This window comes from Bidens hawaiensis, unplaced genomic scaffold (genome assembly GCF_021521415.1).
Source record: "Bidens hawaiensis isolate Kalapana, Puna unplaced genomic scaffold, B.hawaiensis_p1.1 tig00010461_1, whole genome shotgun sequence".
Lineage (NCBI taxonomy): Eukaryota > Viridiplantae > Streptophyta > Magnoliopsida > Asterales > Asteraceae > Bidens > Bidens hawaiensis.
The window spans coordinates 37,491-109,579 of record NW_027491796.1 but is presented as its reverse complement, the minus strand read 5'-3'; the positions used below and the strand labels follow the sequence as shown (position 1 = coordinate 109,579).

Sequence of the window (72,089 nt, the reverse complement as noted above, 5' to 3'; positions counted from 1 at the left end):
AATTGGAATTGTAAAGAATTAAAGTTGAATTAACACTTGTTAATTGATCTAGAATTCCAATTTAAACGTATTAGACTTGAACAAAGGAATTAAAAACTGTGACACATTCAATTCACAAGCACAGTCATTAATAAACTATAATGTATTATCATTGCTATTAGTCACAGCCGCAAGCACTTGTGCAATGCCAAACCCCCTTGTTGTTGACACCACCACCATCACGGTAGTTGTCTTGTCAACAACGGTGGTGGCGTGACAACAATGGGATGGTAGTTGTGGTGCCAATAAGGGTTAGATTTTGTGGCATGAGAATGGTAGCAGTGGATAGCTAAGGATTGTAGGCGCAAAGAGGTGATGGTTGTGGCGGAGACGACAATAGTAACGAATGTGTATAATGTGGTGACAGGGTAACAAAGAAAAGTGCGAGGTTCCAATATCTTTGATTGAACCCCTTCACAACTAATTGTAAGGAATGTTGAAATCCCTTACATGACGAAATTTAGGTGAATTCATTTAATTTTCAATCGAATGTTTAACTAAACATGTAATCCTTGGAATTCATATTGTGAGTCTATAAGATTATGTGACTCACGTACGCTAGAAATGGAATTTAGATTTTAGTTTTGTCGCATTCAACAAACTATTCGCACCTTTAGTTTCTTACTAGAACATTGAAATAACATTTAACCTTATGAATGAAAGGATGTCAATGTTATGTAGTTACAACGATTATGTGATCATAAGAACACGATTAGTGACGATACTTTTAGCCACCTCATCTCATTCATTCAAATTGGAACCAACATATAATGTTATCTAGTGAAACTCATCATCCCATAGGAATAGCCATCATGTCTTATTTTCATCTTTATATATGCTCAACCAATCCATCTACATGCAGGACGTTTAATCACAAAATCTCAATTAAACACTCACACATGAATTCTAGAAATACGTACCCTTTTTGGTTGCGATTGCCGACATAAATGTAATTGGAAAAACGGTCAAAATTTCATGACACGTTTAGGATTGAGTCAGATATATCCTTAAAATATTCATTGTTTACGTGTGACACTGTCGGGACCACTTACCTCCTCCGTCGTTTATGCATATGGTTTATGGTAATCATCCCCAATAAACGATTATTCCATCATAAAATAAAATTCGATCTATTTTGGATGATCAAAGCCGCCGCAAACGCCTTTTATCCCATGTCCACCTTTAAAGTTCTTAGGTAAAAAAATCTAGTCCTAAAAAAAATTTTATGGGGCAAATTTATCATTTAACCCTTAGACTGACTTTATTTTATGGTCAAATACTTATTTAGTTAGTAGAACATGACACCAGAAATCATACAAAACAATCAAAATTTGGATGATTAAAAGTGATATTAAAAATCGATCAAACTTAGGGATAGATTAAACAGTGTTGGTCAACAAGGACCAGTACAATTCAAAGGGTCCATGTGCATGTTGGGGATACTTTCAGAATTAGGGTGCATGCATCAAACTTCATACCCCACTTGCCAAGATTTAAGGATCATTGCAATTTCTACAAATTGGTAAGTGATTAACTCTTTATCTCATCCTATATTCAAACACACCAAAATTGATTTTTAAACCCCATATTTTATTTAATTAAGAAATGATGTATGTTGGATTATTCATGATATTCACATTGACATTAATTGTGTTAAGATTCTTTGATCCACCACTTGTAGAGATTTTGTTTGTTTCTGGATTAAGCAGGCTCTTCAGTTCATTTGGTTCTTAAGTAATAAAATAATATTTATTTGGAAGATTTGGTGATCGTTTTGTTCTAGATTTGATGTTTGATTTTACTCAACCAAGAAACATCAATTTTTTTGGAAGATATTTGGGAATATATTGTGGATGTAATACATGATTTTAGTTTGGTTTCATGCTACTTTGAGATGACGAAGGTTATTCTCCAAACCTTGTAAAACCATATGTTATAATAATAAAACTTTTGTGTGGCTTTTGTTATATAGGTTTGTGGAGTTATGTAGTAAGTATAGGGATAATGAGCCATTGTTAATTAAAAATGCATATTAATACTTTTTTTTTGTAGTAAAAAAATAGTACAATACGTATTGTTTAAGGGGGTGTTTGGGATTGCTTCTTTAAAATGTTTTGCTTTTTAGAGAGGCAAAAAACATTTTTAAGAAGCAATCCCAAACATACACTAACTACGAAGTACAATAGATATGAAATACATATTAAATAAAAATTAAAGACTACAAAACCATTATCTTCAGTGATGTCCTTAGGGATATTCGGCCGCATAAACTGTGAAAACCAAAAAGTTAAAGTTGGCTGAGGATTCGCTTTTAATATAACCCCTTAAATAGAACACATGTTTATCAAACACAAATGTCTCTCATGTACACCATGCGAAGCATTTGTTGCTGTATTATTTTTTTTGAAAGACACTTTTATATATTTTCACTCGGGTTAGAATTTTCATTATGATTAGAAATTCTAACCATAGACAAAACACAATTAGATACTAAGTAATGAGTTTTTTTAGCCACGCCACCCAATTCACATGTTGCTTAACATTACATGACGAGAACCATAAAAAAGAAACCGATACAATGGAAACAGTACATAATATATATGTGTTTCTTAAAACAGATCATACGCCATCTTAACCTTATATTAAAACATAGATGGCCATGTCATATTTTCAAATTTAAAAAAAATAAAAACAAGTAATTTATAAATTTTAGAAATGAGTGGTATTAAAAAATGAGGAGATAAAAAAAATGTAAGGGTGATATGTTGTAACATGCAAAAGTTCTCATGTCTTGAACACTTCAAGGATACGATCTTCACCTGATTATATTTACAACTTATAAAACATGGTCAATATAGTCCCATTTGCATCTTTCTTTTTTAAGATTATGTACAAGATACGTTGTTGTTGGTTTCCTCTAAGGGATAACACATTCTCTTGATAAGTGTGTTCATGTTGGATGTCCGAAGACGTTCAGAAACTAAAGTGTTCAACTTTAAGGGACAACAAGATCCAACATTAATGAAGATAACATGCATGCAATCAAACATTGATCATGTCTAACTATATATTAATACTCACCATTAATCATGATTTGATCAGTGATTATTGTTTGATTATATACTCCCCTTCCCTCACTAGAACACGTTGTAAATATTACATAAAATATATATCGATAATATAATAATACTAGTAGTTATATAACAATAATAGCTTTTCTATTTATAAATTTGTTTTGTTTTCTAGCATTAACTGGTGTTGTAAACTCATTTTAGGTGACCAAGTAATTGCTACATTATAGTGTGCAAAGATGATTTTCTTTAACTACACCAAATTACTTAGAATCGATCAACGATAGTCAACCTTAGTGAGAATCAAATCCAGTCTGTCAACTCGGCTAATTAAATTGACTTAAATAAAAAATTAATACATAATTTTATGTCGATAATATTAAAGTAACGAATATAATTTTTTTTTTCAAGAATAAATATCAACGTTTGGAATACTCTAGTAGTTGTGTATGCATCGTTTTTATTTATATTGATAATTACATATTCTCTATAAATATTAACAAACTTAGGATATTTGACACATATATATATTATTTTCCAAAAATATTTTTTTTAATAATATTTAGTCACGATTCCCTAGTCAACAGACCTGAGAGTGCCTAACGACTTTTGCATTCATTGCATCAACAACAAAAATCCTAAATAATCGTTCTTGGTCCTTGGTTATTTTACTACCAAGAAAGTAGCTTCCGATGAGATTGATCCGACAAAGATCGCAGGGTGTTGGCCACCATAAATTAGAATAATGTTAAGGCCAAAAACTAGTAGCAAATTAGCTTACACTTGACTAAAGTTTACGTTAGCTAAATGTTTGGGGGGTCTTCATTCTAGCACGGACATAGTACTATGTGCATCCAACTTGTACTTTTAGAGGGTTCTGGCAGCAACTTTCATGTCCAACTTGTATTTTGAGGATTCTGGACCTTTGGCAGCTGCATCCACATTGATACAATGGTTTTGGATTTATAATTAAACTTAAGTATTATTTTAAATTTTAATATCATCCAAAAAACGTGAAACAAATCTAAACTCATAATACAACTTCAAACAGAAATGAAAAAAAAAATAGTTTAACCCGAAACGCGAATTGTTTTTTAAACAAGTTAGTTTAGACAATAAATAAAGTTTAGGTTGTCTAAACTAACCTGTTTAAAAAAACAATTCGCGTTTCGGGTTAAGCTGTTTTTTGTCATTTCTAAACAGAGGAAATTTTAATATTTGTTCCGCTAAAGTTTGGGCGGGTTCACCTTCACCTACTCAATCTATTTAATAAGAAAGGCCCTTTTAATTCATATTCTACTAAATTAAATAGATCAACCCGTCAACTTGGCTTCAAACTTTATTACAACATGTTTATAACGATGACTAGTCAACTTGTTTACAACTAAAGGGGTGTTTGGGATTCCTTATATTGCATTTTTAAAACTTTTCATTAAGTTAATAAGTTACAAAAGTGTAACTTATGGAACTTTTTCTTTCACAATATAAGCAATCCCAAACACATTATTACTTTTCCAAAAGTTTATAAGTTATAAGTTGATGAAAATAAGCAATCTCAAACACCCCCTAAATCGTTTACAACTTTTACTCGTTTACAACTTCATCATGACTCATATACAAACTAAACTACTCAAGTTATATTGGCTTGGCAATCCCGTTGGCCCTTTGACTAATCTTTGATAATTGGATAAATAAATATGCGTGAGTTTTGGATTTACCAATTTAACCTGTCAAAAAAATCCCTCCACTCAAAAAAGTTCAAAAATGAAAAATAAAAATAAATCCGTCTAACAAACTTTATAAAAATCACGAAAAAAAACGTAATACATCACTTTTTTTTTCATTAAAACAACAAACACAATATATCAATTTCATTCTTACTCTCGTTTATTAAAACATTAAAAATAAAACACATAATACCAGAGACACCATCAACAAAATTTTTTTAACTACTAGTCTACTACTTTATACACCTATACTTGTAAATCTACGTCTTATGTTTTTTATAATATTGTGTGTTGTCGAGGCGTAACGCTTCAAGTGGTGCCATGGGGCTAGGCGTCACCCCAATAACGGCGGCAATCTTTTTTTTTAATTCACACCACAACCAGCCACAAATTATTGTTCTTATTTTTAGTTTTTGAATTTTCTTTTCTTTTAAGTTGTTTTATCATTATTTTAATGGAGATAGTGGCTAGTTAACCCACAACACTTAAATTAACGAGATGGCTAGTTATGTATATTAGTATATAGCAGTGACATTACACAATAATTAGATCTTACTAGTTATTCCATAACATATATAACAATCTAACACTGCGTTCTCGAGTTTTTAATTAAAAAAAAAGGAAAGTATAAGATTGGATAGGATTGGAGAAGAAAAGAAAGTATAAGCATATAATGTATTCTCAAGTTTAATGAAGAATGAAAGAAAGAGGAAGAAAAGAAATGGTTAATTACATTCTTTAGTTTAAATGAAAGGAAATGAAAAGAAAAAAATGTGTAGTTTTACAAATATAGCATTTTTAAAACAATTATTAGATGTAAATTGAAGGGTAAATTGGTAATTTTAAATATTTATCATTTCCTTTCTTTCCAAATCATGCCAAATTGGCAAGAAAACTTTGGGACTTAAAACACCCAAGTTTTCCTATCATTTTCTATCATTTCTTTTATAAAAAAAACTCAAGAATAAAGATTTAAACTAAAATCTTATCATAAAAAAAAACTCAAAAATACAGTGTAAGTGTAACCTTGGTAACATATTATCTATCAACACACTTTACTGTGACTAAGATCTCTTTGATAACACAACTAATAAACTCTTTTCCTATTTCTTATTCCAAGAATATAAAAGATTAAATGAACGATGGAGGCAGCCCATGCCACCAAGTGTGATAAGCAAAGTGTATGTTTTCAGACTGTTTTTCCTGTCTGGATAAGTATTAAAAACACATTAATAATTACAGAAAATATGACCAATAAACGAATAGATATTAGAAGCAACAAAAAATATATTGTTGAAATTAAGATATCCGTGAGTGGGATTGGGAGAATCAGATTGAGAATGGGTACGCAAAAAGAGACCTCCAACTTGCCCTCGTGTTATTAATGCTCGTGTGTCTTCGATAAATAATACTGTATATAACTTGTTGTAAAACAACGAAAAGTTTAGTTTAATATATCATATGGATTATTTGATACTTAGTAAAATTTTATAAAGAAGAATATTTTCATAATCATACACATATTAGTCGCCTAATTATTATTGACTGTTTAACTGGCTTACTATTCTTACTATTTAAAATAGTCGAACGGGTTTTTTAGACGTCTAGTTATTTACTGCTCCAAGTCCAACGGTATCTCATTGGCTTCATACTTCTTATATATAAACTCTTAAAAAAGAAAAAGAAAGAAAACAAGAAAAAGTTGTAATTATAAGGGTAAATACCGGCTAGTCAGCTACATTTTTATTTGATCGTCGAGAACAAGCCATTAATGCCAATCTTTAATTTTGACCATTGCTTCTAATTAGGTCCAGTAGCCATTATAATCAAGTTAGGGCATTGGGTGCTCACTTGAATAAACCATATTTTTATAATATATAAATACGTATTTAATTTATATTAGGTTCATTACGAGTTACAACTCTGTGAGAGTTACAAACTAAATACAAAGCTTGTATAGTGGTAAAACTCTACTTTTACTCATGGAAATCCCCAAAACGTCCCAACTTTATTTTTCCATGTGTTTGCAACTCATGTAAATGGATTTCAAAAGTACGAACCTATTTTTATTTTTTTTTTCATAAAATGCATCGGGTAGTTTTTTCTTTTCTTTTTTTCGCATTAGCCCTCTAAAATGATTAAGCCGCCTATGCTTCTAATTTTGACCATTTCGTTATTATTATTAAACTTACATTATGATATCGTTACATTTTAATTCTCACATATCATATCAAGATCATACTAAAGGTCATAAATTCAGAAAAAAAAATATTTGATAATACACTTTTCTAACTTTTTGTATATTTAATATATATATTTGTGCGTGAAAAAAGTAGTCTAGGTTCGTTGCTTCTTAGTTGTAACTTGTGGTGGTCCGGGTCATTTAACTTTCTTGTGATAGGCAACACATGAACTGTTTAGGTCAAATTGGTTCGTGTTTTTTCTACTAGAAGAAAATGTTTTTATAAAATCTCACATAATACTTTATCCATATCCATTCCTTATCCGGTTTATATAAATGTAATTAGCTTCAAATACAATCACAATATAACATAACACTTAATGTGACTTGTTAAATGGGTGTGGCTATGAAAATGTTGTTGACGATATTATTTATGAAATACCAATATTAGATAATTTTTTATGATAAGTATGTCGGTTATTCTAAGACGAGCCACCGTCATGTGAAACCTCGTTTAATGTATTTAAAACTTCGTTGTCTGATTACAATCACTCAACACTAACACTTACGAAATACTAATTAAATACTCTAATTCTTCATATATAAGTGAAGAAACACCAGTCGAACCCCGACAGATTACGAGTAACCTGAGGGTTAGATAGACGTTTCCCACGAGGGGTTAATTCCGGCAAGATGGTTCTTCCGATAACCTGCAAAACAGACACCGTGAGCTCGTCACTAAGAAAGGGGGGGGTTCCTCCTTGTGACCACCCTCCGGCGTGAGAATCAGTCTATATTACTCTTTGAATATAAAAGTATATTATTAATACTAGAGCAGTTATCAGGTAAATTATACAAGATATTAGATGATGAAATGATATTACCATTTGATGTCTTTTATAGCCGAAGGTGGGTTTCCAAGGAGGTTTAGCCGGCCTATTACTCTGCCAACTGTGGCCTACGCACGTGCTCTGCTGGTAATTGGTGGATAGGTAGCGGCTGACAGTGACCAGGCGTGCTGTTCACTTTTCCTTTTCCACCAACTACAGGCTAGGCACGTGGTATGGCAGGAGTTGGTGAGCAGGCGGCGGCTAATGGTCACAGTGCTGTGGCGTGTTGCCATGCTGCTGTCAGTGAGCTGTCGTATCGTTGGTCAGATCTTTTGTCCATACCTCGTCAGGTATCACACAAAAGATCCTCCATTATTATACGGACTGGCTCATTTAGGCGGGAGTTTTCCCCCTCCCGCCTTTATGCGGGAATGTTCCCGGCTTTGCTCATTCCTTCTTCAGGTGACTACTGAATTATTACGAGTCTGAGCCTTATGCGTGTAGCCATGCTGCGCGGGTGGCCAGTCCCTAATGGCGGGTATCCGCACCTGCGGGAACAGGGGATACTTGGAAACCATAGGGAGGCATTTCCTGCGAGACCAGCTTGCGTACCGCATGTGAGGTCGTCACAACTCTGAGCGTGGTGGGTCCTGCAGGTTTGGTAGGTCGCGGCGCAGACGTCCCTATGGTGAAGTCTGCGGGTTCAACTGCGCAGACGTCCGTCTAAGGAGTCTTGCGTGTTCAACTGCGCAGACGTCTCCTTTTAAGGAAGTCTTGCGGGTCCTAACCGCCTCTGCTGGGACCTACCTCTTCAAGTCCCCCCAGTCCAATGTTCTTCTCATGAATGTTTAATAAAGTGAGGTGAACTTTTGGACTTAAGCAAGGGGTTTTTGAAAAGGGTTTAGTTTTATGGGTTTTCCGCGGGAAGTCTTACCCACGGGTTTCCCAATGTCACGCAGAATTTCCCAATGTTCTGCTTGATCTCTGGGATGATGCGGATAGGTCTGTAACCTCCCCGCAAGTCAGGAGCGTTTAGAACCTTTTGTGTAGATTCTCCATGAGGTCTTGGTGGTTTTGAACATAGTGATCAATCATGTTATAACCACCAATTCCATCCTGAAGTTTCAAACAATCTAGTTCTTGACGTTCCCGCTATGCGAGGATGTTAATCCCGTTTCTGCAAGCATGGCCCAGAAGATCCTTCTTGGTTTCAATTCCCATGGAGTGCTCGGTATGCGAAGGGTTTTGCCTTGACGCTGTACCCGCACTTCGTCTTATTAGTTACTTTACTCCCAAGGTATCCCTGGCGTTAAATCCCTGCAGGGCTAGGTGCGTGAAGGGTTTTGCCTTAACACTGTACCCGCACCTGACTTATGGTTGCCGAGGTGTTCCTGGCGTTTAATCCCCTGCGGGCGCTAGGTATGTGAAGGGTTTTGCCTTAACACTGTACCCGCGCCCGACTTACAATTGGGTGCCGAGGTATGACTTTTTACGGGTGTTAGGTATGTGGAGGGTTTTGCCTTAACACTGTACCTGTGCCCGTTTTGTAGTTGGGTGGAATGCCAAGATTTTCTCGGCTTCACTTCCCTGTGGGTGCTAGGTATGTGAAGGGTTTTGCCTTAACACTGTACCCGCACCCGGCTTTATAGTCGGGTTTTTCCGGTTTCCGTTCCCTGCGGGTGCTAGGTATGTGAAGGGTTTTGCCTTAACACTGTACCCGCACCCGGCTTCATAATTGGGTTTTTCCGGTTTCCGTTCCCTGCGGGTGCTAGGTATGTGAAGGGTTTTGCCTTAACACTGTACCCGCACCCGGCTTCATAATTGGGTTTTTCCGGTTTCCGTTCCCTGCGGGTGCTAAGTATGTGAAGGGTTTTGCCTTAACACTGTACCCGCACCCGACTTCATAGTTGGGTATTCTTGGCCTCTGTTCCCCGCGGGTGCTAGGTATGTGAAGGGTTTTGCCTTAACACTGTACCCGCAGCCGTCTTACGGTCAACTGGATAGCCAGGGTAAGGGGCTTTTCCCGCTTACTTTTCGAATCTTTTTGAATTTTTGGAATTTGAAAAGTTGGTGAAAGGATAAGAACAGTCGTCGTGCGACGGTTTCTTCTGACTGTGTCAGGACGTGCTGGAAGTTATGGCGACGTGACATTATATGGTCATTCCAGACGCTTTTTACGGCGCATGGGCGCGATTTTTCGGGCGCGTGGCCGCTAAATTAAATTCACTCGTCCTTTCAATAGCTGTTGCCAGCTTGCCTGGTGCCACATGTCACGGTTTCATTGCACCTTCAATTTCTCTCTCCTCCGCATTAAATTCATCGCATTAATTGCGATCACTATATAAAGGGGAAGAGGGTCCTTTGTAATTCACACCTTCACTTCTTCTCTTCATCTCTAAGGCGATTTCTGGTGAATACTCCCTTATTCAGTTGAGCATTTCTCCTTAATCGTTTCTTCTTTCTCTGCAATATGTCTTCCCATGATGCTGAAGCTGTAGTCGACGATAAGAGTACTGCTGGCGAGTGCCAGTGTGCTCTACCTGTCGATCTGTACCAGTACGTCGTCAGGAAATTCATGCTTGAGTCTCTTGAGCCTGAGTTTCCTGAACCCCAGCAGACTGTGTACGATGCCCCCAGCGGCAAGATCGGGGTATATGCTGCATTCTTTGTTTATGGGAACCTTAGGTTCCCATTGACAAAGTTTGTGTACCGTGTCCTGGAGAGGCACGGTGTGCACCTGACCGAGATGCATCCGATGGCGATTTCCAAGATTCGGCACTTCGAGTGGGTGTGCCGGATTCTGGGCATTGAGCCCTATGTGGACCGCCTGATGACCTTCTATACCTGGAGGTGCATCCAGGGGTGGTATACCCTGACAACCCGGATCAAGGGTTTGAAGATTTGCGCAACCGAGCGCAGTCTCCGTTCGTGGAAGCGGGAGTTCTTCTACATTTCTGCCCGCGCCATCCCCATTGCCATGAAGTTTAAAAATGGCCAAGCGATTCCGAGCCTTCACGCCACCAACTACCAGGAGGCGGAATGGTTTTCGAAGATATCCCGGGTCCAATCTCCGGTTTACCGGTTTCCGGAGTCCGGGATGGTGATGCTGGGGATGAGCCGGGTATGGAAGGAGGCGTCTCGGTTTCCCATCATTCTCGAATACGGTTTGAATTCTATTCCTTATGGTATGTCTTGTCTTTCTTGCTGATATGAGTTTGTCTTCTAACTGTTTCTTTTCTTTCAGAGGGGAACGATTTGGAGTCGCTCCTGTACCCGCGGGAAGCTGACGGTCCCGTGCGGGTGGGTATTCGTGCTCTTGACGAGAACGAGTTGCCCATCCTGGAGCAAACAGCGGATCGGTTTGTGGAGGTCTATCCGCTGGGCCACGAGATCCTGAGCCACCGGCGGCCAGGTAAGGCGTTATTCTCTCCTCCACCCCTCAGTGCTGTACCCGCTGCTGGAATTCCTGACATCCTGTCTTCTTCTGAGGAATCCGCAGATGGTCCTCCGTTAGTGCGGAAAAAGAGGGCTGCCGGCGGGAAAGGGAAGGAGAAGGCGGCCTCCACAGCCGATCCAGTGCTCCTATCTGACACTGAGTCAGATAATGAAGAGGTGGCGGGGAACCCCGGTGGTGAGAAGACCACTGTTCCGGAGGCTACGACTGTTACCTCCGGAGAACCAATGACGGCGACGGTGACCGGCATCAAGAGACCGGCTCCATCGGGTTCGTCCCCGCCCGTCCGTACGTTCAAGCTCAAGAAAACCCGTAAGTACAAACATCCTTCTTATCTTTGTAGATTTATCACTTTATAAATTTATTGAAACACTTATCTTCTTGTGCAGGCGTAGATGTTGACGCATTCCAGGGTGGAGCGCAGAGGAGTACCTCTCCGCCGATGACGATAGGCTCGGTCAGCCTACCTGAGGCGACGACCCAGGCGCCTGCGCCTGCTTCCGCTGGATCAGTTGCTCACTCCTTTGAGCCGACTGTTCCAGCCGAGATGACGTCACCGCCGGTGGTAAGTGCGATTTTTACAGCATCTTTCACCGAGCCGGCGGTTACGATTGCCGCAGATTCTGCGGCGGCGACCGCGACGGCGACCACGGCGGCCGCTACTATGCCTCCGCCACCGGCAACGACGGCCGGCCCATCAGGTACGCGCAGGGCTTCTCGCCAATCTTTGTCACCTTCCCATCTGCCCGACCTTTTGGATGGATTTCCCTTAGGTTCAGGCGATGGGTTCGGTGGCTATCGGCCTGTGATCGACCCTACAGGTGCGTAGGGGTCTTTTAGCCTTTATATTTTTTCTTCATCTTTTCCTAACTGCTTTGTTTCTTTTGCAGTATCGGATTCCAATGAAGTGTATGTTCCGCGTTGGAACATCCGCCGAGGAACAACCCTTCGTACCCCTGTGGAGTGCGTGGAATGGGCTCGCCACGCTGCTCCCCATGGTGCGTTGGGGGAAGCCATGGCTAGCTACCAGGAGGGTTGGCTAACCAATGAGCTTCGGGTTCTCCAGGCCCGGATGCAGCCACGCGTCGAGCTGCTTTGTCGTGAAAACGACAAGTTGAAAGCAGCTCGCGCCAAGGAAGTATCTCAAGCGCGGGCTCTTCGGGAGGAGAACCAACAGTTGGCCGCAGCTGCTGCGGAGAAGGAAAAGGCCTTCAAGGCCCTCGAGGTTGAGGTTCAAGCGCGACTCGAGGCCCGCTCCAAGGCTGCCCAAGCTGTTAACGAACAGCTTCGGCTGGCTAAGGAGACTGCGAGGAACGCAACCGAGAGGGCCACCAAGGCTGAAGCCGTTGCTGAGCCTTTACGCGTGGAGAACGAGGAGCTCAAGGCCAAATTAGAGGCTCTCCAACGTGCTCATGATGCCTTGGCGATGGAAGATGCCAAGAAGCTCCAGGAGATCTTGGACCAGAGGGGCATGCTTGACCATACCGAGCGAAAGCTTAAGGGCGTCGAAGAGGCTGCCGCAAAGGAAGTGCTACTTGCCAACCTTAACAAAAGCGAAGCCGAACGCGCCTGCACCCAAGCTCAAGCCGCCCTCCAAGAAGCTCTGGTTGCCAAGGAGTGGCTTCTTCGAGAAGCGTTGTCTCAGGTATGTTTAGCTTTACGTCTTCACGCTTTCCTTTGTTCATAGAAAAGGTGTTTGACACTTGTATTTTCTTTGTAGGTTGTGCATCGGGTCTTCTCAGAGACTACTTACGATGATGCCATGAGCGCAGCCCTCAACGCTTCTCATGAGGATGGGGAAAAGGCCGGCTTCCTGCTTGGTCTAGGGTTCGTTGAGAAAGGCGTCCCGCCTTCCAACTTCCCTTTGTTCGATGCGGACACCGAAGCTGCATATGACCAAGCGGTGAACCAATATGCCGCCTTCCCGCATCCGGTGGTGGAGAAGGTGAAGGAGGTCGCTGCTGCTGATGATGGACTTTCTATCCTCAAGGCTTTCCTTGAACCGCCACGCTCCACTGATGGGGCGGGTCCAAGTGGAAGTGGTCCTGAAGCTTGATTCTGAAGATCCCTTCCCGCTGCTAGGATAGACTAAATTTTGTTTTATAGGCGGGTAGTTACCCAGCCATTCTTTGTAATATATCTTTGTGAAATACAAATCTTTTTGTGGATAAGACTGTTATTTCCTTTGGGTTCATTGCTTTATAAACCTTATATGACTTGCATACTTAGTTTAAATTAGCGATTTCCCAAGTGTTTAGAATAAGTTAACCTTGAATGTGGTTGACAGTAGGTTGAAGTTTTGCTTCCCCCTTTGTGCGTGTGCGGATAGGACCGGCACTTGCACTTGGTAGGATGGCTAAACTTTACCTATGTCTGACCTGCGCGTAGGTTTTTCCTTATCCTTTCAGAATGACTTTTAACCGTTCGACGCGCGGTTGTTAATGAGTTAGTGTTCAGCTTCCGCTACCAGGATTCATGCGGGTATACCGGCACTTTCACATAGTGGGATGGCTGAACTCTTCCCCTTTAACTGTCCTGCATGAAGGTCTTGTCATTCCCTGGGTTTATGCGGGTTTTGCCGCCATCCCCACGCAACGATTCTTCACTTGATGCGGTGAATACCGGCATTAGTGTTCGAATCGACCGTTCAACGCGTGGTTGTTAATAGGTTAGTGTTCAGCTTCCTCTACCAGGATTCGTGCGGATATACCGGCACTTTCACATAGTGGGATGGCTGAACCTTTCCCCTTTAACTGACCTGCGTGAAGGTTCTGTCGTTTTTTGGGTTTGTGCGGGTTTTGCCGCCTTCCCCACGCAATGACTTCTTGATGCGATGACTACCGGCATTAGTGTTCGAATCGACCATTCAACGCGTGGTTGTTAATAGGTTAGTGTTCAGCTTCCTCTACCAGGATTCATGCGGATATACCGGCACTTTCACATAGTGGAATTGCTGAACCTTTCCCCTTTAACTCACCTGCGTGAAGGTTTGATGCTTTTGGGTTTGTGCGGGTTTTGCCGCCTTCCCCACGCAACGATTCTTCACTTGATGCGGCGGATACCGGCATCTTCATGTGCAAAGTTCATAAAATACAAATATAAAATCATCAGCTTCGATTTGAAGGAGAATCGTTTCCATTAGAAGTGGCTCTAGGCCTTTTCTTTACAAATTTGGAATTGATCTACATACAAGCTGTGTAATTGAGCTCCCATTAGGCGTGGCTTGGATGGGAGCACCATCGAGCCGACATGTATCTTGTTCGGGATCTCGTTGTTTACGCAGTATGTAGTCTCTGTTGAAGCTGCGATTTTTATTCGTGCGTTTCCCCAGGTGGGGTTCACGCATCAGCCTGCTCGATGCTCACTTCGCCACAAGGTGCGCGAGTGTCCCATCCTTGACAAATGCTTCGACCAAGTCCTTTACGTCTAAGCATTCTTCAGTGTTGTGGCCTTTGACTTTGTGAAAATCACAATACTTTCTCCGATCAGCGTTGTGGCGATGCCGGATAAACGGAGCCTTTGGCCACGGGAGCTCCTCCGTGGCGAATATCTCGGTCACACTCTTTGTGAGTGGCGTCCACCTGGAGTTCTTCTCCGGTTTCATGTTGTCTCTTCCGCCCAACCGATGTTGGAAACCGGACGGGGTGTCAAAGTTTACCCTTGACTGCCAAATGCCCAGCTTCCGCTTTTTGTTTAATCGGGCGGTAAGGACGTTGTTTTCCCTCGTCTTCTGGGTGTAGAGGTTCGTGCTCTGTGGAAGATCTCTACCCAGTTGCCTCTCGGTTTCCGCAAAGCGTTTAGCTGCGGTCATGATGGCATCCCATGTGGATGGCATGCCATCTTTGCCCGTCAGGGTGCGGATGAGTTCCGGGTCGTTTGCGCCCTGGATGAAAGCGGCGCGAACGAGATCTTCGCTAACGTTGCCCAGGCTTAGCTTCTTCGAGTTGAAGCGAGTGATGTAGTCAGGCAAAGATTCTTCGTCCTCTCGGACGCACTTGAGGATTGTCCACTGCTCCTCAGTGTACTTTCTTTGCTGACTAAAGTGTTGGCTGAACTTCTGTTGGAAGTCTGCCCAATCGTAGATGTGGTGGACCGGCAGACGGTCGAACCACGCTCTAGCTGCCCCGACCAGCGTCATTTGGAACATATAACACCACGTGGGTTCCGTCCAGTTACTGACGGTCGCCCCCGCGATGAATCTGTTCAAGTGATCGTCAGGGTCAGAAATACCATCGTACGTGCCTATGTTAGACATTTGTTTGGCACTTCTTGGGGCGATTGCTTCCGCAATGTCCTTTGCGAATTTGGACGTTCCCGCCCTTGCCGCAGTTGGCGTGAATGTTTTGGAGAAGTCCCGTGGACTGTTGCCCACGTTTATTGGACTGAATGCTTCTCCAAAACGCCTTCTCGGTTGGGAATCCGTTTCTTTACGCTTCCCTTTCGCCCTATGACGAGGGTTCGCGTCTTCCTCGGATTCCTCCGAATCATCATCGTACTCGAATTCTTCCACTTGTTGGATTGAACGTAAACGTTCATCCAACTCAGCTTGGAACTCTTTTTGACGTGCTTCGGCCCACGCTTTAACCTCATCGAGTGTTTGGCAGGGGAGCCTCGTCTGTTGATTTTCTAACTGGGTATCGGTGAATCCCAGTGTCTGATTATTTACTTCACTTGCCCCGGCTTGAGTAGCTGGGGTAGTGTTCGTAAAGTTTGTGTACTCGGTATTCCCCCTTGTAGCTGGGGTCATAATTACCGGAGTCTCTTGGTTACTCGGTTTTGGGACCGGAGTATCCTTAACCATCTTTCCAGAAATTTTGAAAAAACTGGAGAAAAATAAAGTTCTAGCTTTGTCCCACGGATGGCGCCAATGAAGAAACACCAGTCGAACCCGACAGATTTCGAGTAACCTGAGGGTTAGATAGACGTTTCCCACGAGGGGTTAATTCCGGCAAGATGGTTCTTCCGATAACCTGCAAAACAGACACCGTGAGCTCGTCACTAAGAAAGGGGGGGGGGGTTCCTCCTTGTGACCACCCTCCGGCGTGAGAATCAGTCTATATTACTCTTTGAATATAAAAGTATATTATTAATACTAGAGCAGTTATCAGGTAAATTATACAAGATATTAGATGATGAAATGATATTACCATTTGATGTCTTTTATAGCCGAAGGTGGGTTTCCAAGGAGGTTTAGCCGGCCTATTACTCTGCCAACTGTGGCCTACGCACGTGCTCTGCTGGTAATTGGTGGATAGGTAGCGGCTGACAGTGACCAGGCGTGCTGTTCACTTTTCCTTTTCCACCAACTACAGGCTAGGCACGTGGTATGGCAGGAGTTGGTGAGCAGGCGGCGGCTAATGGTCACAGTGCTGTGGCGTGTTGCCATGCTGCTGTCAGTGAGCTGTCGTATCGTTGGTCAGATCTTTTGTCCATACCTCGTCAGGTATCACACAAAAGATCCTCCATTATTATACGGACTGGCTCATTTAGGCGGGAGTTTTCCCCCTCCCGCCTTTATGCGGGAATGTTCCCGGCTTTGCTCATTCCTTCTTCAGGTGACTACTGAATTATTACGAGTCTGAGCCTTATGCGTGTAGCCATGCTGCGCGGGTGGCCAGTCCCTAATGGCGGGTATCCGCACCTGCGGGAACAGGGGATACTTGGAAACCATAGGGAGGCATTTCCTGCGAGACCAGCTTGCGTACCGCATGTGAGGTCGTCACAACTCTGAGCGTGGTGGGTCCTGCAGGTTTGGTAGGTCGCGGCGCAGACGTCCCTATGGTGAAGTCTGCGGGTTCAACTGCGCAGACGTCCGTCTAAGGAGTCTTGCGTGTTCAACTGCGCAGACGTCTCCTTTTAAGGAAGTCTTGCGGGTCCTAACCGCCTCTGCTGGGACCTACCTCTTCAATAAGTGTTACAAGAATCGGAATATTGTATGTTATTATCATGCACCACACAGTTTTTTGGATATAGGCTTTTAGATATCTTCATGTATATCTTTCTGCTGATAATTTTAACTTTCAAGAGAATTTTTTATAGGTGAATTGGATTGGATAACTTTTTAGAGCTTATACTTTGTGCCTATGAAATCCGCTTTATATTGTAATCAAGTAATTAAGCCAAAACTTTAAATTTGGCGAGTTTGTTCTTATCGTTCCGAGACATGTTTAAAAGTTGTGTTGAGTTAGTTATTGTGATCCAACACGTTATGGCACATGCTTGGAAAGTACAGAGTTTGACCTTAACGCATTCTTACCAATTAGCAACCTCATTTAAGCTAGGGGTTATAAATGGCTAAAAACAAACATAAAAATCATATCAAACACATGAACTTTGAAATGATCTTTTTAAACAAGAAAAGAGAGAGGCTATTTCCTATATATTAATATTTTAAAATTACGAATAAAGAAACTACAAATGTATATGAAATATAGTTATGTTTAAAGTATAAAACTTTATCCCTATTTTTTAAGTTCAAAGTTTGGTATAAAATAGTCAAGTATGGTAAGAATGTAAGTTATGATATAAAACTCAATTTTAATAAATATAATATAAATTAAACCATCTATAATATATATAAACGAAGACATAAAAATCCTACGTGTCACGATGTGGTCGCTTCCCTTTTTTGGAGTCACCGGATTTGCTTGATTTTTAAATGTAGGCTTCTCATGCATTTGACCCGAATTCATGGGTATGGGTCTTACCAAACCCAAATATTCCTTAAACGGGTTATAACATCTCATTAAATTAAAAATTATTCTCAACAAATTATTGATATAAAAATCCTATAAAATAGGATATAATAAAAATTAATATCTTATTTATTTTAAAAAAGATATATATATATTATTTAAATTGAAAAACCAATTTGATAGTAAAAAACTAAACGGATCTTGGGTCTTATCAAACCATAAGTATGTTATTAACTTTCATAAATATTATTTTTAATTAAAAAACCAATTTTATAGCAAAAAAAATAAACGGGTCTAGGTCTCATCAAAACCATATATCTTTTAAACCGGGTTATAATATCTCATTTATTTGTGAAACAATTTATCATCAAACCATAAGTATATTATTAACTTTCATACAATAAAAAAAATATAAATTCTAAAAATAAATAAATATTAGAACAAGTAATATAAAACAACCCCCGTAATACGGGGATAAAAACTAGTATAAATATAATGGATCAAATGACGAACTTGTTAGATTGATACAACACTAACTCTTTAACTAAGCGTGTTAATGGATCGAGTTGAAACTCATATGTACATAAATCACAAATTTAATGATATATCCATAATCTTACTTGAATATTTAACAAAGTTAGTATACTCTATCCTCAATATTATTGAAAATTATTAAAAAAAATAAATAAGTGTTTGTAAATTAAGTAAAGTTATTAAAAAAAAGAAGATTAACTGAGTAATTTTATGTTCAAGTTGAGGCCGCGCGTGCTTTATAAAGTGTAGAATTGTACGTTTAATTAAATGTTTTATAAATTGGATTAAGTAATTAAATAACATTAATAAAATTATTATTAAGATAAAAAGGCAATGGAAAAAGAGCAAAGGAGTAGTCGCTAGATTGATGGTTAAGTTTGTGAGGATGACACGTCCTATCATTGCTCATCAACATTGTACCAGAATTCATATAGATATGCTTAATTAATCATAATTAACTAAGCATCCTATGTTCTTATGAGAATAATTAATACTATAAATATATCATTATCAAATTTGATTAAGTGTGTTTAATTTATTAATACAATCATTTGACTTATTATTCTAATTTGAATTGATAAAACGTATGTATGCATGTACAAATACATATGCGTGTATATAAACACGTATGTATGCTATTCAAAAGGGGGTTGCGGCGCAACTTGTTACCCGCTTACCTGCCACTTCATTTTAAATCGTTTGGATGTTTCTATGATATTAAATATCATTAACTAAAAATAAAAAATAAAAAATATGCGTGTATATAAATACGTACGCTGATGAAGTGAGAATATGAGCAATAAGGTTAAGTAATTTCAAAACTGTAAGTTATAAGTAATATACAATACCAAAATGTTAAATAACTCCATAAGTTTTCAAACGACACTTCGTAGTTCATATATGACTAACTTGATGAATACAATCGAAGATATATAATCAAATCGATGATCTTGTTACTAATTTATTGAAACTACTCACGTCAAATCCTATACTTGATTGATTTCGCAAATATTTGTAAGTGTAAAATTATTTAAGACATGAACTTTTTAACGTGTCTACAAACCAATGGTTAAATTGTGGCAGATCACCTTCTTGTTGATTGCGAATTTGCGAAGAACATTTAAATACATGTCTTCGGTTGCTACATATACCATTCTTTGGTTCATTAGTGGAGATCGACGTTTGAAGTTTCCAAACAAAATACAGTTTCTATCGATTATGAAAAAGCCTGATCAATGCTATCTTTTTATCAACATGTTGACATTTATAGCGAGTAGTGAACGATAAGGTTTTTAACAACAAATCATCGACGACTCACAAAGATCTAAAGAAAATTGTAGCAAACTAGCTCGTTTTTTATTTGTTACTAATAAAACAAGAATATTCATATATGCTTTCTTAACATAATGTAATTTTAGATTTTCAAACTGCTAATTGAAATATGTTTGGTGCATATTTTGAATTTGTGTTTCTAGCTAAGAATTTTTGTTCCTAGCTGGCTAGAAGTTATTTATTATAATAAAATAAAACATTTTCTGCAGTTAAAAAAAACACTTGTGATTTAACTTAAAAAAAACAAGATTCCTATCAGAAAACGAAACTACCACATGGTGTTGTTACTTTGCGGATAAAAACCCTTGGTTGATATCTTTGTTTAAGACCTAGCTAATCTACACTAACATCATGATAATAAATCATATATAGTGATTGTCGCCAGCCAGTACGTAGGTCGCCAACTTTCTAATTTTTTCGATCGTTAACTTTAGTAACACTATTGCCCTATTTTCTAGCAGTGATATATGTCTCGCAAAGTAAACTTTATATATTTTCTATTAACAAAGTATTAGGCAATGGTAGGTACAAGAAAAATGGCCTACTTGATTGAAAAACAAATGAGTTATAGTACACTTGGAACTTAGAAGTGCAAGAACATGTACCTTCATCTTTACTTTGTAAATTATTCAATAATAATAATTTATTGATTTAATGTGTATTAAAACTACCAAAGACATGAAAAGCAGATGGATGCACATATACCAATTACCAACCAACAAAATTTTGGTTAACTTTTGTTTTGTAAGAAAATAATTATCTTTAGATCATTACATCAAATCTGTTTTTAAATTATGTGTAATTACAGTATATCATAATCACCAAATTATAATAACTTGACTGGTCACGATCCCGCAATCTAATCCAATGACTGATCAAAAGGCGTGAAGAAAATTCTTTCCATTTTTCTGATAACAATAATTGTTGTTTCTTATAATTAGATGTAATAGTATGGTTAACATATAACATGCATTATTATGGATTTTATATAGATTAATAACACTAGTAAGCATTTGTTCAACTGGTATTTGAGGGAAAGTAAAAATTAGGTTAGACTGCAAGATCTCAAGTTCTAATCCGATTCTACCCAGGTTTTACCGTAGTGGACATTTGGACGGCTAACTGGTGGACTTGGTCTATCTAGCAATTGTAGAATAATGAAAATCTCGTAACGTATAATATATTATTGATCAACCATATATAAGGTTACAAGGAGATATATACAAGGAAACATAATCAAATACAATCTCCTAATTATGTTAACACTATCATACTAAAACTCTAATAATATATTCTTCTACAATATTCTCTAATAGCAATGTCTGTGATCGCAGGAGTATGGATCGCCTTTTACCATTGGGTTACCCTGGGTAACCCAATTTATTCATTGGTTGTTCACACACACAAACAAAGAAAAAGAAATTATGGATTTGATTATTTCTTTTTTAAAATTACTAATATTATTCTCACTGATCATACCTTGGTGCGTTGGTCCTTGAAGTAGCCCTCTGTTTCTTGGTAGCGAGTAATCTAACATGGCTTGTACAAGAAAACATTTTCATCATTTTAATGCTTAATCTCGATGATCGAATAGAAATAAATAAGGTATTAGGAGTTCGAGTAAGCCGCTATAGTGAAATAGATAGAAACGTCGCTCTTAGAAGACAATGCTAGAGTAAAAATCACTAAACACACACTCCTATCTCTTTCCATCCCCTCACATACACGTTCCTTTCACTTTCAGCTTGACATCCATAGAAAAAATTTCCACCAGCCAACAAAGGATCACATGCAATTGTTTTAACCAAAATTAATTGATATATGACATGATTTAGACACTAATTGTTACACAACTATAGCAAAATAATGGAGAGGAATGTGTCGAATTACCCATAGTAACCCGACCCGATAAAAAGAATAATCTAAATAAATGTATAGATATTAGACATGCATGGTTTTCTGATAGTAACTCAACTATAGAAAATTAATACCACTGGCTTCTTGTTACATGTCAAAAAATTAATGGACTAATACAAACACAATGGCGCGCAATTTAGTTATTTACCATAATAACATTTTGATTCAGTTTAAATGACAAGTGACAACCTTTCGTGTTGATAGCAGGTGTTGGCATGTAGCTTTCACCGCCACCATTTTTGGTCATCTAGTATAATTATGATGACGGTACAAAGGGAGTCTAATAGTCTTCGTAGAGACGATACAATTTGGTTCGGATGAATTGACTAGCTAGAATGAAGGATTGTTGTTTAATCAAAAACAGCCAATATGTTATTGAAGAAACACTAACCGGACCCCGGGCAGATAACGGGTAACCTGGGGGTTAGATAGATGTTTCCCACGAGGGGTTAGACCCGGTAAAGATGGTTCTTCTGATAACCTGCAAAACAGACCGTGAGCTCGTCACTGAGAAGGGGGGGGGGGGTTCCTCCTTGTGACCACCCTCCGGCGTGAGAATCAGACTAGATTGCTCTTTAAATATAAATGTATATTAAGAGATTGCTAGAGCAGATATCAGGTATAATATGATGATAATGTGATAAGATATGATAAGATGAGATGATCATACCATTTGGGGTATTTATAGCCGAAGGTAGGTTTCCAAGGAGGTGTGGCCGGCTGAATAGTATTCCTGTTCAACCAACTGTGGCCTACGCACGTGCCCTGCTGGTAGTTGGTGGGTAGGCAGCGGCTGATAGTGACCAGGCCTGCTGTGTACTATTCCTTTTCCACCAACTGCCGGCTATGCAAGTGGTATGACAGGAGTTGGTGAGTAGGCAGCGGCTAATAGTGACATACAGTACAGGAGCATGCTGCTCGCCATACTGTTGTCAATAAGCTGTCGTATCTCTAGTCAGATCTTTTGCCCATACCTCGTCAGGTACAGTACAGAAGATCTTCCCGTATCGTACGGACTGGCTTATTTGGGCGGGAGTATTCCCCCTCCCGCCATTGTGCGGGATTGTTCCCGGCTTTGCTCATTCCTTCAGGTGACACTGAGTGATTGGGAGCTAAGTGCCTTGTGCGTGTAGCCTTGCTGCGCGGGTGGCCTTCCCTGATGGCTTGTATCCGCAGCTGCGGGAACAGGCAGAGTACTTCACCATTGGGAGGCATTTCCTGCGGGAACAGCTTGCGTACTGCGCGTAAGGACGTCACGTCTCTGAGCATGGTGGGTCCTGTGGATCCAGTTGGTTTCTGCGCAGACGTCCCTCTTCAAGGTGAGTCTTGCGGGTCCAACTGGGCTCTGCTTGCCATGAAATTCAAGAACGGGCAAGCACTTCCCAGCCTTCACGCCTCCAACTACCAGGAGGCGGAATGGTTTTCGAAGATATCCCGAGTCCAATCTCCGGTTTACCGGTTTGCGGAGTCCGAGATGGTGATGCTGGGGATGAGCCGGGTGTGGAAGGAGGCGGATGCGCAAAAGATCCTAATCGTCCTTGAATACGGTTCGAACTCTGTTCCTTACGGTATGCTCTGTTTCTTTTTGTTGATTTAGAATTTCTTCTAACTTCTTTCATGTTTAATTTAGAGGGGAACGACTTGCAGTCGCTCCTGAACCCGCGGGAGGCTGACGGTCCCGCTCGGATGGGTACTCGCGCTCTAGACGAGAACGAGTTGCCCATCCTAGAACAAACGGCGGATCGGTTCGTGGAGGTCTACCCGTTAGGCCACGAGATCCTGAGCGCCAGGCGGCCAGGTAAGGCGCTATTCAACCCTCGACCCCTCAATGTTGAAACCTCTGCTGGAATTCCTCTAATCGTATGTTCTGATGAGGAATCCGCAGATGGTCCTCCGTTGGTGCGGAAGAAGAAGGCTGCCGGCGGGAAGGGGAAGGAGAAGGTGGCCTCCACTGCCGATCCGGTGCCTCGGTCTGATTCGGAGACCGAGAGCGAAGAGGTGGCGGGGAATCCCGGTGGTGATAAGACCACCGCTCCGGAGGCTGCGACTGTCACCTCCGGAGAGCCCAAGAAGACGACAGTGAGCGGCGCAAAGAGGCCGGCTCCATCGGGTTCGTCCCCGCCTCTCCGTACCTTTAGGCTCAAGAAAACCCGTAAGTACAAACTTCCTTTATCTTTAACTTCATAGCTTAATATCATTAACACTTATCTTCTTTACGCAGGCGTGGATGTTGACGCATTCCAGGGTGGAGCGCAGAGGAGTACCCCTCCGCCCATGACGGTAGGCTTGGTCAGCCTACTTGAGGCGACGACCCAGGCGGCTGCGCCTGCGCCTGCTTCCGCTGGTTCAGTTGCTCACTCCGTTGAGCCGACTGTTCCAGCTGTGACGACATCACCGCCGGCTATCAGTGCCATTTTTACCGCATCTTTCACTGAGCCGGCGGTTACTTTTGCTGCGGATTCCGCAGCGGCGACCGCGGCGGCTGTTACCATGCCTCCTCCGTCATCGGCAACGACGGCCGATCCTTCAGGTATGCATGGGGCTTATCGCCAACCTCTGCCTCCTTCCCATCTGCCTGACCTGTTGGATGGATTTCCCTTGGGTTCAGGTGATGGGTTTGGCGGCTATCGGCCTGTTATTGACCCTACAGGTGCGTAGGGTTCTTTTGGCCTATTTTATATATTTTTTTATCATCTTTTCCTAACTGCTTTATGTTTTTTGCAGTGTCGGATTCCAATGAAGTGTATGTTCCACGATGGAACATTCGCCGATGAACAACCATTCGCACACCAGTGGAGTGCGTGGAGTGGGCTCGTCACGCTGCTCCCAGTGGTGCGTTGGGGGAAGCCATGGCTAGCTACCAGGAGGGTAGGCTAAGCAATGAGCTTCGGGTTCTCCTGGCCCGGATGCTGCCGCGTCGAGCTGCTTTGTCGTGAAAACGACAAGTTAAAAGCAGCTCGCCTTCAAGAAGTAGCTCAGGCGCGGGCTGTCCGGGAGGAGAACAAAAGACTTACCGCAGTGGCTGCGGAGAAGGAGAAGGCCTTCAAGGCCCTCGAGGTTGAAGTTCAGGCCCGGCTCGAGGCCCGTTCCAAGGCTGCCCAAGCTGTTAATGAAAGCTTCGGCTGGCTAAGGAAACTGCACGGAACGCAACCGAGAGGGCCACCAAGGCTGAAGCTGTTGCTGAGCCTTTACGCGTGGAGAATGAGGAGCTTAAGGCCAAATTAGAGGCTCTCCAGCAGGCTCATGATGCCTTGACGATGGAAGACGCCAAAAAGCTCCAGGAGATCTTGGACCAGAGGGGGGTGCTTGACCATACTGAGCGGAAGCTAAAGGGCGTCGAAGAGGCTGCTGCAAAGGAAGTGTTGGTTGCCAACCTCAATAAAAGTGAAGCCGAACGCGCCTGTAACCAAGCTCAAGCTGCCCTCCAGGAGGCTCTGGTTGCCAAGGAATGGCTTCTTCGAGAAGCGTTGTCTCAGGTATGCTTTTCATGTCTTTACGCTTTTCTTTGTAAATAGAAAAGGTTCTGATACTTGTATATTTTCTTTTTTGTAGGTTGTGCATCGGGTCTTCACGGAGACATCTTATGACGATGCTATGAGCGCAGCCCTCAACGCTTCTCACGAGGATGGGGAAAAGGCCGGCTTCCTGCTTGGTCTAGGGTTCGTTGAGAAAGGCATCCCGCCATCCAACTTCCCTTTATTCGATGTAGATACTGAAGCTGTATACGACCAAGCAGTGAATCAATATGCCGCCTTCCCGCATCCGGTGGTGGAGAAGGTAAACGAAGTTGCTGCTGCTGATGATGGGCTAGCTATCCTTAAAGCTTTCCTTGAACTGCCACGCTCTACTGATGGTGCTGGTCCAAGTGGAAGTGGCCCTGAAGCTTGATCCTGAAGATCCCTTCCCACTGCTAGGATAGATTTAGCTTGTATAGATTTATTTTCTTGTAGGCGGGTAGTTACCCGGCCATTCTTGTAATGAATCATTGTGAAATATAAATCTTTGTGCGGGTAAAACCGCTATTTTCTCTGGATTTCTTGCTTTATAAACGTTATATGACTTGCATACTTTAGTTTAAATTAGCAATTTTCCAAGTGTGTAGAATAAGTTAACCTTTGAACGTGGTAGATAATAGGTTGAAGTTTTGCTTCCTCTTTCGTGATTGTGCGGGTAGGACCGTCACTTGCACTTAGTAGGATGGCTAAACTTTACCTACATCTGACCTGCGTGGAGGTTTTCCTCATCTCTTTTGAAATTTCTAAGTGTTTAGGATAAGTTAACCTTTGAACGTGGTAGATAATAGGTTGAAGTTTTGCTTCCTCTTTCGTGATTGTGCGGGTAGGACCGTCACTTGCACTTAGTAGGATGGCTAAACTTTACCTATATCTGACCTGCGTGTAGGTTTTCCTCATCCTTTTGTTAGAAATTCTCTTGAATAAGTTAACCGTTCGACGCGCGGTTGTCAATAGGTTTGGTTTCCTCATGATTTGTGCGGTTAGGACCGGCACTTTTCATTTAGTTGGATGACCAAAGTTTACCTATGACTGACCTTCGTGAAGGTTTGCCGTTTTTTGGGTTTATGCGGGTTTTGCCGCCTTCCCCACGCAACGACTTTCCACGTAATTATGCGGTGAAAACCGGCATATCCGTGTTGAATAAATTAACCGTTCGACGGGCGGTTGTTAATAGGTTAGTGTTCAGTTTCCTCTATCATGATTCATGCGTATAGACCGACACTTTCATTTAGTGGGATGACTGAACTTTTCCCCTTCAACTGACCTGCGTGAAGGTTTGCCGTTTTTTGGGTTTATGCGGGTTTTGCCGCCTTCCCCACGCAACGACTTTCCACGCAATTATGCGGTGAAAACCGGCATATCCGTGTTGAATAAATTAACCGTTCGACGCGCGATTGTTAATAGGTTAGTGTTCAGTTTCCTCTATCATGATTCATGCGGATAGACCGGCACTTTCATTTAGTGGGATGACTGAACTTTTCCCCTTCAACTGACCTGCGTGAAGGTTTGCCGTTTTTTGGGTTTATGCGGGTTTTGCCGCCTTCCCCATGCAACGACTTTCACACTTATGTATGCGGTGAAAACCGGCATCAGTGTTGATAGTTCATAAAATATAAATGTAAAATCATCAGCGTCGATGTTCTATGGAGAATCATTTCCATTAGAAGTGGCTCTGGGCCTTTTCTTTACAAATTTGGAATTGATCTACATGCAAACTGTGTAATTGAGCTCCCTTCCCTGTTGTTGGGATGGGAGTGCCATCGAGCCGATATGCACCTGGTTCGGGATCTCGTTGTTTGCGCAGTATGTAGTCTCCAACATTGAAGCTGCAATTTTATTCGTGTTTTCCCCAACTGGGGTTCTACACGCATCAGCCTGCTCAGCGTTCATTGCGCCACGAGGTGCGCGAGCGTCCCATCTCTGACGAATGCTTCGACCATGTCCTTTACGTCTGTGCATTATTCAGTGTTGTGGCCTTTTGTCCTGTGAAAGTCACAGTATTTGCTCCGATCAGCATTGGGACGATGTCGGATTATTGGAGCCTTTGGCCATGGGAGCTCCTCGGTGGCGAATATCTCGGTGACGCTTTTGGTGAGTGGCGTCCATCTGGAGTTCTGGTTCGACCGTACGTTATCCATTCCGCCTAACCGATGTTGCAAGCCGGATGAGATGTCAAAGTTTACCCTTGACTGCCAAATGCCTAGCTTCCGCTTTTTGTTTAATCGGGGGGTAAGGACGTTGTCTTCTCTTGTTTTCTGGGTGTAGAGGTTTGTGCTCTGTGGGAGATCTCTACCCAGTTGCTTCTCCGTTTCCGCAAAGCGTTTAGCTGCTGTCATGATGGCATCCCATGTGGATGGCATGCCATCTTTACCCGTTAAGGTGCGGATGAGCTCTGGGTCGTTCGCGCCCTGGATGAAAGCAGCGCGAACAAGATCTTCGCTAATGTTACCCAGACTTAGCTTCTTTGAGTTGAAGCGAGTGATGAAGTCTGGCAAAGATTCATCTTCCTCTCGAATGCATTTGAGGATTGTCCATTGCTCTTCGGTATACTTTCGTTGTTGGCTGAAGTGTTGGCTAAACTTCTGTTGGAAGTCTGCCCAGTCGTAGATGTGGTTGACCGGTAGACGATTGAACCACGCTCTAGCTGGCCCAACAAGCGTCATTTGGAACATGTAACACCACGTAGGTTCCGTCCAATTGCTGACGGTTGCCCCCGCTATGAACCTGTTCAAATGATCGTCTGGATCAGATATACCATCATAAGTGCCGATGTTGGACATCTGTTTGGCACTTTTCGGGGCGATTGCTTCCGCAATGTCCCTTGCAAATTTGGACGTTCCCGCATTTGCAACAGTTGGTCTAAATGTTTTGGAGAAGTCACGTGGGCTTCCACCTGTGTTTTTTGGTATGAAGGCTTCTCCAAAACGCCTTCTCGGTTGGGAGTCCGTTTCCTTACGCTTCCCTTTTGCCCTATGGCGAGGGTTCGCGTCGGTGTCGGATTCCTCCGAGTCATCGTCCAAGTATTCTTCGAATTCGTCAGCCTGTTGGACTGAACGCAAGCGTTCGTCCAACTCAGCTTGGAATTCCTTCTGACGTGCCTCCGCCCATGCCTTAACTTCATCGAGTGTTTGGCGGGGGAGTCTTGTTCGTTTCTCTAACTGGGTATCGGTGAATCCCAGTGAGCGATTATTTACTGCACTTGCCCCAGCTTGGGTAACTGGGGTAGTGTTCGTAAAATTTACTTCACTTGCCCCGGCTTGGGTAACCGGGGTAGTGTTTGTAAAGACTGTGTAGTCGCCGGTATTCCCCCCAGTAGCTGGGGTTGTGGTTACCGGAGTTTGTTTAACCATCTTTCCAGAAGTTTGAAAAAACTGAAAAGAAATGAAGTTCTAGCTTTTATGCACGGATGGCGCCAATGAAGAAACACTAACCGGACCTCGGGCAGATTACGGGTAACCTGGGGGTTAGATGGATGTTTCCCACGAGGGGTTAGACCCGGTAAAGATGGTTCTTCTGATAACCTACAAAACAGACCGTGAGCTCGTCACTGAGAAGGGGGGGGGGTTCCTCCTTGTGACCACCCTCCGGCGTGAGAATCAGACTAGATTGCTCTTTAAATATAAATGTATATTAAGAGATTGCTAGAGCAGATATCAGGTATAATATGATGATAATGTGATAAGATATGATAAGATGAGATGATCATACCATTTGGGGTATTTATAGCCGAAGGTAGGTTTCCAAGGAGGTGTGGCCGGCTGAATAGTAATCCTGTTCAACCAACTGTGGCCTACGCACGTGCCCTGCTGGTAGTTGGTGGGTAGGCAGCGGCTGATAGTGATCAGGCCTGCTGTGTACTATTCCTTTTCCACAAACTGCCGGCTATGCACGTGGTATGACAGGAGTTGGTGAGTAGGCAGCGGCTAATAGTGACATACAGTACAGGAGCATGCTGCTCGCCATACTGTTGTCAATAAGCTGTCGTATCTCTAGTCAGATCTTTTGCCCATACCTCGTCAGGTACAGTACAGAAGATCTTCCCGTATCGTACGGACTGGCTTATTTGGGCGGGAGTATTCCCCCTCCCGCCATTGGGCGGGATTGTTCCCGGCTTTGCTCATTCCTTCAGGTGACACTGAGTGATTGAGAGCTAAGTGCCTTGTGCGTGTAGCCTTGCTGCGCGGGTGGCCTTCCCTGATGGCTTGTATCCGCAGCTGCGGGAACAGGCAGAGTACTTCACCATTGGGAGGCATTTCCTGCGGGAACAGCTTGCGTACTGCGCGTAAGGACGTCACGTCTCTGAGCATGGTGGGTCCTGTGGATCCAGTTGGTTTCTGCGCAGACGTCCCTCTTCAAGGTGAGTCTTGCGGATCCAACTGGGCTCTGCTGGGACCTACCTCTTCAGTTATGATCACTTCAACATAAAGGTGATGCTTCATAACTTGATATGACATATACTTTACTTAATATAGTACTTGCTGGATCACGTACTTGTATTTCTATACATGTTTGAACTCTTACATACATTTCTTTTCAACAGGGTTGCATTTTCTTATACGAGTTAAGTAACGAAATATTATGTGTCTACATTGAAGTTAATGTGAACGATACGTTGGTTCTTAAAGTGAAACATATGTTTGAATAGTTAGTCTCATAGGGCATCCGAATTGTTAGGACAGCCGTACTTAGTGTCCAACACAAATGCTACATAAGCTAATGATTCACAAACCCCCTTTATATGTTTCGTCAGCTTACTATCTTGCCTCTTTAGGCTGGTTGTAGTGGGGTAACGCCCCAACCACGTCAAAACTCTAGCGTGCGCGCCAAACCATAACATAGAGGTCATGAGCCCCTTTGGGTGTGAATCCTCTTGCGCACCATGCTCCATATTCTCTATCCATTTAATTTGCTGATACTAATAGAAAATTTACACATCATCCCTTTTTAGCCTAATTTGTTTATTTTTTATTTAGCTTGAGTATTACTCCCTCCGTTCATCTGAAAGTGTCCACATTTTTTTTTAGTTTGTTCCATTACAAATGTCCACTTTCAAACTTTAATAATTAATTTCTAAATTTACCCTTAAAATGCAATCATTTCAACTTTATTAAATTTTATCTTTTTATATATGTCAAAGGCATTATAGTAATTTGTTAAGAAAAAAGTACAATCATTCAAACTTTCTTAAATTTTATGTTTTTCAGACCATGACACTTGTAGAGAGACGGAGGAAGTATTTAATAAAGTGGTTAGTTAATAACCAATAAACTGCCTAGATGAAAATTACATATTAACATGTCATTAACTTTTAATTTTTTAAGTTCTTCCATTACACATTGTTTAACGAGACCACACTAATTAACCAATAGCTTTGCTTTTATTACTCTTAGTTTCCTTTCTAAACAAATTAACATAAACAAATGCACATAAACAAATTATTCTTTGCTTTAGTTTTATTAACATTGAAATGTTCATGACTACCACATAAACAAATTCTAAAGAGTATGAACTACTAAATATAAATGTTACTCAAAATTATAAAAATTTCTTTATATTGAAATTAAACCAAAAAATACTAGCAAGTGCAACACTTTTATTATAATATAAAAAAAATATATATACATATAATAGAGTAATAGACAGAAGATGATGAACGCACGCACAATACGTTTGAGAATTTTATAAGACCGAAAGAAGGCGAATCCCTACATCATATTCCATTTTTAGTACATGACACCACCACACCTTTATAATCTGGACAACCTGTTTAAACATGTATTTATTTAAAAATATATGTATTTAAAATTAAAAAAATAATAAAGATTCTTTTCAACTCTTTTTCTTTAGTATCCCAACTGGCAAATACCAACCGAATCTTTCTCGTCAATACTTATTTAGTTTTGCATTCTACAACTCAAAAGTGGTGGCTTATTTCCTCATATTCCGGCTCTCTTTTGTCCGATTCAAAATTGTTAAAATGAAGATGACACTACGGTTCAAGTGTTCAACTAAACCGATCGAACTCATGTGTATACGATTTGGGATATTCCTAAGTGTATACGATATAGCGTATGATTGAAGGTTTGGTGGTAAACAGACCGTGTTCGATAGTTGGTGGATCAAACCTGAATATTTTATGCTCATCCAAAATTTGTTACAAATAAAGCGAACTAAAACATGTGTTTCTGAGTTGACATAAGCACGGCCCATGTACGTTATTTATTATTTTTTTATTTTGCGTATCAATAATACCTAAAACTTTATGACAAAAAAAGTACAAATGTGTGTAAAATAATTACGTATAAACCATAAAACCTAATGTACATATCCATTTCGTCTTTCAACCGAACTTGCTAGCTCAACCTTTACCGGACCTTGGTTTTTTAGTTAAATGAGTTTATGGGCTCGATCCGAACCTAACCCGAATCCGGTTATGCTAGTTCTAAATTAAAAAACAAATGTTACATTCTTGTTGTGTTATTTTCATGTCATGTAAAAATTCACGACCCTAGACCACAAAAAAACTTTTTAAGCTGAAACAAACATGAAATGTTTATGTTATATGTATGTCGAATTTAATGGGCAATAAACTAATAATACTAGTTCTAATATTTGAGATGACATTTGATGGAATGAGAAATACATATAGTGTTTTAAACCGAACTCGACTTAGTTTCTTGTTTCCAAACTCATTTCTTTAAAACTATAGCGTTGAAACAAACGAACGCAAAAACTTTCATATTCGTACGAGCCGAATACCCCCATTGGTTGTAAGTTACTAATCAAGGGTTGTTTTTTGATTCAATTCTTTTCTGGTTTTAATTGTACTTTTTTCTAATGTACCCTTTTTCGATTTTAATAAATGATATGGCATTTAACGAACGAACAAAAGCAGGTGGGTAGGATTCAACGACGTTGGTGACTTATTTTGGAATTCTTTATATCATCCAATCATTAATCATTGGCAATCATTTATTTGCAATTTTAAAGTATTAAATCTATAATTAGGTTAAAGTGAACGCCATTTTTTAAAACATTTATATAAAAAAAATATATAAACTTGTTTGAAATATATTTATTATTGCAATTAATAAAATAATAATATTATCATTCATAGGCGTAGAGCTAGTTCGCTAAATAAAATAAATATTTTCATGGATTTTTAATGCAACATTGAATATATGTAATACGAAAGACTCATCCAGCTTAGCTCGTAACTAAAAACTAAAAAAGAGTAATATATGTATTGTATGGATTTATGACACCAATTTAATCTATAATAATAATAATCAAAATAATAATAATAAGTTAATTAATAAATAAAAATGATAACTATGGTGTTAAAAACTTAAAATGATAACAATTATAGGTAATAATAGCTACAATAACTACATTAATAATAATAAAGACAATAATATTAACAAAAATAATAATAAAAGTAATAACAATAGTAATAATGGTATTGCTAATAAATAAAATTTTATAGTAGTGACAATAGAATGTTGTATAAAACTAAAACAATAATAATACAAAAATTATGGGTTTGGATCAAATACAAATGAAATTAACGTTCTAATTGTAAGAATTAGCTAGAATAATTATATAAACAAGTAGATTAATTATGTAATATATCATAGAGTAATTACATGATTATTTTATTATGTGATTACATAATTACTCTACATGATTATCACAATTAACACATTAATTTTATATGTACGTTAACTTTTCCCCTAAAATTAATATTATTAGTATAAGGGATGCATATAATAATAATATTGTTGTTATTATCATAAAATTCTAATAATAATCACGCACATTGAAGGATTATCATTCTTCTAACTCGAATATTTTCCCACTGATCCATCAACTCGATTTTATTTTCCTAACATTATGTCCTTTTCTATGGATTTTTGTCAATAAGTAAATATTGTGTTCTTGAAAGGGACCTCATACCTAACAAGGACATGACATAAAGTGAATGCATAATTTCACACTAATGTAACTTAGGTAAAAGGTTTCGGGTCAATTCCCTTTGGTGTTCTCGCCATTTCTGTCTCGTAAAACTTCGTTTAATTCAAATGTATTTAACTCAAGATTAGAATTCAATTTTTTACCAATTGTTTTCCCGCTATACCTCTTTCATGTTGCCTCAATGTTCAAATACAACTTACTGATTGATTTAAAGACAAGGGAACAACATTCGTTCTTAACTTTTAATTCATCAACGTTGATTATTTGATTAGCCCTAAACATAACAAAGGTTAGGACGTTAGGTTATGAATCCGTGATGTCTTAGAAGTTGTTGAAATGGTATTTGGAGTTAAGAGGACAACAAGTACATATATTCCAATATTTATGTCAATGGCATATGATTGGTGTATACAACATTAAGTAAGCATACATCAAATTTGAGGTAAGGGGTTGCTTTCCAAGGACACCCAAATCCCCGAGGGACCTAAAATAGTAAAATCCCATTGAAAATTATGTGAATAACTAAATATGTAAACCATTCATTTGCATTGCATATACCATTAGGAATTTGTAGGGTTTGTTTCGATAAGTTTTGACAAATTTTCAGGGACTCGTAACAATGGTTTTTGAAGAAATTAACTGAATCAGGTTGGTTTGGGTTGACCAGAACATTTAAAAATTAAAACAGTTCGATTTTGGCGTAAGGAATCGTAGCATTGGATTTTCGAAAGTTGATTATAATAATGTAAGCATGAAAAATGACGTAACGCTTTGCCTTTCGAATATTGAATGGTTTTATTATGAAAAAAACACATATAATTGATTAAATTTATATTTGTGCATATTTAGAAAGAGGTTACTCTTATATAAAAAATAAATATATTTTTTTCCGGCCGGTTCCAGACGATATTAAAAAATCTTAAAACTTTTGCATACAATTTATTTAAGGTAAGTAGAGGTGGGATTGTTGTGGAGGTTGGTGGATGTCTGGATGATGCTCTTGTTTGTACCCTCAAGAAATTTAAAAAAACATAAAAAATAGAGGAAATAAAAAGTGTAATTTTAATCCAATCATGTTAATGTTGGATATATTTATTGCTAAGGTATTAAACTAGCATATCATTGGTTAAATTTTTATTTATGTATATTTAGAAAAGGTTTCTGAAAAAATTGGAAAAAAAGGAAAAAAAGTTAGTTGTTATTGGTTATCATTGAATAAAAAGAATACTTAGTTGTCACCTAATAACATAGGTTAGTTTAGATAGATTCACATAAAATCCATGGAGTGAAATACCATTTATGTTCATGTGATCTGGTCACTTTTATCATTTCCGTTAGAAACCTTTTTGTTCACCAATTCCGTCATCATGGTTTATAAAAATTGTCATCTCAGTCCAATGTGTTAGCCTCATCCAAAAACCTTGTAGCAGTCCTCCTTCCATATGAGTTGCGCTTAGTCGATGCGCTTTAAACTCTTAAATTTAGTAGCAAGGATATGTTATATGTTGTCCAATAATATGTTATTCTGTTTCGGCTTAATTTCCATAAAGCACATGACAAAATAGGTTTATAATATAACAGAATAAGTTTCATTGAACCTCTTTTTTCATGTGCTTAAGATAAGATCCCAAGGTTTTGTGAGATAGATGGACAAACAGTTCTCTATATAGGTGCATACATAAACCGGTTAACCGCTTTCTAACCGGTTTGTTCCCGATTTTATAACCGGTTACTAACTGATTCTAACCGTCGGTTAGTAACCGGTTAACCGATTTTTTTATTATTATTTTATTAAAAATCGGGTTTTTTCGGTTATTAACAGGTTAACCGGTCAAAATCAATTACTACCCTACCCGAAAAACCGGTCTAACCGGTTAACCGATTTGTGCATCTCTAGACTTCTCTATAACTCTATAAGACCATAACTAACAAAAAATGGGCTTGGAAACATATTTTACGAACCAAGACCATATAACTTTGGGCTTGAGAGTGGGTTTGAATAAAGGTGCACATATTGGATTTTGGGTCTAATCTGGTTTGAGTTTGGAAAAAAAAACGGTTCGGGATGTGAGCTTGATCAGGCCCAATGGCCCTACTTAATCTAAACCCCAAGCCTATGTTATAACTTATAAGCACAATTCTAAACTCACATCATCATTTAACAAGCCCATTAAAGATAGTAATTGAACAAAAGATAAAAACATTAATTGTGTTAATTAATTAATTACTACAAAGCACAAACTACCTACTCATTTCAACATGTACCATCAAGATGATGTCCACACGTAAACAAATCAAACTTCTTCACCCGGTCCCACAACCCATACCGCTTCTTCCCGTCACTGCCACGTGTAAGTTGCTTCTTTTTCCCACCCTTCATCACCTGAACTAAACTTGTACACGTGCTACTATTACTTGTACTACTCACCGAACAACCCGTTTCGTCTTCACCGCTCCAACTAATATTACTATCGCTACTCTCATCACTAACACCGTTGTTTTTCATTATTAAACTTCTCATATTGTTTTTCTTTCTTTCATTTTTGTTCACTTGCATTTCTTGTTTCATCAACTTGTCATAATACTCTTTGTTCTTTTTCTTCAACTCGGATATTTTCCCTTGAAGATCATCGATTTTACGACTTAGGGTAAGGACATGTTCGTCTTCTGTTTGTTCCTGTAACACACATCTTGCAAGCTCACCCGCCTTACGTTTCATGAATAATGACTCTGATGCTAACCTAGAGTTTTCGTTACTTAAAACCACACGTTCTGATTCTAATACCTCTAGTAAACTTTTTTGTATCTCTATCTTCTTCTTTGATTCTTCCTACAAACACAAAACAAAATATAAGCCCTGACGTTTAAGAGCGCATTTAGTACAAAAACAATTTTAATAGAGAAACAAAATAACCCCACAAACATTTGTATGTGTTGCTAACCCGATACAAGAAATGAGCCAAGCCGCATGTAGGCCAAAGTTACTCAAAATTGGCTCTCTAAAAGCTCGAATCAAACCAAGCTTAAACGAGCTCGATCCGGATGGAGTGTAAGCCTAAAAATAAGTTTGTTTAATGGACGAGCAGCCTAAACAAACTTTATTAATATAATATTTATTTAATATATTAATATATATATTTATATAGTAATTTTGTTATGTTTAAAATAATGATAAAAACAACCGATTAATAATATTATGCTATATTTAAAAATATTAAAATTAATTTTATTAGATACACTAAAAATAGTTACAAATGTTTATATATTGTATAATAAACAATAAACAAGCTAAGACCCAGCCGAGCTCGAGTTTGAAAATCTATTTAGAACACGACCTTGAGATTTAGAGATAAAGATTGAAACTAGCCAAGGTCAAGCTTGAGCTCTCACAAGTTAAAACTTGGCTCAGCTCGTTTACTAAAATACACTTAGGTTCTCAACTTAAAATTCCTTATGTATTAAACGTTATTTTATATATGAGTATGAATGTATATTTTACCTGTATCATATTCAAATTTTGTAGCTCATCCATCACGATATCGTAGTCCACAAACTTCATAACAAGCTCTGATATCACAAACATCGCGGTATCAACTTCTTGAGATTGGATTGGAGATTGGCAAGAAAGTGAACTTTCCACATGATCGGAAGAACTAGTGTGACATTGTTGTTCTTGTTCACGTACGTGTCGCTGAGTTTGTTGTTTGGATAGTGCACGAGTGTAACGATCAGCTAAATAAAGGTAACGATTATAAAGATCTTGAAGTAAGGCCAAAAGCTCAGGACGCTTTCGATAATAAAAGTCTGCACGCTCCCCAAATGTGTCTGGCTTGTACTCCCCGTTTACCGATTGTATTTTATCTTCCATGTCTGTTTTATTAACATGTGAAATATATAAATTCACCTATGTCATACAAATGCTTAAGTTAAATGTACCATCTAATATTAGATACTTAGGCCTGTTCGTTTCAAGAATTTGTAAGGAATTCTAAGGATGTGATTTTAAATCCCATGAATTGATATGTTCGTTTTATTAAATAAAAGAATAAGAATGGAAACTAAATCCCATCAAATCCCACATTTCATGGGATTTTAAAATCCCATATATTTGAAAGGATTGTTAAGGATTTTCTTATTAACAATAAAAACCCCTCCAAAAAAAATTCAAAAAAATTAATAAAAAATTCATAACTCAAAATATAAATCAAAAACGAAAAATGTAAAAAAACTAAAACGTTTCCGCCTTTGCCCTCGTTCTTAAAAAAAAAATAAAAAAAAATGAAGAAGATTCCATTTCCAATACATATTAACCAACCAAACACATGATAGTGATTCTCAAACAACATTCCATTCCATTCAATTCCAATTCCAATTCCAATTCCAATTCCAATTCATATTCCAATTCCAAATCATTTTTAAAAAGTCTGTGAATGCGCTCTTAATTTTGAAACAATAAATCTAAGCACGTGAATCTGATGGTCCATAACTTATGATGATTGATGGACAGGTCTGTTTGATTTAATTTATTGGAATTGAAATGAAAATAATAAGGCTGAGGGGTGTGGGGGGCGCGAGAGGGGGCGCGAGTGGGGGCGCCAGCCAATAATATTGTGACGTGTGGCAGAGAGAGAAACTTGATAAGATGGGTGTTGGTAGTGGTGCTCGCGCCCCGGGACATGGTGTGGAGGGGCGCGAGAGGGGGCGCGAGCGGTTTTTATTTTTATTTTTTTATAAATGTAGTAAAAAAATGTATTATTAAAAAAACTCAAAAATTATTTAAAAAACACACATTTTTTTGAAAATTCATAATAAAAAAAAACATACTAAAAATTAAACAAACAATAATATTTAATAATAAAACTAATCTAATACAAGATCATCTGGTCGCCTCGCCCACAAATGTTCAACCAACTCATGTCGAAGCTCCCCGTGTATCTCACGGCTCTTGATATTTGCTATGTTATGAAGTTTTTGTTGATCACTGCTTGTGGACGGTTGTGGCGGAATGTCACCTTGGTAGTTTTGGCATATAGCTTTGCCCTCGTCTTCTAACGTCATGTTGTGTAGGATAAGACACGTGTAGACGACGTCCATTATCCTCTCCCGAGTCCAATAACGTATCGGGTTCGCCAGAACATAATATTGCTTTTTTATAGCTCCAAAAGCTCTTTCAATATCTTTTCTAGCAGACTCTTGCTTCTTCGTAAAATACTTCCGTTTGTCGGCGACTGGATCTGTAAAAGCTTGAACTAACACAGCCCATTCGTTGTAAATACCATCGACCAGATAGTACCCGTACTTGAAGAGTTCTTCATTTGCAAGAAAAGATTGAGGTGGTTCAACCCCGTCGATAAGGTCGTTGATCAAATGTGACTGATCGATAACATTAAGGTCGTTATTTGACCCAGCAACACCAAAAAAAGCATGCCAAAACCAAAGATCCTGTGACACCGCCGCCTCAAGTATGAGGGTCGGCCCTTCATGATCACCACGGTGGAACTGACCTCGCCAGGCCGTTGGACACATAGCCCATCCAACATGCGTACAATCGATGCTACCTAGCATCCCAGGAAAACCATGTTTTTCTGCGTGCACCTCATATATGCGTTGGATGTCATACATTGTAGGTTTTCGCAGATATCTCCGAGCGTAAGTCGATATGACTCCTACGTACAATATATATTAAAAAATGTAATAAATATTTAATAAAAAGTAAAATTAATGTTTTTTACCTTGGCAGAAAAAATGAAGGGATTCACGTGCAACCCTTTTCGACATCTGTAAATACTCATCCAAAGCGTCCGACGAGATGCCGTACGCTAATTGACGGATAGCAGCCGTGCATTTTTGAAGAGGGGTAAAACCGGGAAGACCCCTAGCATCCTCCCTTTGTTGGAAAAAGGGATACCGTGCCTCTAAATCACTCGCTATACGCGTGAACAATTGCCTGCTCATTCGAAAACGAGTTCGAAAATCCGACTCTGCGTATACCGGTTGAGGGCTAAAATAATGCCTCATCAAAGTATCGTTAGCACCCGATCGATCACGATCACGAGGTGGTGCTCTAACCCTCGGGAGTCGGGGTTGATGGGCTTGATTTTGCAAGAGATTGACCACGGTTGCGGTCAAAACTCCCCCTACATGAAGAAGCAAATCATCCTCTTCGGAGGAGTCGGAATCAGACGAGTACGACGAAATTATTTTTAAAAAAAAAAATGGGACGATGGGTTGTTTGGAGATTGAAGTTGTGTTTGATATGGTAAAAATGGGTTGATTTAGGGGTATTATATAGGATTTTGTAAAGGTTTTTTTAAAAAAGTTTGAAAGAAATGGGTAATATATAGGAAGTGTTGTATAAAGAAATGGGTAAGTTTGGGTTTTTTTGAAGTTGTGTTAGTGTTGTATAAAATGGGTAATATATAGGAGTAGAATTTTTTTTTTTTTTTTTAAATTAAAGAGCCAACGGCTCATTTAAAGGTATCCAACGGCTCTTTTCACCATTCCCCAAGCCCTTACGCCACACAGGTCCCGCGAACCCCCTTGCGCCTGCCTCTTTTTCCGCACTCGCGCCCCTCTCGCGCTCGGTGGTGTGGTGCTCGCGCCCCGGGGCGCGAGCGGCTGGCCTCTTGCGCCCTTTCTAGCGCTCCACACCCCTCAGCCTAATAACTAATACAAAGATGAAAGTGACCGTACATAAAAACACAATCTTGGGTACAATCTAGGAAACAACTCCCTCCCAAATCTATTTCAAAATCAAAACCAAATTCCATACACAAAAGATTCTCCTCTGCAGCTAAAAGTATAATTGTCTTTTCCAACATCTCATACGTTCATAAATCATAGGTGAATCTCAATCATAAGTTTTAATATTGGGTCGTTATATTCAAACACTATCCCATCCCATGGTGTGTTAACAACTATATACGCTACATTTGTATAGCCCTCCCATGACTAATTAATGTACGAATGACAGCTTTTCTAGTCAATGTGGGTCGTATAACCCATGTACGAGCCATATAAGCTTCAAAATCCTGATACTCTCCATCACAAAAGGATAATATTTTGCACATATACGGCTCGTATAGCCCCTATAGGAGCTGTATAGGCGTATATGGTGTCCAAATAACTTATATGTTGTGGGAATAACCTATGTCTTTAATATTTCTTTTAATAAAAACGTTAATAGAGTTTCGTATATTATTACATGGTATAAAATAGGGCTCACTAATAAGCTATTAAAAGTATATATCATCAAAAACTTAATTGAAGTTTAAACGAACTCGAGCCAAAATTTTGTTGAAGCAAATTTAGTAAACGAGTTTAAGCTCAAGCGTTAGCTGCGTTGCTTAATTATCTAGCTCAACCAGGCCTACAAGTTTAGTAGCTATATAACTTTTATTTGATATATTAACATCGAATCATAAAATAATTAATAAATTATGATTTATGAATGAGCCGAACTTAAAGTAAAAAACTACTCACAAGCTGAGTTCAGACTCATTTACACCCTTAATAGCTATATCTGAACAAATATACATAACTGTACGTGATAACATGATAAACTATATATGGTTATGCATTATATACATAGATAATTAATAATGTAGGATAACATATCCCGTGAGTGTTCTGGCAAGGTTTCTCATGTATATATATATATATCTAATAAAAAAACATGTTGCCCTTAGTAACATGACACATGATGAAAATATGTTTCCCTGTCTAGACTTATGATGTTTGCTTCCGCAAATCATAGCCGTTGATCGTCACGTGATTTCTTTGGATTTTAAGAAGATAGAAAACATTCAAGTTTTATGGGACGCATTGAACTATTTTCAAAAGCATTGGATGCTTCTCAAATGAGTAGATGGCCCATTTTGAGACAATAAATTCTAGATAGTAATTGTTATCACGAAAAAAAGGTTGTTGGATACGATATTGTAAAAGAGAAATCTATTAAATCAATATACTCTTTTATGTTCTTCATTTCTTGGGTCACTTGCTAATTATGTTCTTTAACTTTAATTAATAACTACACTAAACCTTAATGAAGTTTACATGTAACACTTTTCGTCATTTCCGCAAACAGAAGTTAGATTTTTTGTTAAGTTTTAGTTAAAATGACTAAACTACCCTTTCTTAAAAAAAACAAAACAGAACACGAGACTCATTTAAAACATTATAGCAGTTTTCTAGCAGTAAGGGTGTAATGGTCATTTAAACAAAATAACTAACTGAAAATCTCACGTTTGTTAGTGGAAACGACGAAAGTGTAACTATGGACATTCAACGTACTTATTGAAGTTATATGACATAATCTCCAATGACCCAAACATATATGACGTAATTTGTAATTTACTTCATTCGTCCGTTTGAAAAACACAAAGTTTAAGGTATATTAAAATTTTAAATTATTATTTGTTTGCTTATCAAATGACAATAATGCCCTTAGAAATTGGGTCAATCAATATTGTTTATTAATGTTAGTTATGTGTGTATAAGGGTAAATTTGAAAATTAGCTGATAAATTTTGAAAGTGAACATTTGTAATGAGACAAACAAAAAATGAAATATGAACACTTTATATGAAACGAACGAAGTATTAAAATGTATTTTATATTAAAACTTTATGATTAATAGGAAAAAAGAATGAAAAACTGAAATAGCAAATATAGGAAGAGTGTATAGTTTTTAAAATTACCATAAGAAGTCGTGAACCAAATCTACTTTTAACATTTAATCTATCTACTTTTCTACTTTATAACTATATTTGAAATCCAGTTTCCAAGAACATAATAAAAAGAAAAAGCACAAAATCACAATAATTTCAAACGTAACGAGTTAAGACATAATGTAAAACAAAGAGTCCTCACCAGAAATCGTTAGTAGGAGCCATGAAGGCTTACTAGTGAACCTGCTTTTGCTCCGTCGTGTCGGTTCCGATGAAGGCGAAAACGACGTTATTCCGTCATCAGTGGAGCTGCAGCCTGAGTATGTTACAGGCAACATAACATCAACCGGCCCTATAACCTACAAAATACTAAAGTCATTGTATTATTAAATCATATGTAACACTAAAATATTCGAGTCATTGCTAATATGTGTTGGTAAATGCATAATAACAAAAATGAATGGTTTAATACACACCAAACATGGGTCTCAACTTTTAAGTTTCAACAACAATTAGACACACAAACATTTAATGCACACCAAATTAATGGGTGCCAATTTTAGGCTAAAGCCGAACCAAAAACCGAAACTTCAGTTCTTCAAAGTCGTTCGGTTTCGGTTTTTTTAAATTGTGGCCGAATTTTTTTTTATTATCTGGTCCTAAATCATTTTGTTGATTAATATACATTTGGGTTAAAATACGAGTTTCCGGTTTTTCTAAAACATGTGAAACCAACATAAAAGCAAACCATAGAAGGAAGTTAAATAATTTGAACGTTTTATAGTTCAAAATTCGAAAAGATAACACGAAAATAGATGATAATATCTACCTTTGCCGGATAATATCTACTTATTATCAGATGAGAGATGATGACTGGTGGTGTATGAAATAAGTTGGTGTGGACATAAGTCACATAATAACTGATTTGATAAATGTGAACTTGTAGGTATGAGTTTTGGGCTTTTGTAGACTTGAGTTAAAAGTGTTGCCAAAATCCCGCAAACACTAGTTTGATTTTCAAATTCGGGTTGTGCCACGTGTCATTTGGGTTTTCTTTTAAAACTTTTTGTTTGAATAAAAGTGAAAAAATAAAAAAAGTATTAACAATGGATAATGGGAAACAAATGTAGCTTGTATAAGTTTAATGTGGAGGATATAATTGCTTATTTCAAAAGGTGTAAGTCTTTGTCAATGAGAGAAGAGTTTTCTGTAAGTAGTAGAAAAGATTGTTTTAGTCTGTTGAGTTAGGCATATCTGGTATGGGTTGTAGTCTTGCAGATGCTCTTGGATCAATTACAACTAAAGGGTAAGGAATGCCTCTTAGCTAGTGTGGATGACTTTGTGGCGTTGAAGGTTCGGTAACAATTTTCTGTATAAACATTCCAAATGTTTTTATCACATATATATTATTATATATCAAAATAACAGTGATTAATATTTTATTGAGAAAATTAGTAATAAGTATTTGACCAAATAACCATACAAATGATATTGACTAATTTTGATGTGTTTAATCCTTTTTAAAAATACGAACTTCATATGTGTTACTTGGAGTCTTGGACGGCCCTTTATTACCATAGAGTATCAAAAGAAATATGGGTTTGTCTTAACCTCATACCATGTCAAAAAAACAAAGTGTATCGTTTTTATTCTTAACCTCACACTTTTCACTATTATAATTTTTTCAAAGTTCAACTTTTAATAACCTCAATAGAAATATTTATGTCTGCAAGCCTAGAGGTGTAAAAAAACCGGTTTTGGATCGGGTTTAGGATACCTGAACCGAACCGGTTTGGGTTTAAAACCGGTTTCACCTAAACCGACTCAAACCGTCAGTTTCGTGTCCGGTTCCCCTTCAAATCTATCAAACCGGTTAAAACGGTTTATAAACCGAACCAAACCAATGTGACCAGGGTGGCCTATCTTGCTTCTAAACCGGTTTATAAACCGAATCGGTTTGAGTCAAATTGGTTTTGACCAGTCGTTGACCAAACCGGTTCAATTTGGGTTTAAAACTGGCTTTGTACACCTCTATGCAAGCCCAGCCAAGCGCATCAGGTAATTTTTTAATATTAGCCCACATGCCACAAAACTCCCAAAGCCCAGGATAAACTCAAGATCAAAACTCAAAACCTACAGAGTGCAATGGCCCTAACCCTTACTCTAGTAGTCCGCTGGCCCGGTGTGCCTTCTTGCTTTCCTGACTTTACCTTCCGGAAGCTTAGGGCGTCTATAGTGAAGGGGTTAAAAATGCACATCCTTTTATGCCAGGTTAACGCCATGTAAATACAAGAGATATTTCAGATTTATGTGTAGTGGTTGAAACTCATTGTAACTATTAAATACTGTTTTAAATAATTAACAAAAAGAAAAAAGAAACATAAGGAAAAATTGACTCTTTTGACCAACATTTTGCCATGATGCCAGGAAATCGAGCATGCCCAAAAATTGACGAAGACGACTTATGCGTAGTGGTGTTTGGGCGTTTTTGGTGCAAAACGTTTGGGATGAAGCACCACTACAAATGCCACATGCTCTTGTCTGTTTAATCCTTTGTTGAATTCTTGTTGAACGTGTAAAAAAATAGTGATTCAATGGTACTTTGAAAAAGAAAACACTATTATAAAAGATCAAAGATCTAAAATAGAATAAAGAGTAAAATTGTGAAATAAGCTACTTATTCAAAAATGGAGACTAGGAAAAAGGCTAAAGTTAATTATATAATTAGATTTGATAATTATTAAAGCAAAACAATTATATGATATGACCAAAGAAAAAAACAAGTTAATGTAACATATAAGACTTCACTTAAGAGCATCCATAATATTATGGTTTTAAACACCTATGAATATGTCATCTCAGTTATTATTTTGTACTTCATACATCCTGTATAAGCACTCATTTAAATCTATAACACTCTCTCCTTTTAAAACATCCATTTTTATACGAAAAACGTTAGTATATTATCGCCCGTGTGTGCGTGAACCCACACATCCATCCACAACATGTTTGGAATCACATACCTAAAAATCCACACTAGATTTTATTTCCTTCTACAACATCAAATTTTCACAAATCCAATTATAAATTTATTATTATTGGGTATATATGTATATGTGTGTGTGTGTTTGTGTGAAAGTGATATGCCCACCCTCTTAGTTTACTCATTGTCTGCAGCCCCAAACCTCCAAGCGAGACAACACTCCTCGAAAACCACCCCGCCCGAACACATTTCACCTCATCCAGACATCCTAATTCTGATAAGTGAGTTTCTAATAATTCATTTCATGAATTATTAGAAACTCACTTATCAGATTCACATTTTATATTATCCTTAGTTTATAGCCCTAAACTCATAATGGCAAGAAATAAATTATTTAAAATTCAATAATTTTCTATCGAATGTGACATTTTTTTACATCAACAAACAAGTAAAGGAAGAAAGAAATTATTACGCACATTTTTCCAATACTTATTGTAAAAGTGCATTGCTGTGTCAAAAGAATGATAACTATACTGATTCTGTATACTTTAAACACGCCCTCGATACAATATTAACGATCTCACAAAGATTTTTTTCAGTGAATTTATATTTACTGATCCAATTATTTGCGAAATCGATCCCCTTTTCACTGTACGAGAATACGTGGGATCACAAACCTCCCATTTGAGATGCTCTAATAATAATAACAATAATAATAATAATAATAATAAATGTGATTAGAGGGACTAAAGGTAGACTTGGGTGTTAGTTAAAGGATGAGATATGCGTTTGAATCTAGTGTTAGTGTTGTACGATATCTGTCTTTTCAATTTTCATCTCATATTAACTCTTTATTATTATAATAATTATTATTTATTATATATTACTCTCTCATGACCTAGCTTCTGCCTATCGCCACCACCGTCCGCCACAACCGTCGGCCACCACCGCCACCGTCCGATCCAAATCCACCATAACCAGATCATCGTTCCAAATCCTTAACCGATTTCACATTCCATTTCGCTAAAACGAACGAACCTTCACCAACACGTTACTCAACCTAGGGTTTTAGAACGTAACTATAATTAGGGTTTTCTACTCGTTATTTTCATCCACGCGGTCTAATTTCAATCGATTAACCAGATCAATTTCGCTAATCCAAACTGTTAATATTTGATTTGATTGATTTCTAAACATGCGAGGGCTGCAGAAATCCAAACGAGTTTCCTGGGCCTCGGATTTAAGTCTGTGTCAGGTATACATAATACGCGGTTACGATCGGTTTCGGTTCGGTTGTTGGACTGTTAATTAATTAATTATTACTTCTGCAATCTAATACAGAGCTGCATGTTGACTCTATTGACTTAAATATATTGATGATATAAAATTTTAAAACTTATTTTGATGAAATGATTGTCATCTGTGTTAAATAACAACTTATAATGCTGAAATGAAATGATATAATGTTAGTGTTGAATTTGCATTATAGTTTAAATGGTTTCGGAATTGAAATACTTGCATTATCTGTGGTTGAATTGTTTGCTGTTGGATACTGTGTTTTCTGATTTTGATGATGCATTGTGACTTCACAATTTGTGATGAAATGAGTTAATAACTGTCATCTGTGTTAGAAATCTATAATACTGAAATGATAATATTGGTGGTGAAATGATAATGCTGGTGTTAATTTGCGTTAACGTTTAAATGTGGTTGTTTAAATGTGGTTCTTGGCATGCATTAGTTTGGCTGAGGATGAAGTGGTTTCTGAATTGAAGTACTTGCGTTATCTGTGAATGAATTTTTTCATATTGTTTTTTGTTGTAGTGATGATGCTTTGTGACTTAAGATTTTTGTTGGATGATAAGTTATCACTTTATAGGTTGTATTTATATAGTGGGAGGATGATTTTCTTCGAATGTATACATAATGCTTGTTTTACTTGAATATCTTGAGTTAATGAATGAATTATACATTTGAATGTGGTTCTTGACATGCATTAGTTTGGTTGAGGATGAATTTGTTTGCTGCTGGAAATGTTCTTTTTGTGTTTCGTTGGATGATAAAGTTATCACTTTGTAGGTTGCATCAAGCTTTGTGACTTCACATTTTGTGATGAATTGAGTTAATATCTGTAACCTGTGTTAAAGATGTATAATACTAAATGATAATGTTGGTGTTGAATTTGGTTTCTTTATTTTTTCGGATGTGTGAGGTTGTAATGTTTCTTGACATGCATTATCTGTGATTCTGTGAATGAATTTGTTTACTGCTGGAAGTGTTCATCTTGTTGGATGGTAAGTTATAACTTTGTAGGTTGTATGTTTATAGTGCCAAAAGAGGTGAATGTTGATGCTTTTCTTTGAAATTTATGTATCATGCTTGTTTTACATGGATTCTGTTGAGTTAATGAATGCATTGTTACATGTTTACTCGTTTTAGCTTGGTGAATTTTAGTTTCTTCTTGAAACATTTGTGAAATAACTAGGTTAGTCGTGCTAATGGTAACTTTTGAATTAAGTTTATATCAAGTAAAGGTGGATAATTGATATTGTATCGTATTGATTGGAGACGTAATAAGAAACCTAGGAAATAGGACGTTGCTCTGGCTCTATGCTAACAGCTTTATAGGTAGAAGTAAGCATATTCTTTAAAAGCATACCTGATGTTGCTGAATTATTGAGGTAGCAGTTTAAAATTGATCTCTAGGTCAAAAAGTGGAATGAGATGCTAAAATAAACATTGAGAATACTTGGGGAAAGGTTGCTCTGTTTTGACATTTGCTAACATAAAGACAGATTTTAGCTACCAATCATTTAATAACTTTTTTGAAGAGTCAAAATGGGTTTTTTTTAAGTCCTAGCGAATAATCAGTTAGTGTTTGGATGTTCTTCTGTTGTTTGAAGGTATAATTATCTGATAACCATTTTGAGTGTTAGGAAAGTTTCATTATTTAACAAACTAATTGATAAGATGATCAAACATAGTTTTTTTTTTTGGTGAAAAAAATGATGGATTGTAGAATTGAAACTAAATAAAGTGCACCTGGTTTTACGTTTTGATAATTAGTTCTGTTGCAGTTAGTATAAAATTCATTGTCCAAAACTAGTTATTTGACCCCTAAATAGTTGGGATAATTTGTGACTTTAAGTCAAAATAATAAGATAATCGGTCTCAAAAACAAAAATGCTCGAGGGTGAAGGATTTAAAATTGAACTTTTGTTAAGTCCAGCAAGAATTTATGAAACTCAGTATGATTATCTTCTTTAAGTGGAATTAATTGTTTTATGTGCATAAAACAATTAGAGAACAGTCTTATTGTTTAAAGTTTTGGGTTGTATGATGACTGAATTTCTTATAGAATTTGGCTAACACTAGTGTTTTATAATAATAGGTAAAGCTGTTTTTATCAGATGAATCGCCATCCCAAGTAGGTTTGGGCGGTCAAGATCATCTCCAAGCAAAGGACTCATGGTCTTGGCATTCGGGTGGATCAAGTTCTGATGACAATTTGCCACCTGGCTTTGAAGGAATCCAGCCTTCAAACTTTTTGCAGAACAAATTGTCTCAAATACCCCTCATCCAGTGGAAATGTCCTACCAGAGTAAGTAATTTTCTTCAAGTTTTTTACTTCTTATCTTGATTCGAACTATTCTTGATCTAAAAAAAGTTACTTATTAGATATTAGCATAAGTTTTCTGTTTTGTTGTTGGTGTTATATTGGCAAAACAGGTTGATGGGTCATGCATGGTTTGGGACTTTGGGTCAAAATGTGTCGGGTGGAAATAGGCCATTTTAGAAAACAAGTCCTCAGCAAACCAATGTAGGAACTTATTATCAGTTATTAACTATCAGTTGGTTTATATTAACAAAATGTCTTTCTATAAATTTTCCAAAAGCACATAAAGTTTTGGTACAGATATTGCTGGGAAAAAAATTGGAAACTTTAAAGAACTACCAATTATTGAATGACGAATATTGGGTTCTATAAGCGCCAGTAATAACTGTTACAAAAGAATCTGAAATTGATGAATTGAACATGAAGATCTAAATTTGTAACTTTAATAGAAATTAAGTATTAATAGATACTGATTAAGTGGCTTTGTTCTTGATTATACGTTTGACTTCTGCATTTATATGTTTTTGATAAAACTATATGATTTAGTACTTGGTTTTGAACGAAAACCAAATCGACTGAAAATTATCTTTTTCATCTTGCTCTATGATCGTGGGTCGATGAAATTTGATTGTTTGACAAGTGTCTTGAATTATAGAATTATAATCTAACCAAAGAAATGTTGAATGCTAAAGAATATTTTTAGTTGAATAATTGTATCAGAAAACCATTTACATCTTAAAGGTACATATCATAAGAAACCATATATTTTCTTACTTCTTACAAAAAAAAGGTACGTTGACATGATTTTGACGTATTAAAGTCCCACTACAAAAGTGTCCTTTAACCCAGTTTTGTTATATTAAGTACCTACACTTGTCTAGAGTGCTACTTGTGAAAAAAATATTTAAAGTAATGACTGGATACCTCTTAAATTTGTCAAAATTTAATCAGTTGACATTTTAAACTTAGAATGTATATAGTATTATTTTGGCGAGTTTAAGGGTAGTTAGTCATTTTTTTGAATACACTGTTACAAACAAATGTGTTTCAGATTTCTAGACAAGTGTAGTTTGATATAGTAAAATTGTGTTTAGGGACTTTCTTTTTTGCATGTGCGGGGACTACAATATAGTAAAGTTATGTTTTGAAGGACTTTTTTTTTGTGAAAAATATGAAAGGATATTGATTTTTATGATATTAACCCTATTCTAAAATAGTAAAATGTATACTTATACATCAATATCTACTGATATTTAACATAAGAAACGTGGTTGTGATATGCCTAAAAGGACAGCAGCAAGTTTTTTACATCGATCGAAAACGATAAAAATGAATACCTTCAAATGTTTAAGTTGTTTTCTACAATGTGTATGTATTGAAGCTTGATATAACTTTATTAAAGGTAAAAAACCTTTTATAAGCCAAAAGGAGGTTTATACAAAAAAAGGTGGACGAAGATATGGCATAAAATTTTGAAATGAATATATCAGTAATATTAGTTATTAAATATTGAAATAAGTTTTACGACGAAAAGTACTTTCGTTGCGTCGATGTTACTAAAAAAATATATATAATAAAGTTCACATTTTAAATTTGGACAATACATATAATCGCACATCAGATGCCAAAAATCATAAATTTTTCACAAATGCGAAGCAGTATGAATTCTTTTATCAATCACCAAAGTCCACACTCCACACCTATTATAATGCTAAATAACTATTTAAAGATATATAGTATTTTATTAAGAAATGTTGTAAACAAAAAAAAAAACCGGGTACACTTGGAGTGTAAGTAAAAGGGCAAAAAATATGTTGTATACGAAGCATCATAATATGTATTAAAGGAATAGGACTTTAGTGAGGGTTGCTAAGGTGGATGTGTGGCCATACGAAGTTAGACCGGATAAGATATGATGTTTTGTTGAGAAATACTAGAGGTAACTAGTATTTTGGATAAGATAGGGGAGAGGAAATTGTGATGGTTTGGGGATGTGAAGAGGAGGCCGGTGATGACGCTCGTTATAGTAGTGGAAACCCTCATTGTGGAGGGGGGGGGGGGGGGGGATATAGAGGCAAACCCAAGCTAACTTGGGATGAGATGAGGGGGTTAGGCAAGATTTGACAGAGTTACACCTCTTTGAGGACATGATCCAAGATAGGAGTTCGTGGAGTCAATAGAATTAAGGTTCCGGACCTTCTTTAGAGGAGTGACACATTTGGCAGACTTTGCTTGCAACTGTCGTCAACCATTGCGTCTATATGTTGGTCTATGATGTTGTGTATATTGGTGGTAGCATTCTATCATGACAGTTTGGAAACCATCACTAGCACTATATTTTTTTGGTATTATGCTTTGTAAGCAGGTGGTGCTTGGAGCCGAGTGTTTCACTAGAAGCAACTTATCTATCTATCGGGATAGAGGTATGGTTTGCCTACGTCTCATTCTCCCCCAAACCCTACCAAAAGCTTTGCTGTGGTTGGATCTTACTGGGTATGGTTGATGTTGAGGGTTAGTTCTTAGTATAGATATAATTGTCTATGTAACAACAATATCCATACCAAGTACAATTTCCACCAAGCTATTGGTAGGGTCTAGGGAGGGTGGGATGTAGGCAAACCTAACTTCTATCCCAATGGATAGAGAGGTTGCTACCAGTAAGACCCTCGACTTTAGAAAATACCGACGTCAAAAAGCATAATACAAAAATATATATTGTTAAGTGTGCCGGAGATGGTTTCAAAACTGCATAATTAGAAGGCTATCATTTGTAGATGATTTCATGAAATTGTAAAAAAAAAGTACTAGATAGAAGTAACATAAAACAACCAATATATAGTATTACTGGAAAACAAAAATAAACAAAGTCCAGCTAAAGTGTACCCGTTCCTAAACCTCCTTAACCCGAATCATAAATCTCCATGAACTTCTATCCTCTACCATATTCTCAAAGAGGAGTAAGTCTAACAAATCTCGTCTAATCCGTTCATCCCAAGTGAGTTTGGGTTTGTCAGTACTTCTTCCCGTAACATTGAGTTATCACTGCTCTGATTGGCATCATCTCTTACTTCCTCTTCACATGTCCAAACCATCTCAATCTACCCTCCATTATCTTATCCGATATACCAGCCACTTTTTAGTCTTTTAATTAAAACCTCATTTTTTATATGATATAGTTGCCGATAACCGTTGTAGCGACCGCTATAGCGCGCTACATAGCGAAGCGCCCTGATGCCGCTATGTGATGCTTAGCATCCAAATAGCATATAAATAGCTGCGACTGTTTGGATATCTTTTTCTAATATAAATAGTGTTTTTAGGTGACTAGTGGTAGCGTATTTTAGCTATTTTGGTAGTGTTTTTTTTATGTTGATTATAGTTGCCAAATAGCGTTTTTGTTGATTCTAAATTTTCTACTACTCTATCTTTAAACATGAAATAGCAGGCGCTATTTCTTTGCTATCGCTACCTAGCATTTAGGTAGATTGTGGTTATATACCACTATTCGCTATTGACAACTGTGAGACGGTCTAACTTTGTGTGTTAACATCCACCTCAGATAGTCAGATGTATATTTCTTTAAATGCATATTTTCGTTGTCTTTTATATTAAGTTATTTCTAATACTATTTTCATTTCATATCTTATATTAATTTTCAGTTTATTTTGGATTCTACGTGGCAAGTGGCAGCCGGAGAAGAAAGCAAAGAATTGGAGGTTGAAACTCAACGGGAGATGAGAGTACTGGAAGCAGTTTATCCACAGCCATCTGCTGTTCCACCAAAGTTGGTCTTAATATTTCTCATATTTATCATCATTTTTATGATTTTTTTCAAACATTTCCCATTTTTAATTATGCAAACATATCCATTTTTACAGCCCTGCATCAACAATGGGAAATGATGAATCATATTACAACGATCAACACACTCCGATCATCCCCATCACACCCATCGAAGACGAAGACACGGCACCCCCCGACACATCATCATCAACCAACGGTATGCAACCAGCTGTCGTGGTCCCAGGTGTCGAACTGGACGTAGTAGCAGCCTATTCTGCTCTAAATGCAGCCATGTCAGGTACCGCTTCAGGAAACCTAATTGACCAGAGCTTGCTTATCAAACTCCTAAGTGACCCAGGTTTAATCGAGAAACTAGTCTCGACCCACGCACCGTCCGCATCCAGTCAGCAAATCTCTCAACCCCCACCCGTTCCCCCTACATTGCCACCACCCATATCTTTACCCGACCCACCCTTACCCGCTCACACCCGACCAACTCATCTCCCGTTTTCAACACCATCTTCTAGCGGAACACATTACCCGCCACCGAGTCGGGTTGGACCCATACCGATTCCCGTTCATGTATCTGTTCCCGCTCCGGTTTCAGCTCCAAATCTGCAGCCTCCTCAACCGCCAATGCAGGAGGTAAACCCGCTAGCTAAGAAGGATTTAAATTATTACAAGAGTCTGATTCAGCAGCATGGTGGAGACAAACCCGAAGGAGTGAATAATAATAACATCAATAATAATCAGAAAACGCGCGATGTAAAACAAAAGAGTATGAAGCCGTGTATTTATTTCAACAGCGCTCGGGGATGTCGACATGGTGCGAACTGTGTATTTCAGCACGAACGTGTTAATAATAGCTTGCAAGAAACGCAAAGTGCGAAAAGAATGAAAATGGATAGGGAGATAACCGGTACATAGATGCTCCAGTTTTGGGTTTAAAGAGTTGGTGTAAATGTGTCTTGTCTCATGGGAGGGTGCACTTTGTGCTAAGTCTATAAGCTCTGTGCTTGCTTTGCTATTACTCATCTACTGCTTCAGGCTAGTAGTGATGTCACCATGTCTTTTTTGTTTTTCTTTAATTTAAAAAGATTTGTTTGATACATCTTTGTTGTTGGTTGGTCTTTGCAGTTTGCATGATGGCCTTTTTAGGGTCAACACACTTTTGTTTTTTAAACTTTGGTTGGTGTTGGCCAACTTTTTTTAATGGCAATGCTACAATTGTTGTTTCTTTTTATTTACAAGCAATACCTAGTATAAGTAGAAGTTTACACCCTTGATCAAAAGAAATCAATAAGGCCATGCGTCCTGGGTAACTAAAATGGGAGATGGACGATTTTGGTTCACCACCCCTGGGTTACAAATGAGCGAAATGTGTTTTTGTCGTCCTTAACACTTTTGTTTTATAATTATTATAATAGTTTGTGTGTGTACCCTTAAAACAAAAGCCCACATTTACTGGTTGGACGTCATATGTCTCAACTCGCCCAATTTTATAGCCCCTTCACTACGTATAGTCTAAGAAAAATGAAAAATGAAGTGCTGATGTTTTTATAATTAAGTGAAGGATGGTTTGTGGTTAGGAGGGTTAATAGAGAATAGATTAACTTTTATTTAGTTGAGTAGATTAATATATCTTTTTTTAATGATGTATCATAATACAATAGTGCGCCGATTATGGGTCTTCGGTGTCAAAAAATTTATAGTTTTAGTCGGACTCACCCATTGTCATGGTGCGTTGATTCATAGTTGCTTCTCACACGCTTTTTAGATTTTTACCATCCTATCCACATGCCCACATGTTCGTTCTCTTTTGGTTATCAGTGAGCTATGGTCAATCCTTTTAACTTGACAACACTTGTTAAAGTGATATTTATATGCCAATGTGAATGTTTTATGATTGATAATGGGGCTTAATTTCTCGAATAGATGTTAATAGACTTCTTTTAAGTTAGACGTTCGGGCAAAGTAAGACCATTTTGGTGATGGTTGGTTTCGTTAAAACGTTTATGGTTTTATTATTCGTGTTATACTGCAACTAGAATGTCATTGACGAGTGATTTATTTTAAGTTAAGCTTAGAGCATCAAGGTAAATACTTAATAACAATTGACTAAATTATTACAGGGTCATGGTAAAACAAATCTAAACATGACTAGTTTTCTAACTAAAACAAATATAAACATGATGTACAAAAGATAATAAATGGAGAACCATGTTTATACAATCTTATTATATAATATTATACATATGTTCATACCAAATACATAAAAGATAAAACCATGTTTCAAACAAATACACAAGCAAACTATTGTTTCAAGAAGATAATATTAACCAATAATCACACTCCCTTTTCAGTACTAGATAACTGTTTGTAAACTGCTCAATGCAATCTCATCAAATATAAATATAATATGAAAAAAAAAGTTATATTATCCCATCTGTGTTTGCTCCTTCACAACTTCATATTTGCCATTTCCTCTCTACAACATCCACAAAAATAATATCAAACTAATGAAAAAATAACTTTAGAATATCATTTTGTTTTATTTCGAGTCTAGTTAGCTGTCACATCATAACAATAGAACAAAGAGTGATATAAATTATACAATAATAATATAAGACAAGAATATCATAAAGTCATAAATTACCTTGATTACCATTTCCTTTTGTGGTTGGTAACGCTTGAGACGGTGACCTCTGAATGCGAGGCGAACCATGCCTGTCGTTACCCGGGCCAGGTAACGAGTGTCTTTTTTTAAAATCCGGGCTTGACCTTGGGGAGATGTTAGCAACCGCTTTGGCTCGTGCAGACTCAGTCGCCTGCATGTAACCTGGGACCACCAGTTCACCATCAACATGATCGCGCTTTGGTGAACCAAACACATTCCTTCGTTTCCCGGGTTTTGACTCTTTAGGCAAATGCTCCAAACTAGTTCTTAAACCCGAATCGACACTAGAACTTACCGGGCTTGACTTTTTACTAGTTGACCAGGACTTTCGGGTTTGACCCAATACCTTTTTATCGGTTCTTGTTTTTTTACTAGTGGTCGAGATTTGACTCGATGGTGTTCCTTGTGATTCAAGGTTTGTTATGTGACTTGACTCGGGCTCAGGCTCAATATTATTGGGCTTTTGGTCAACTTGTTTTTCAGGCGTCACGACGCCTATGTTATTATTATTATTATCACTACTACTACTATTACTGTTATTATTATTATTATTATCATAATTAATGCTCGTATCTGCTTCCTCAAATTTTGTGTTTTCAAATTCAAACGGGTCCGGTGAGTCAAGTGTGGATGTGATTGACAGCTCGGTCCCACATTCCGAGCCGCCGGTCTGAACCACCCGTGAACCATGGTTAACCAAGTCGTCACGTGGTTCAACAGAACCGCAACCTGCCACATCATCCTTAATAGAAATATTAGCTGGTTTCAGTGGGTCCGAAGAACCGATATCTTTAGGTGAACCGGAACCTGAACCGGGTTCATCGTCTTGCTTAGAAGACCCGGGTGACTTCAAAGGGTTGGTCAAAGAAGAAGTCAACTCCTCAAACTTTGACTGAGCAGCAATAAATGCTGGGTTACTTGCTTTTCTTGATCCAATCTGTTTGGATGCTTGTTTTGGTTCGGTTTCCGATACTGGATTCTCGGGTATCGGTTCGGGTTTGGTTTCTGATACTGCATTCTCGGGTATCGGTTCAGGTTTGGTTTCTGATACTGGATTCTGGGGTATCAGTTCAGGTTTGGTTTCTGATACTGAAATCTCGGGTATCGGCTCGGGTACGGTTTCTAATACTGGATTTTCAGATATCGGTTCGTGTTTGGGTTCGGGTTCGGGCTCGGTTTCCGATACTGGATTCTCAGGGATTGGTTCGGGTTCGGTTTCCAATACTGGATTCTCGGGTATCAGGTTGGATTCGGTATTTAATACTAAATTCTCGGGTATCGGTTTGGAAATTACCGTTTTGACCTCATCTTCAGTGTTATTTACAACTTTGTCCTGATCATGATCTTGTGTGTGAGGCTGCAGGGTTTCTGTTGAGGACACAGACATCCATCTCTCCAACCAGTTCCAAGCGGAATCGGATTTTGATGGATTGCATTTGATGTTGATTTGTTTCGTCTTTGGTGTCGATTCCAGTAGCTTCATATATAAAAAAAATATTAGTGTACCGACGATTAATTAAAATTTGTAACGCCATAATATATTTACCTGGCGAGCAAGCCTGTTACTTAGTAGCTTCTCAATGGATACATGTGTCGGATTTGAGTTAATAATTCCCGCGTTTCGCACTACCTGAAATAATAATAAAAATCCAACGTTTTATAACATTATGATACGGAGCTGATTCAAGAGTTGTTAGAAACCATACAGTAAAATATAAAAACTATAAAATGTTTTGTATATTTTATTATATTTCACCTTCTCTCTACGCGCACGCACAAGCGCTTGCATCTTGACAATGGCTTGTACACAACGTAACGTTCCCACTGCATGATTCCGGACCAAATGCCCTCGCACCGCAGCTTGCAGTTTGACCACATTTTTATGTTTGACCAGCTGTCTCTCGGCCTGAGAATCATATTCAACCATAAAAGTTTAAAAACAATTAAGACGTCATTAACACATAGTGGAAGTGAATACAGCGTCCACTGATTCCCCTCTAGCAGAGGTCTCAGGTTCAAATCCAGCTTTCACTGGACCCACCAGTGGGTCCAGTGTGTTGTTTCTCACAGTTAGCCAAAAAAAATATATACATACCAAGAATCTCCTAATGGCAGCCTGGATCACAAGAGTGGCTGATTCATATTCATATTCGGATTCAGATTCAGATTTTTCAGGAGCGCGTTCATGTTTAGTGTCATCTTCTATACAAACAGGTTCAGTGGCCGAATTTGGAATCTCTTTTGTCAATATATCGTCTGAAGTTTCTTCAGACACGTTAGAATTAATATTTGGTTCAGAACTAGTGGTGATCGGTTCCGGGATCTCTTTATTATCTGTAGAAGATATATTGTCGTTAACGACTGTGTTGCTCGGTGCTTCATGTCTAGGTGATTTTTTCCTTGAACTCCATCCCGGTTTATCAGGACCCTTGTTCTGAAACGAGTTCAAAGAGTTTAATAATCATTCGAAACCTAATCCAAATTCAGTTATACAAATCAACTAAATTATTAAATGTAAATACATTTAATCACGAGACCCATCACTACACTACTAACCAATAAGGTCACGTAAAACGTAACAATTAAAGGCTGGATTTAAACCTGAGACCTCCGCCGGATAAACTTATTACCAATAATATTATTGATATCATTAAATGATCAAATCCATAAAGTCAAAGCACCTTACTAGATCTCTTTCATCAATTATTTTCAAAAGTTTAAATAATTAAATTTCCATCTCATATATGATCATTATTTGCAATAAAAGTGGATTAAATTACACAATATTCAATAATTCAATCAAGATCAAACTCAAACTGTTCAACTTAATCAGCCACCTAACACAAATCAATATTATTAGTCAAACACGAACTCCAGATCAATACCGAATTCGATATCAAAACAGAATTAAACAAGGTGTAACGAATTATACACAACAAAGTAGAAAACTACAGACAATGAGACAAAACATATATTATATATATATATGTATACCTGGGAAGAAATATTAATATCATCTATGTCTTTAGATTGATTGATACATCCACAAGAAATGATGTTGAAGCAGGATCTTCCCATGTTTGATTTTGCCCGTTGTAATAACCTGCGGTGATCAAGGAACAAGTACTGTTGGTTGGAGACACTTAACTCATGTTATGTTGTTGTGCGTTATTGTTTGTTGTTGGTCACGTTGTTGTAACTTGTACTAGATTTAGAGGGAAGGGTATTTATGGAATAACAGTTAATAGTTAATACAACATAGGGTACCCGTTATATTGAAAATGTGACTTGTACTTTGTGCATAAAAACTAGTATGGAGACTCTTCCTAGAATCTGGACATGTCATCTAAGGTGCTGTTTGTTTTTCCTCAGAAGGACTTCTCCACCTCTTTTGTCTGCACTGAGAAGAGGGCGCGCAGACGTTGGGCTCTGCAGTGTGTTTGTTTTTTCGAAGACGTTTAATTAAAAAACGTCTGCGCGCCCTCTTCTCCCAGAAGTGTTGGTATTATTACTTCTTTAACCTCTTCTCCCAGAAGTGATGAGCCAAGTTGCTACTGATGACTCCACCAGCAATTCTTCACTCTTCATTTTATTCTTTTCATTTGTTGTCACCATAATCTTTGTTTATGGCTGTGTTTTTCTATCGATTGCCGCCATCATCGCCGATTGTTACCGGGTTTGATTTACGAACCCTAGGCAGCGATCGTGTGGTGGTGGCAGCTCTCCGATGTTGGGAAATTACGGTTGTTAAATCTAGGGTTTATGACCTCTGATTGTTACCGGATTCGGTGTGGTGGCTGTACTCCGGTGTGGGGAAGTGATGGCTTTTAAATCCACGGTTTCTGACGCCGGTTGCCGCCTCTGTCGATGTCGATTGACATTTGATTTGGGTTTTTTGGATGGTTGTTTGAAATATGAAATCAGGTTTGTGGCTGTGATGATCTAATGTTGTTCGAGTTAACATCAGCTTAGGATATGTGCCTGGCGTGGCAAAAATGCAGGATGGCAGGTACCCTTGCAGCCATGGCACTTTGAACCTTTTGCACCAATGTTTCGATAGGTCTGAGCCTCTTTATAGTGATTATTAAATCATTGATGAATTTCAAGTTTTAGTTTCTTTTGATATTTATAGATGATGGTATTTGAAGATTTTTGAGTCATATATTTCACCCGAACCATCATCGTTTATACTACTTATTTTTCTTTAATTATTTAAATTTCAGCTTATTTTAGCAGTCTGCAGATGTTAAAAAACAAACAGTCTTCTTGTTGCAGACTGCAGAGTTTTGGTCCACCTCTTCTGCTACAGATGTTGGCAGATGTGGTTTCGCAGTCTTCTGACATTTTACCTCTGAAAAACAAACAGCACCTAAATATCAAAATAATGTTGTAGGTCACCTAACAAATGTTTCAATATTAAGGTTATGTTATGTAGATTCTTAATAATTTCATTAAGAAAATTATTTCTGTAACAACCGGTATTAAATGTATTTGGTTCATCAGAGTGTCATCTCTGAATCATCAGTCGGCAAACCATTAAATTTCAAAATAACGTTGAATGAAAGTTTTACCCATTTGTGAATTCATGGGTGTTCAAAACCCTCGGTTTGTCACTCACACACCACCACAATATCAACGTACTCAACACTAACTAAACACTTGCTGGCTTGGAATCTCTTAATCATTTAGGCATTTTACATGCTTAACATTTATTAATGCATGATTCAGACAAACATCCCCTAAAAATGTGCATAAAAATGTACATATTTTCAATAATTTCTTTTGTTTTTGGTAGATAGTCAATATAATTACACAAAAATAACAAATTGGTAGAATATCAATGTAATTACACAAAAATAACAAACGTTTGTATCATTAAGAACTATTTTGTTGTTTCTTTTCGTATAACATTGAGCTTGTTAACGTTACTTCAAGCAATTTCTTTATACAAATATCACTTGTTTAAGCTGTAAGTGTAAGATCTTAAATGGTACATCATTGAGGAAATTGTACAAGTTGTTTCGCATGCTAGACTAGGAGATCGAGTATCTTTTATGTTGATACAAAAAATTACACATTTAAAGTAAATGAGCGTTTGACAGACTAAACACACGTTTTTAATCCTTATAAATCGTACAATTAGTACAACTTCAATGCTATGTAAATGTATTCAGGCATGTAAATTTACTCGTAAACCATTCAATTGGAAGTCCGTTTACTAATAAACGACCAAACATGAACAAAAATTTTATGCATATTATTAACAAAGAAATGAACAAGGGTATATTTCACTCGTATACGTTCGTAAACTTTCATTCATTTACATTTAGTTAGATTCGTTCATTTACCTTCGTACGTGTTTACTCCTTTTACATTCGTTGAGTTTCACAAAAAGCATTTATTTATTCCTTACAGTTTATTTATTTCTGTGAACAATCTTTTATACTATTAACGAACGAATATAAATGGACATAAATATAAAAACTTAGTTCGTTATACATTAAATTGATGTCCGTATATGAAATTAATGAAATTGAATATAATAGTGGTTATACTTGTAAGAGGCACCTTAATAGGAGACACGAGATCGAGCGGTGATATTTCATTAACACAACAATACTATCACTAAATTAAATAAACCCCCTTAAATATTATATGTTTTTATAATAGCTTCAACTTTTCAACCTAAAAAAATGTAAATTTTAGATTCCAATCATAATGTGAATAGTTAACCATTAGATTTTACTATATATATTTAAGTGATTTATGACTTCCCGAAACACAAAATGGTCAATGTAAGAATATACATGCGAGGAGTCTTAGCGATATCGTATGATGGGAATTTTCGGTGTTAACATGTAACAGCCTAATCGAGTATCATCTTGGTGGTGACCAGTGGCGGCCCTAAAAGTTCACGTGCCCCCGTTGAGCCATAAAAAATATGTTTCTTAGGCCTTAATGAACTAAATAATGTAAACTATTTTTTTTTAAACGACGTCAAAAGTTATAGCAATATATATAACAATTAACAAAATCGTAGTATTAGAACGTGTTTACTGTTTATCACGATAGCGAGCTTATAAGTGTTCAAGTATTATAAAAATATATATCAGTATTTTTTATATTTTCTGTGCCCTCAAAAAAAGTGCTCCGGTCGAGTGCTCACATTGCCCACCCCCAAAGCCTCCATTGGCAATGGCTGGCTTTAAATTTCTTCAACCCATATTTATGTGCGTTTATTGTGGACCATGTGATAGATCCAAGTCAGTTGATATTCCAGAAGTCTTTACCCCAAATAATTAAAAACAAACTAATGACTCTTTGATGGGCAAACATGCATATACGATAAATCAATATTGTTTGGTATGAGCACTCGAATAAATTGAACATTTTTGTATCGAGTACTCATACTGTCCTAGTATAGTGATTGAACATGATAGGTACCGCTATCAGTATTAGTTTTCATGTATTTTATATCAGTACATTCGGTTTCACTACTTTTACTTAATTTTTCATAGTTTTAGTACAGTACATTCGGTTTCGGTATTTATACCGATACAAGTACCGAACTAATAAAAACGGTACGATATTTGATTTATATTTCACTTATTTTCAGTAAGACATTAGTTCGATACCAATCTTATCCCTATATGTTACAATAGCACTCAACCATCCTCTATAAAAGAGAACATGGGAGGACCGTTGGTGTGCATTGTTTCAGATCATGGGTAATTTGGTAACTTACTATAATACAAGGAGCTTATTTTAAAGATTTAAAGGGATAGCGAAAAATAAATACAATTGACAGCTGTTTTGTCATGACGTACCATGTGGATATTTAATAACTTTTGTTCGAATATATTAATAGGATGTATGTTTTATGCACAATATTTTATTACTTGTAGATCATATGGATGTGTAGGTTTTTTAATATTAGACACATGATGTTTGTATGGAATCACAATTCCGTTAGTTACCGTTGGTAAGTTTCGAGTGGTTATTGAACTTATTTTATACTTAAAATTTTATTTAAAACGGTTCGTATAGATGTAACTTATAACCGAACTTAAAATCACAAAATTCAGATACAATCTGTAGATAAACGGGTCAAGTGTTATAAATCGAGTGACACATGTTGACATGTAGATAAACAGGTTAAGTGTTATAATTGAGTGAAACACGTTGACAAGTCAAAATGAATCGATAGATTGTAAATATGTTAACGAGTTGTAATTTGTAAATGAATTGTAATCAGACGTAAATGGGTTACACTTAGGCACCCTCTCAAACTACATATCTATATTATTACCGGTGTTTTAAGTTTTAAATACTATGATGAATGGTAAACCTTAAACTTTTCTTATTCTTAGAAACGGTTGATCACAAAAGTAAACTTTTGTCTTTATTGTTTGGCCACAAAGCTTTTTAAAAATTTTATACAGTTTGTTTTTAGTTTCTATAAATTAATCATAAATTTTCGAACTATAAAAGTTCAACCACAAAGTTCTTTGTATTTTAGTTTTGATTTTTCTAGAAAGCTAAATAAGTAGGCGTGCTTACTTTTTTTCTAAACGTTCAGGCATAAACTTTGTGACAAATCGAACCAGAACTGATATCAGTACGAGCGTTCGTTTTTATAGTTTTCAATCGATGTAAAACAATTGTTGGAATTCTTTAGGACATATCACGACCGTATGCGTTTCTATGATTTTTTTTATCTATGTAAAACAAGTGTTAAGATCCTTTTTAGACATATCACAATTATATATCTTTGGTTTTTTCTTTCAGTTGCTATACAAAGTGCCAGTTTTGTATCGATACCAAAACAAACAGGTACTAATCAAAATTGAATTTGTGTCACATTGCACGAAGGAATTCAATTAGTATTATTTTTTTAAATTAAATTAATTGAACCCCACTTCATTTACTCCTTAAGGCCCCCTTGGCTATCAAAGCTAATTCAACAAAAAAAATAATCAACCTTTGTCCATTCCAACATTTAATTTATGATAAAAATAATCAAATAACAAATATATTCTTATGTTACATATAAAAATAATAATCATAAATACGCTAGTAAATAAAGATGAATTAAATAACTTACAAAGATAAGCGAGCCTAGCTTGAATTTTAGAAATAAAGCTATGAGAGAAGACGCGACAAACAAAAGCATAGCGCATATTAGGGCTCATTTACAATCCTAATAACAAAATTGTAGTGTTTTATAATCCTTTTAAGGGTTAAGCCCATGGCCCACCAAGAGTTGAGCCCATACCCACTGAATTGAGACAGTCCACATATTTTTCAAGCGCCAAGGATCATGCCAAAGCCCAAGAGGTCATATATAAACATGGTAGTTAATTACTTATACTATCAGTCATTCACTCATTTGCTACATATGTCTAAATAGGGATATGATATTTTGGCCCAAACACCCGTACCCGTACCAGTATTCATCTCGTACCGATTTAGCCTTTTGGGTACGAATCTTGGTACCAATATTTTAGAATTTCAGTATTCGGTACTTACTGTACGAATACGAGTCCCGTTTGAAAAATGTAGAGGTTTTATTAGGAACTTCCATATTAATGTCTAAAAAGTAAGTCCAATCGATTATTAATCATATAGTCCAACCAGGACCCATATCAACTTAGTCAATTGACACCCGTACCGATTTAGTTCACCCGTACTTGTACCAAGATTATTGATCTGAAAGAAAAAAAAGCCGTGCCGAAGCAGGTATCATACCGATATACTCGTACCAATAAATACAATACGATACTCGGTACTTAGTTTAACTGATTTTCAGTACGTGTACGGTACTGATCTCATACCTATGTCTAAGTAAAACTGTATAATAAGCACACAATAACACACATTAACCATAGTACTTAATTACTTATACTATTGAGCCATTTGCCATACATGTCTAATATAAGATTTAGTTTATATGAGATATTTGCCATACATGCTCCATAGAAGTAAATTACTTATACTAAGCCAGCAAAATATAATAAGGTTTATAATGTATTACCATTCTATAATATTTTATATAATAACAGCATACCACTTCTTCCATGCACCATTGTCAACCTAAATCTGCACAAAATCACAATTAACCACATGATGAAATTTGTAACAACTATTATAAACATAGATGCAAATACTTACATAAACTTAGTAGTTAATATCATACCTTCAAAAGGATAAAACCTAAGCCAGTTTCAAAAACTTGGTACCTTCATCGTCATCACTAATCCATCCATTACAAGCCTTGCGAGTACGAGTAGGGACCACGTCACACACGCGTAGTGTATGAGAAGCGTTCTCATAATTTTCGAGGTTAACTTCATTTGCAGAATTGGTATCTTCATCATCAGAATCAGTATCACTAATCCATCCATTACAATTCTTGATTTTACCAGTAGGGACCACATCACACACGCGTAGTGTATGTTGGAGGCTAACTTCATTCACAAAATGATCACCAATATTATCGGATGAGATTGAATGAAGCGCGTTTTTTACCAAAGCGCATTCTTGCATCACGGGTCCTATAAAAATATCAGCTTTTTAATCTTAAACTGCAAGAAAACCAAGGTTTGAACAAATTTGACTCAAGTGCGATTTTAAAACAAAGATATTCGGTCACACGGTTTCTGAAATATTTTCTTGAAAATGTTAAGGACTCATATTTGTTTTGATTTTTTTTTTGGAGAATTAGTTACTATGCTATATAAGTTTTATAAAGTTACTACAAAACGATTACAACAAAGTGGCAGGCAAACGGGCAACAAGTTGCGCCGCAACCCCCTTTTGAATAGCAAAGCCGATACTTTTGAAATAATAAAAGTATACCTTTAATGGAAAGAAGGGATGGTTCAGTTGACTCTGCATTGTTGGTCAATGATGCAGCCTGTAGAACACAACATTAGACCTCAACTTTGACTTTTTTTAAGTAGCTTTGACCAGTTAAAACAAAAAGTCAACACTAAATCATTTGTACCTTTAACAACTTCTGTTTTTCTTCCTCTTGTTTCTTCCTCTCATACAGGCGTAGCGTACGAGAGGTGTTTTCACAGTTTCGGAGGTTAATTTCGCTTGCAGAATGATCATCAACATTTGCAAATGAGCTGGAACGAAGCACGAGTTTGACCGAAACGCAATCTTGCTTCTCGGGTCCTATAAAAATATCAGCTTTTTAATCTTAAAATGCAAGAAAACACAAATTCTATATTATAAATTCAAGATTTATGTAAGCATTTGTTATTGTTTTAAAACAAAACAACTATACCTTCAATGGAAAGAGGTGGTGGTTCACTAGATTCACCATTGCGGGTTATTGAGGCATCTTCAACAACTACTTTATCTGCTGTGCATCCTGTAAAACACAATATTAAAGCTCAATTTTGACTTTTTAGAAGCTTTGAACAGTTAAAGTCAAAATTGACACTAAATCATTTGTACCTTTAACAAGTTCTGTGTTTCTTGACTTTCTTCCACTTGGTTATCAAGAATGGCATCAATGAGGGCCGTATACGCGTTTGCTTCTATAAACGGCCATCCATCATTACCATATACCTGGATACGTGTGTTCCACACGGGTCAAATAAACAACATTCGACTTATTGACGACAATCCTTTGACTCAAGCATCAAACACAGAACATTGATGATCAAATTGCTTTGAACAAATTAGACTTGTGAAACTATCAAGGCACTACTCGGGCGGTGGGGAACAGACTACCGGCTAGCGATTACTCGTATTAAAATTTTGTATGCAACTTTTCAAATTTATATCTATACTAGAGGACACAAAGGTAGTTTTACATAATTTGTATAGTTGAAGTAATTACAACTTTTAAGACACAAGATACAATCTTTTAAACATACTGTTCACTATAAAACCAACTTTCCCTCACGATTTTCTAAACGACAACTTTTTCATACGTTAGTAACTTTTATTAAAAGAAAATTGCACCATATCAGAAAATGTTTTATTCTCTAAAATTTGACTATGATATTGCTAAAATTAACCTTTTAATTAATAAAATTTTACATTTAACGTAATTACCAACGTATGTTTTTCCCACCACATCGCGCAGGCACCTCTTCAATATACAAAAAAATCAAACCTTAATATATTATTTTTCAAACTTATTAATCGGATTGGATTAATAAGTGAAATTTTCAAACACTTCAAAGATTTTGACCAATTTTGACTGCCTTTGACCAACAAATTGTTGTGAATAATAAGTTAATGTGAATAATAAGTTAATAAGTTTCAATGTTTACAAACATTTAAACCCCCAAATCACCAAATCAAACAAAACAAAACCAAACCCTGATCAAAACCATAAAATCAAACAAAACCCATGAATTAAATGCAATATAAAGTAACCTTAAGCAGGTTTCTAACGGTTTTCCTGACGAGTTGACTCTGGAACCCATATAAACCCATATGATCAACAGCTGCATCCATTCGGGTCAAACCCACCTGCAAATTCATGGTTAGATTACATAATATTATTAAATTATTATGAAGAACATGAGATGAATTAGTGTAGCTAATCATCACCTTCTTTCTCTTGGGTGCCATTGAAATTGGGTGAGAATGAAGTACAGAATAATAATAATAATAGTATTGAGTGTTAAATCAAAGGAGGTAAAAGGTTATGCATGGGGACTGGGTGGCTACTTTACTTATTATTATTATAATAAAGTTTTTGTTTTTTCACCAACGGCGGTGCTATATTAAACGCGGCGTAAAAGTTTAGGATGCTAAAAGGCGGCGCGTTACTTATTTACTTTTTTGAGAACACTGGTTTATTTATGGTTGTTTCATCTACGTGTTCATTTATTTCTGTTTATTTGTTACTAGCTTTAAAGCCCGTGTAGCACACGGGATGATCAAAATAATTAAATTACAAATAAAGAAATACATGATGTATATGAAAAAATGTGTTACATCTGTGCATGTATAATTATACATAAATTGATTGTATTTATATCACAAAATGATTTTTCAAAAAAAACTTAACAAAAAAATACTGCACCTGTAAAAACATACCCAATAACACTTCATCTTTTGAAAATTTATTCTCATTGTCATATATGTATAATTGAAAGAAATTTGGTTACGAACCAATTTCAGAGAATACTTCTCATATAATAAATATTTTTAAGCTCCACTATGAAAAAGATTTTGATAAGTTTGAGTTGTTTCTTGACTTTGCCAGTTGACAAAAATAAAAATAATAGGTTAACCCGTTCAATTTTGTGAATGTTTTACTTCACTTGAGCATTAATTTTGTACGACATGTTTCACATACAACATTTTGATCAATATTCAAGGAAAAGTCAATGTTGACACAAATGTTTCCAATTTGATAAAAGTTGGAAGCATTGATAGGTTTAGAGGTCGCATGCCAGAAGTGTTTGTCATTTTTTCTCAAATTTTAATAGTCACTGGAAAAATACTTAATGTGCAAAATCCCGAATCTTTTGACTATTTCCAAAAATGTCATTAAAAATAAATTCGAAGCACAATCACAATTAAAATTCTAGCTTTCATTTGTTTTTCATTTTCAAGTTAAAACTTTGAACCCGTAACAAGTTTGACGATAAATCTATTTGCACTCTCAAAAATTTTAAAATATTCAGAATACCCCTATTTTACCCGTAACAAATTTGAGCCAAATGTAATTATTTGTACCAAACGATCTATTTACCAACTTTTAACCCGTAACATCAAATATAAGTTTCACAAAAAACCCTAATCAATCCTTGATAAAAAAAAAACCTAAAAACTATATATGATAAACATTATAATATTTGAAAGTGACTGGTATATACTATCCATATAATTTAACACATATTTTGTTATATTTGAAAATGATTGGTATGTATTGTCTTTACAATTTAACACATATATGTATAGTTTACTAAATTAACCGAAAAAATAAATAGATAGATTTAAATAATATATTTATAATTTATAAATTTATATGACAATGTATAAAAAAAATTCAATAGATAAATGGATTCGTTTTTAAAAAATGGATCAACTTTTAAGCATATATTTATAATTAAATAATTAAAAAATTACTTCGTAAACTGAAAGCATATTAGAATTTTTTTTTATTTTTTTATTTTTTTATTTACAATATTCAGCAATAAACATAGTATAATATGTTAATGATAACATTTAAAATTATATTCTTTTCAATATTTAACAAACACAGTTTGTTGTTGATTTTTAGATTTCATCAAGTATGTTGTGAAATATATTCAATCAATCTATAGAAGTATAACATGTAAATGTTTTTTTAATAAAAGTGTGTAGATATAATATAAATAGAGTTTAAAGAAAAAGTTTATAGATATAATATAAATAGAGTGTAAAAGGAAAGTGAATAATTATTGATATATGACATATATAAGTTTTGGAGGGAAAACAATGTGATGATTAACCACAAACTGACACGTGACACAATTATTTTACTTTATTAAAATAGGTAGATTAATTAATTGATAATACTAATAGTTGGTCTATTAAATTTTAGAACTAATCTTCGTGTACAAAGGAGTGAGAACATATTTACTTTGTTGTTTACATATTGTTTATTTACGTGGGTATATGTTTGTTTATATCTGTGTAACTGTGTTTGAATCAGGGGTGAAGGATATCAAGGGCTAGGGGTGGTCCCGGCACACTCTGTTTTTTCGCGTATTAGTGTAAATTTAGTTGTTTTTCGCCTGAAAATTTTTATACGTAGTGTAATTTTACCTGTTTTCAGCCAAAAGTTTGAGCCCGACCTTACTCGTTTATGATTTTTGTAATACATTTTGAGTGACCCCTCGACATTTGTGTCCAAGCTTCGCCACTGGTTTGAATACTTGTCACTAAAATAATATTCATTATACAATTTATTTTAATGACTTTTTTTAAAATTTGATTTCATGATTGTTAATATATCTCATAAGAGTAAGATAGAGTCTATGAACATCGAAATAGAATGATTCTGTTTTTTACTAGATTTTGACATTTTACTAAAAATGTGTAAAAGTAAATATTTGGCAGCCTTGCAGATTAACTCCACCAATAAGATTACAAGGTATGATTAAAAATAGCAATGATCGACCACACCTCAACGATTAAAGTTTTCTAGTTTGAACTCTTGATCAAATTACATTCATGAGTAGAAAAATCATTAAACAATGAAACACTAATAAAATAATGTTTTACTGAATTAAAAATCACAAAATATCGATCAAAAAACACAACATTTTTTTGTTATGAATTAAAATCCAACTCTTCCTTCATATTAATTTGTGATATTAATCATTTATTTAAACAAGTTAGTAATCATGTTAACTCTTAAAGATTTTTTTTTCCTTTGAACGGTTAACTTCTATAAGCAAGGCTGAGGCCAACGACACCCTCCACAAGACGGAGAGCAGCCTACAAAAGCACAACTTACAACAAAAGATCTACTACTTTAAAAAGAAAATCGGGAAAATACAATTTAAAATTTCATCTTTTACGATAGATGAGTGCACAGTAACCTACATTATTTCATACATAATGATCATATTTCTCTAGATGCCTAGGACAAGGTCTGTAGGCGACTAGTCAACGACAATAGTTAATAGATTAACAATTAAAATATCTTTTTAAAAAGACAGGAGTAAGAAAACTTAATAGATACACAACTACTTTATAACTTTATGGTACAATATGAAAAAGAAATAAGAAAATTTAATTTTGGGTTAAATCTTTTGTGTTCCGGTTTGTGTGTATGAAATGATATTTGGGTTCGTGTCGGTTTGACCCGCAAATAGCCAACTAACAAACACTACCCATTCAACACACCAACACAAAATGGAAATTCTTGCAAATTGGAAGTAGTAGTGATTAGAAGACTAGTAAAGGTTGTAAAATTGTTTTTGGTGATTAAATTAGGTGAAGAGATATAAGCTAATATGACTTTGAAACTGAAAAAAATATCAGTTTTATTGTTACTTTAAAGTACGTTTGGAGAATAAAAGGAAATGGAATCAAATTAACCTTTTCCTGTCACAAAATACAACGTACGGAGAATAAATCTTCATTTTAGAAGCACATACAAACCCACACCTAAAATGCTTTTGTAATTCTTGCTCAGTTTTCTAAAGGTTCTTATTATGTTATTCCTAGAAAGATTTCTTGTAACTAGTTTCATGTAGTTTTAAAACAAGATACAAGGTTTCGACCTAGTTGATCATTGTGTGTCGCAAAAACAAAAGAAGGAACATGTATGTTGCAAAAGGGATGGATAAAAAGTAAAAAACACATAATGTTGTGACATGTTTCTATAAATCCTGAAAACCCAAATATGAAAGTTGAATCATTAATTGTAAACAAGTCAAGTAAAGTCAACTAGAACCAGGTTGGGCTATGGCTAGGCTCTTTTAAAAACCGATCTTAACTGGATTGACTCATTTATTTTTTTAAAGTAAGATCAAGCCCGGTTCGTAAAATGCCCGGCCAACTAATCAAAAGCGTCTCTGGCCTAGCCATACTAAAGTGTTGGATAAACCTTTGTTTTTATAAATGTCGATGACTCAAGTCCTTGTAAAAGAAAATTTAATTTGATTACAGAGTAGAGACTAGGGGTGTAAAAAACCCGGCTTGGGACCGGTTCCATGCTAACTGAACCGAACCAGTTTGACGGTAAAACTGGTTTCACCAAAACCGACACAAACCGCCGGTTCCGAGACCGATTCCCTTTGATCTAAACCGGTTAAGTCGGTTAAAAACCGAATCGAATCGGTTTGACGGTAAAACTGGTTTCACCCAAACCGACACAAATCGCCGGTTCTTCGACCGGTTCCCCTTCTGATCTACCAAACCGGTTAAGCTGGTTAAAAACCGAACCGAGCTGGACCAAGGTCGACCTTTGTTACTCCTAAACCAGTTTCTAAAGCGAACTGGTTTGGGTCAAACGGTTTTATTTTACCAGGCTTTGATTAAACCGTTTTGGTTTGAGAAAAAAAAACTGGTTTTATACACCTCTATATAAAAATGTAGCCCAAGGCCCAGGGCCCAAGTAAGTAGCCCACTTCCACATCTCTCTCTAATTAGTCCGGTTGAATATCACCACCGGCTTTCTCCTCCGCCGTATCGATAACATCCGTCGTGGTCATCACGCGCCTCCTCAATTTCATTATTCGATTAATCACAACCTCATCGTGTAAGCTCTTTATTCTTATATTGTATATATATATACAATATATACACAACACTTTAGTATGGCTAGGCCTTTTATTTTAATCGTGAAATTTTGATAATAATTAGGTTAAAAATCACTGATAATTCATAATTTCTTCGTGTTAACATAAATTATTGTAGTTTTGCGTCCAACGATTACAATTTTAAAGATCAGATGTTCATTTAATACTTTAAAGCTTGAGCTTGAGCTCAGCTCGTGAGTCCTTTTTTATTTTGAAGCTCGAGTTCGGCTCATTTATTGTTTTTGTTTTATTAACTTATACACATTTTTAATTATTTTTAATTATACTGAGAAAACCTCTTAAATGAGCGTAAACTCGACTTGAGCTCGTGTGCAGTAACTTAAATGAGCTTTATTTGAGGCTTAAATCGAGCGTTTTATCAATCCGAGTAGCTCGTGAACGGGTCGTATTGTTGATTGATATTTGATGATCATTATTTGAGCCATTGTTTTCTATTCTTCAGGAGTACTGGATACCGAGTTTCTGGTGCATAGATTCGGAATTTTTTCAACGTTTTTAAATTTCGTGATTGTTCGATCACGAATAGAGATGATATGTAACAGCAATTGAATTCAAACATGAAGGCTCTTGTTACAAGCCGAAGTATACATTTAATCAGTTAACGAATCACATCTTTTTTTTGATCAATCCGTTTACTAATTATTCGTTAATGCAGGTAAGTTATTGTATGAGCAGTTATCATCTACGCGTATTATACCTCTCAATCTGCAGCGAAGAGCCTGCTCTTCAATAAACAAAATCAATCATGAACACATTACAAGATTTGATGAAAAAAGACGGGCAGTCGATTCCGT

General features: G+C 36.9%; 4 protein-coding genes across 4 annotated transcripts in view; 2 read left to right on the top strand and 2 right to left on the bottom strand.

Moving 5' to 3' along the window:
• Positions 1-35,402: 35,402 nt before the first annotated feature.
• Positions 35,403-44,223, bottom strand: LOC143535235 (kinase-interacting family protein-like). The gene is made up of 4 exons (XM_077029545.1): positions 44,152-44,223; positions 42,144-42,300; positions 36,770-37,140; positions 35,403-36,100 (listed from the first exon to the last, which is right to left on the bottom strand). Exons 1-4 carry the CDS (start codon positions 44,221-44,223, stop codon positions 35,525-35,527), a joined length of 1,176 nt encoding a protein of 391 aa, XP_076885660.1. The 3' UTR covers positions 35,403-35,524.
• Positions 44,224-45,968: 1,745 nt separating this feature from the next.
• Positions 45,969-53,526, top strand: LOC143535252 (zinc finger CCCH domain-containing protein 6-like). Its single transcript, XM_077029553.1, has 4 exons — positions 45,969-46,179; positions 48,316-48,525; positions 52,200-52,324; positions 52,419-53,526. The coding sequence occupies exons 1-4, from the start codon at positions 46,120-46,122 to the stop codon at positions 53,248-53,250; spliced, it is 1,227 nt and encodes a 408-aa protein (XP_076885668.1). The 5' UTR covers positions 45,969-46,119; the 3' UTR covers positions 53,251-53,526.
• Positions 53,527-54,614: 1,088 nt separating this feature from the next.
• On the bottom strand, positions 54,615-58,170 carry LOC143535271 (protein IQ-DOMAIN 32-like). The gene is made up of 6 exons (XM_077029565.1): positions 57,995-58,170; positions 57,096-57,434; positions 56,757-56,906; positions 56,547-56,630; positions 54,980-56,477; positions 54,615-54,811 (listed from the first exon to the last, which is right to left on the bottom strand). Exons 1-6 carry the CDS (start codon positions 58,076-58,078, stop codon positions 54,792-54,794), a joined length of 2,175 nt encoding a protein of 724 aa, XP_076885680.1. The 5' UTR covers positions 58,079-58,170; the 3' UTR covers positions 54,615-54,791.
• Positions 58,171-71,852: 13,682 nt separating this feature from the next.
• The window catches only part of LOC143535280 (uncharacterized), a 2,977-nt gene continuing 2,740 nt past the window's right edge, over positions 71,853-72,089 (top strand). The window contains exons 1-2 of the mRNA XM_077029575.1: positions 71,853-71,877; positions 71,951-72,089. The exon at positions 71,951-72,089 is cut by the window's right edge and continues 2,740 nt beyond it. Coding sequence (XP_076885690.1) covers positions 71,853-71,877; positions 71,951-72,089 — 164 coding nt within the window. The remainder of the gene's footprint in view (positions 71,878-71,950) is intronic.

What these genes read in the sequence shown, in the direction of transcription:
- LOC143535235 (XM_077029545.1), bottom strand. Translation starts at nt 44,223, where the DNA reads ATGGCGTTAACCTGGCATAAAAGGATGTGCATTTTTAACCCCTTCACT. An exon ending in ACGCCCTAAGCTTCCGGAAG is followed by an intron (nt 42,301 to 44,151) that starts GTAAAGTCAGGA and finishes AGTATTTTGTAG; the next exon opens with GTTATAGGGCCGGTTGATGT. An exon ending in GCTCCTACTAACGATTTCTG is followed by an intron (nt 37,141 to 42,143) that starts GTGAGGACTCTT and finishes TTAATAAAACAG; the next exon opens with ACATGGAAGATAAAATACAA.
- LOC143535252 (XM_077029553.1), top strand. Translation starts at nt 46,120, where the DNA reads ATGCGAGGGCTGCAGAAATCCAAACGAGTTTCCTGGGCCTCGGATTTA. An exon ending in CGGATTTAAGTCTGTGTCAG is followed by an intron (nt 46,180 to 48,315) that starts GTATACATAATA and finishes TTATAATAATAG; the next exon opens with GTAAAGCTGTTTTTATCAGA. An exon ending in CCATCTGCTGTTCCACCAAA is followed by an intron (nt 52,325 to 52,418) that starts GTTGGTCTTAAT and finishes CCATTTTTACAG; the next exon opens with CCCTGCATCAACAATGGGAA.
- LOC143535271 (XM_077029565.1), bottom strand. Translation starts at nt 58,078, where the DNA reads ATGGGAAGATCCTGCTTCAACATCATTTCTTGTGGATGTATCAATCAA. An exon ending in CTGCCATTAGGAGATTCTTG is followed by an intron (nt 56,907 to 57,095) that starts GTATGTATATAT and finishes TATGATTCTCAG; the next exon opens with GCCGAGAGACAGCTGGTCAA. An exon ending in TGCGTGCGCGTAGAGAGAAG is followed by an intron (nt 56,631 to 56,756) that starts GTGAAATATAAT and finishes TTATTATTTCAG; the next exon opens with GTAGTGCGAAACGCGGGAAT.